Source organism: Engystomops pustulosus, chromosome 7 (genome assembly GCF_040894005.1).
Source record: "Engystomops pustulosus chromosome 7, aEngPut4.maternal, whole genome shotgun sequence".
Lineage (NCBI taxonomy): Eukaryota > Metazoa > Chordata > Amphibia > Anura > Leptodactylidae > Engystomops > Engystomops pustulosus.
In genome coordinates, this window is record NC_092417.1 from 113,298,582 (window position 1) to 113,364,981 (window position 66,400).

A 66,400-nucleotide genomic window follows, 5' to 3' on the forward strand; every position below is an offset into this window, starting at 1 on the left:
TTTACTAAAGGCCTAAGGCCAGGAGAATCCTCAAACCAGCCTATCATGTTCATACTTGATGGCCACAATATCTTCCAGGAGGAGTACAGAACTCCAAGCACGTCCTTCAAGGATTCCTGCCTTAACATTCTGCCAGAAGACATCATGTTACTTTCCTGCTCAACCTTCATCCAACGATTGCTACAGTCTTCAAAACAATTCTTTCAAACAATACAATTTCAAAGAACATTAAAAGGGGGCAAATTGTCCACATGGATCATGGACTCCATGAGATGCTGTTGAGTCTCTCCGGTCACGGAAATAAAAAAAAAATAAAAACTCAAATCACCTCCCTTTCCCTAGAACTGATATAAATATATATATAAACAGTAAAAATCATAAAAACATTAGGCATCGACGCATCTGAAAAGGCCCGATCTATCAAAATATAATAATGGGTTTTCACTCCGTGAAAAGTAACTCAATGTAACAAATGGCACTTTTTTGCCATTTGAAAAAAATAAAAAATTCTATAAAAAGTGATCAAAAGGTAGCACAGTCCTAACAATGATAACATTGTAAAAGTCATCAAAAGCCGCAAAAAACGACACCTCCCAAAGCTCTGTACACCAAAGTATAAAAAAGTTATTAGCGCCAGAAGATGACAAAATCCCCCCCAAAAAAATTGTACAGGAGGTTTTCATTTTTGTAAATGTATGAAAAGATTATAAGACCTATACAAATGTGGCATCCCTGTAATCATACCGACCCAAAGAATAAAGTAGACATGTCATTTGGGGCATACAGAGAAATCCGTAAAATCCAAGCCCACAATAATACGGCACAAATGCATTTTTTTTACCAATTTCACTGCATTTGGAATTTTTTTCCCGCTTCCCAGTACACGGCATGGAATATTAAATACCATCATTTTGAAGTGTAATTTGTTATGCAGAAAATAAGCCCTAACACAGCTCTGTACATGGAAAAATAAGTTATAGATTTTTAAAGGTGGGGAGTGAAAAATGAAAATGCAAAAAACAAAAAAAGGGCTGCGGCGGGAAGGGGTTAAAGGGTTGTCCACTTTCATTACACAAACAACTGATATTGTTTGTGTAATGAAACGTTATACATTTTTTCAATGTACTTTCTACAAGAGATTTAGAGAATAGTGAGGAATTGATACAGAAAGTATATTGGAAAATGTAATAAATGTTTAGTACACAAACAATATCAGTTATCTGCTGTAATGTGCTTAGAGTGGACAACCCCTTTAAGCCAACGTAAGTTTACACCATTACACCAGTATTTATGTAGCCTCTGTAAACTGCGGGTCTTTAGCAGTGACACCAAGATGTTGCATGCTAGGGTAAGACCACAAGATGGCAGGTATACTGTGTATTGCATTTCATTTGTGTATATGAGAGTCACCTCGGTGGAGAGCCTACGGTGAAATTTTCAAGTCTTAGGCTGCAATCACACTGCCGTATGGAGGACATATATACGGCGCCCCCCATAGCTGGCAATGGGTGCACAGCTGCGGCACCGTTCTGTAGCCCCGTGAAAAGATAGGACATGTTCTAACTATTCTTGGAATACGGCGCCCTGCGCCATGTTCCTCTGGGTAGAGTGAGCGCCACTCTCCACCTCCTCCTCTCCCCGGCGCCGACATGTGCCCGCCGTGCTATGGTACGGCGGGCACACGTCAGCGTGAATGCAGCCTTAGTGCAAGGAGTGGATTACAGGACATGACACCACTCTTTACTTAAGAAAACAGTTGGTTAAATGGTGATGAGCGACTAACAGTACTTATCCTTGATGTAATGTGTTTTAGTATGATACCAAAACTGGTTCCAGTAACCTGAACGGTCAGCTTATCTTATCTCCCACACCAGTGTATGGCTATAACTGCCTGCTGCCTAGTCGCATCTCATTCTACTTTCCATGTCTGGCAGCATGCCCAGACCTCCTGGAGCCTATATCTATACTAACAGCCCCAGACTTGTCTTCCCAAGAAAGGTCCATAGCCGAGACATGGGCAGCTTGTTTAATTACTAAGGGTGTATGTAATGACCCAGTGGACAGGTCCCTTACAAAACTTATACAGTTCCAATCTCCTTAAGGTGTAGGTGAAGTATGGTCAACTGAATCCTACAATCTAAGTGGTTTCTAAGTGAAGTTGCCTTTATTAATATATCCATTGTCTATAATGATGTATTAATTCCTTAGTCAGTCACCTACTGGCTGCAGAGGGTAATGCCACTGCACCTGCCTTAGAAGGGAAAGTTTACCTTGATGTGATGTTTGATAAATGTGAATCCAATTCTGTCATGAGGCCTGTGGTTGGATCCAGGATTCTCCATCCCACACAGATAAATATATATCAGCAATAAATTTAATAGGGTGTCCATCAGATAGAAAAAAGATTACTGTTTTAATCAGTTACAGCTGCTGCCTTCTCCATCTTTGCTGGCCTGAACCATTCTGCTCTTCATCATGGAGCTGACAAGTTTTCTCCATCAGGTACAGATGATGCCTCCATGATGCCTAGATGATTCCTCCATGACTTAATGCTGCAGTATTTGCCTCCTTGGAGACTTTCGCCTTTGGAGCATAACTCCACATTGCACGTATTTAAATACCACAGTCACTATTATCCTTGTGAGGGTCAGTGACAGTCACTGAAAGAGACTGTCAAAGAAAGTCACAGAAAGAGACGGTCAGAGACAGTCACAGAAAGAGACGGTCAGAGACAGTCACAGAAAGAGACAGTGACAGTCACTGAAAGAGACGGTCAAAGACAAAATGTCAGAGATGATGTCATAGACAAAGTGACATTCGGAGACAGAGATAGTCACTGGAATGAGAGCGTCAGGGTCAGTCACTTAACGAGAAGGTCAGAGACAGAGGCGGCCAAAAAAGTTTATAAAAAAGGGACGGTCAGTGACAGTGACAAATATAAAATATTTTTTGTCAACCCATTCTATTCTATAGCTAAGAGCAGTTATTTACCATCCCGGGCAATGCTAGGAGCTAGTCTATTATAAACATAAGGGCACTGCATATGTCTTAAACAACGGTAACCTGTCATCAGAAAGGTAATTTTTACATGGTGAGAGCTTCCATGGATTTCGAAAATGTTTTTGTTGTGCATCTGAATAATTCCATAGATTTTTATTTGTTCCTTTAAGTAGTTACCGCACTATGATGTAACTGTACATCATGGTGATTGCCCGGGGGGTAAGAAGCTGAGCTGGATGATCACTGCGGGAACCCATCAGAATGTGAAAGCCGGGTTTTCGCAGTAACAGCCGGGATCGCGATATGCTGTTTAACCCTATACTCACCATGACCGCAGCATTTATAGGGCATTACCTGGACAATCGGCAGGTGCCGATCATTGATATGGCAGCCCTGAGGTCCAATAAAGCTGCAGCAGTAAATGCCTATTGCGGCCCTCACCCCCTCCTGCTCCCCCCGGCACCGACATGTGCCCGCCGTGCTATGGCACGTTAATGTGAATGCAGCCTAAGTCTGGTTAGTTGTTCTTAGCTTTCAGCCTTCCCAAGAAAGTGTGCTCTCAAGCCCCTCTCACAACCTTTCAGGGGTTCTACTTAGTGTCCAGAAATTATACCCAACACCCAGAAGCTTGCACCAAATTCAGCTGCCCATGTAGAAAAGCTCATCTAGCTCCTCTACAAAAACGATACAAATCCCAGGCACACATCAACCTGGTCATAGGCTGAAGAAACTACTACCACGACCAACCACTGCCAGAGCTGCTCTTTTTTTTCGAGGATTTGTTGTAAGCCTGTTACTACATTGCTGCTGTTTACAGAGAGAGAGTTCTTCACAGTTATAATTGCAATTGCATATAGTTCACTGACTAATACTACTTCTATTTTTCCATATATATAGAAACCAAATAATTGCACTGTGAAATTTTGCTTGCCCTCTAGATTTTCATGGTCTATAGACACTATAGGGTACCTCTTTATTTTGCTTTGTATTTAGCCATTGAACAGTCCTACCTCTGTTGCCCTACATAATTCACTTCCATTTCACTGTATATATATCACTATATATACAAATTCTATATTGTATAAGTATACAATGTACAGTGAAGGAAATCATTATTTGATCCCTTGCTGATTTTCTAAGTTTGCCCATTGACAATTACATATACAGTCTATAACTTAAGGGGTGGGTTAATTTTAACAAGCAAGCACAACAGTCAGATGTTTATGTAGTTGATGATGAGGTTTGTGAAGGTGTCTTTTTGGTCCGATCCTCTTCGCAGATCATCTCTAAATCATTAAAGGACATCTACCATCAGAATACCTGATGGTAGATGTTTACTACTCACCCCTGTTCTGTGTCAATCTGCAGTAAGTTTCTTTTAGTATGTCTTAAAAGTGCATCATTTCCAAGAAAAATAAAAAATAAAAAATATGCATATTTTAAAAATATGCAAATGAGACTGAAGTGCTCTGCAGAGCTCCTCTTGGCTCCCCCGATAAATAATCATTCATAGCTCCTGGCCCAGCTGGCTCCACCTATACAGCAGTCATGGAGCCGATGTGACATCACCGTCTCTCCCTCTGCAATTCTTGCGCTATGCACGATCATAAAAGTATAGATGTAATGCCATGATCTCTTATAGTTAGAGAATTGCAGAGGGAGAGACAGCTCTCAAATCGCTACTAACTATTACTAATCGGAGGAGTCAAAGGGGCTTTGATGGTAGATGTCCTTTAATATTTTGAGGCTGTTGTGTGGCAACTTGGAGCTTTATCTCCCTCCATAAGTTTTCTATGGGATTAAGTCTGGAGACTGGCTAGGACACTTCATAACCTGAATGTGCTTCTAAATGAGCACCTCCTTTGTTGCCTTGGCTGTATGTTTTGGGTCATTGTCCTACTAGCAGACCCAGCCACAACCCATTTTTAATGTCCCGGCGAAGGGAAATAGGTTGCCACTCAGGAGCCAAAGCTCTTAATAATTGGCAGGGGATCAAATACTTATCTCTCTCAGAAAAATGCAAATATATTTATATAATGTATACAGTGTGATTTTTTGCAGGATTTTTTGTTTGATGTTCTATCTCTCAATGTTAAACTTAACCTACCCTTAAAATTAATCACTGTTCATATCTTTGTTAGTGGGCAAATATTGATTTCCTTCACTGTGTATACATATTGAGGAGAATCATTGCAGTATATAATTCTCTATATGCTTGTATCTGGCCTTAGGCTTCACGTTTCCACATGGAAAATGGTCAATGGATATCTTTAACATAGACATCAAATATGAAAGTTGCCAGGGGGACACTTGGCGTTGTTACTGCTGTAACGTTGTAGATTTTGCTGCAGTTTGTTGAGCCAAAGAGAGAGCAGTTTAATGAGAAATCTAAATTAAGGACTTATACCTCACTTTACTACTGAATCATGCTGCAAAATGTGGAGCAAAAAGGTTTGTGTTTCCAGCCTCATAGGCTTTCATGCATATGTGTTAGTGCAGCATGCTGTGCATTTGAGTCTGGTGAAATACAGACAGTCCCCTAGTTAAAGACGGACCCCTCTGCCCACTGTGATCTCTGGTGAAGCTCTCTGGATGCTTTACTATAGTCCCAGGCTCCAGCGATCATCTGTAAAGTGTCTGTAATTAAGCTTTATTGATAATCCTTGGTCCAATTACAGGAAAAAACTTTGAAACTCCAATTGTCACCAGGGCAAATAAAAATTGTCTAGAGCTACAATTATGAAGTATACAGTTTTGACTTGCATATAATACCTTACACAGGACTTCTCTATTCTTATCACACAACTGCTTCAGCTCTCTACACTTTAGACAGGACTTCTGTACCCCTCCCTACATGGGAATGATGCAGGTTTTCCTATGTAGCTTACATGGCACTGCTACACAGGACTGAGCTCCATTGCTCCATATTTTACACAGGATTACCGGCTACATAACCATTAACATTATTAAAATCATTCTATACTGCCATGTACACTGTACTCCTGTATACTGTGAATATAAAACTTGTCTATAACAGGCTGTTATACTAATGAAAATGTCATACAGTTAGCAAAAATGTTACCAATGAAAACATCTCCTTACCCCCCAAAAATAATCTTTACACAAAGTATGAAAAAAATATGCATGTGAAGCATTTGAAGTTATAAACAGGAACACCAAAATTGAAAACAGCTGCCTCATGGCAAGGTTAATGGGCAGATTGGTCAAGTCACAAAGTGAAAAATATCTGCATGTTAAAGTCCCAATTTTTTTGTTTTTTTAATCCAAATCATTTATACAAGCTTCAGCACCTTTCTTTGTAATAGTGGAGGAGTCATCAGCTATCTTGCTTGTATAGTTGTGATTGTCTGTAAAGGAAACAAAATGTGAAATTCATGAAATACTAAATATTAATCCGCTGTAAGAGATATTTTAAATTCAGATATAAATATACAGGCAGTCCCCGGGTTACGTACAAGATAGGGACTGGGGGCTTGTACTTAAGTTGAATTTGTATGTAAGTCGGAACTGGTATACCCGCAACCACTGGCTTGCAGTTCTTCCTGTGCAAGCCCTCCACCCACTGACTGGTAACTAAGGAAGCTAATGCATCCTTGCCGGCAAACCTCTGATATTGCCGGCATGTACTTACTGCATCTGTATGCTATCCCCGGCATCTCCGTGACCGCTCCCTCTTTTCGCTCTCTGTCCAATGAGGAGGCAACGTTAAATATTGCTGTACAGTACTTAAAACAAGCCACAGTGATGCCGGGGATCGCATACGGGTTGCCGATCTATGCAGTAAGTAAGGGAAGTAGTTACCTGCAAGCTCCGGCTGTGGACTGCCTAGAAGCACTCCCCCCACTGTCTTGTAACTAAGGAAGCGTGAGATTGCATCCTTAGTTACCTGATCCGCGGCATCTCCAGCAAGCTCCGGCTCTCAGATCTTCCTGTGGACTGCCTAGAAGCCCTCCGCCCACTGACTTGTAACTAAGGAAGCGTTAGATCGCATCCTTAGTTACCTGATCCCCGGCATCTCCGTGTCCGCCTTCAGCGCGGAAGTGCAATGCGCATGCGCAAGGTGCCGAGAGTCCCGTTCGTATCTACGGGTTGTACGTATCTCGGAACGTCGTAAGTCGGGGACTGCCTGTATAGAACAAGGGCACATGCTCAGCATTTTTTCTGACTGATTTTACTTGCATTTTCGCTACAGTTTTATTTTTTTAATCTAATTTAGGCCTCCTGTACTTTGATGTGAACATCTAATCTGCAGGAAATTATATAGAAAAATCTGCATATTATACATACAGTACAGCTTCATTATGGATTTCCATGTGTATTGTGCAGAGGATCTCCCATCAAAACAATTAATGATACATCATATGGACCTATCTTGGGACAGTGGCCAACCCCTTTCCTGCAGCAAATATGAATGAAGAGTGTGCCGTATGTGCATGGCCACTCTCCATTCAACTCTATAGGGGTGATGAGTGTATAGTCTATTGTCATCGATCCCATACAGTTATAGGGAAGAGAGACTTGCGTGCCTTCTGCTGCTAATGCCGCTACTCTCTCACCATTTATTCATGAGCAGTATTGCTTTGAAGTCGCTCACATGGCAAGGGGGGGGGGGGGGGAGCCACATTGGAATTTAGACACACAAGATTTTTTTCTAGGAGAAAAACTGTCTGTACAAGCTATGAGGCTTGTACAGGAGTTATTGAGACCTATGGTTCAGTAACTCAAGGTTCAGTGCTGTAAATCCTGAAAACATTCAGAGTGCGTTTGTCAGAACATTGGGCAATGGGGAAATTTTACAAAACAGATATTTACTACATTTACTTTTTTTACTTTCAGGCAATGCATGTTACAAGCAGATTTTCAAAAGGATTTATTGCATATGAAAGCAGCGGAGTTTGAAACATGTGATGCATATTTATTATACATGCAGTGCGGCTTGGGTGCAGTACATCAGTTTAATTTTCTGCAGTGCATATAACCAAATTTTCATTAATGAAAAATCCTTAATAATTGTGCTAGGAAAATATGCATCACCTGATGCAAACAGGGGCAGATTAAGACGGCCATGGGCCCTGGGTTGTATGAATATCATAGCCCCTACAAGTCTAGAATCCCTTCCTACATATGGTACTAGAATCAGCTACTTGGAGAATGGAACATGCGTCCCTTCTGCCTGTTCTCAATCTGCAGTTTCAGGACCCTTGCAAGAACTTCAGAGGTACTGAAATGGCTCTTGAGTATATGTGTAGGAGATAAGATAATCCTTTAAAATAAGATAATCCTTTATTAGTCCCACATTTGGGGAATTCACAATTCCTCCAGAAGGCTTGGGCCACAGGTTACCACCCAAACCGCCTATATTATAATGCAGTACAGGATGCAAATCATTGGTAAAAAAATGAAAATCAATCATGAATACAAAAAACATAGAAAATCTAAAAAATATATAACAATAATTAGACATAAATGATGAAAAGTGCTGACAGCCTGTGTTATGCTTTAATTTTGTGCACCATATATCAAGGCGCACCTTGATTAAAGTTATTTACCTGATTCTGGTGCTTCCAGAGAGTCTAAGTCATGTTTACCATTCTGAATGTCTTTGTGGTCCCTTTTGTCCATTGGTTCATCAATTATTTCTTGGATGAGACATTTTTTAGGTTTGATTGGAGCACCTGGTGGAACATTTTTAGGTACTGACCATTCATTAATATTTTCAGCAAGTACACTGAGTAGATGGTGTGTGGACTGCTCATTGTCCCCAGTGCTTGTAGTCATGTTTTCTCTTTCCCATTCACTATCACTCTCATCATTGTCTCCAGATATCACTTCTATCTTAGGTCGATATACCTATTAGAGGACATGACAGGACGATAGAAGATAGAAGATAGTTTTAATAAATAAGTTGCCCATAGCAACCAAACAGTACAGCTTTCATGTTTCCAGAGCTGAGCTTTTATAATATAAGATAAAAAATAGTTTTAATGCCTCATACTGACATAAACCATACATAACCCATGCCAAACCAGTAGCCAAGCTTTAACTAGACGAGTCTATACATGGATTTCATCATAAGTGGGAGAATGTCACAATCTATATATTTGTTCCGAATCTGCTTTAATCCTTATCCAGAAAGCATCAGCAGCAGCATCTGCTGGAAACATAGGAGTTTAAGTCATTTAAGCCATGTGTTGTTGGAATACCTTGACATATCATAACAATTTGACATTTTTTTCACTAAAAATTTATCATTTTTCCCATTAAAGTAGAAAAATGTATTAAAAATTTACCAAAATATGTTAAAAATATGTATAGTGTCAATCAGTTGTCCTTTCAAAGATTCCGCTACAGATGCAGAGGGTGCATGTATATCTGCAAACCGAAAGGCAAGTTTTTCCTACAGCTCCCTTTACATCCTCCTTAAGATAACAGGCTGCGGTGGATTGGGGGAAGGTTACATTTTAAAAACTTATATCTCCTGAACCCTGGCACCTAGAAACATCAAACTACATGATACAAGGAATGTGTTTCTATGTTTCATAGAAATGGTTGGAAAGGAAAAACTGTATATAAAAATCACATTTTTTACTGAAACTTTATTATATTAAAGGGGGAATTCACCACTTTACTATAAAACCAGGTTTGTGTTCCTAGATGCCACGATGCAGAATGTATAGCCGTTTGAGCGTACATGTATGTCAGGGAATATGGCAGTCAAGAAGAGGTTAAAGGGATTGTGTCATTAATAATATGCATCCCTTACTTACAAGACTGCTGGTTACGGGACTCCTTGCATCATAGTTATATATGATGCAATGAGTTCTTGCTTCCCCTCTAAACAGAAGCATCAACACTGTAAACATGTCTGTAGTTCTTTGCTCCTGTTCTCCTTGCATCATTTATTGCTATAATCAAGGGATCACTTAACCAGCAGTCTGGTAGGTCCATAAACACACAGTCAACCATGTAATTGAAAATAATATAATCTTTTATCAAAGCCCAGTGGACATGTGAGGAAATATTAATGTTTTGACATATTCAGAAAGTAAATCCCCAGCAGTAATGGATACCTTATTAGTAATGATGTTATTGTCTAGGGTCAGATCACTAGTATCCACATCTTCTAAATCTGGCAAATCCTATAAATAATAAGAGATCAAAATATTACCTTTAAACAGTATTTACCATGTCAGTAAAATTTACATCCAGCTCATTGTCTACATGAGAAAGCTGATGTAATATGCAATCATACATGACCCCCAACACCCATCTCTTGCCCCATATCCAATCTCCTGTGCTATTATCTATTAATTGAATGGCTGCAAGTATAAATCAGACAGCTATAATATACTCTACAAATTAGTAGTGCAGTGAATTATAAAAGACCAAGCCCATATCAAGTTTCAGAATGGGACTATTAAAAATATGTAAAAAGGTAATAAAAGAAAATGTAAATAAGTAATTAAGTAAAAGGCAGCCAGAAAAAGTTCAACTAAAAGAAAATGGAAGCTATCCTACATAAAATTAGGTTTTCAGACCGCTCGATCCACAGGAAAATAAAAAATTAGTTATGGCTTTCGCTTAAAGAGTAACTGTTTTTTCCCCCCACAAATCAACAGCTCTTTGGATGCAAAACAACTTTGCCAATTATCTTTGTTAACTATATGCAGCAGTTTCTTTGCTAACCCCCTCAGATTATCTCAGTGCTGCAATGGCTGCTTCATCTCCCTGTGCTGACAAGACCTGGAGTCCATAGTATAAACAAATCTACAAATTCTACACACTCCTGGGAGGGGAGGAACTGCTGCTTGCTTCCTGTTTACAGGGAAGGAGGTCATGTGACAGAGCTCTCTCACTGTATGTAGCAGAGCTGGAAGTGTTTCAGGACTGTGGATACAGATGTCTCCTGAACAGAATAGTGAGGTACAAGAACTCCCTTGTTCCCCATTAGTCCTTTCATCACAGTCTGGGATTCTACAGAACTTTCTCTGTCTCTCTCTGCACCTCATGCTGCAGCCCTTCCCCCTCCTTGTCATTCTTCAAGGGACTGACAGGCTATATTCTTCAAGGGACTGACAGGCTATATTCTTCAAGGGGTTGACAGGCTATATTCTTCAAGGGGTTGACAGGCTATATTCTTCAAGGGGCTGACAGGCTATATTCTTCAAGGGGCTGACAGGCTATATTCTTCAAGGGGCTGACAGGCTATATTCTTCAAGGGGCTGACAGGCTATATTCTTCAAGGGGCTGACAGGCTATATTCTTCAAGGGGCTGGCAGGCTATATTCTTCAGGGGGCTGGCAGGCAATATACTACAGGGGGCTGGCAGGCTATTTAGTACAGGGGGCTGGCAGGCTATATACTACAGGGGGCTGGCAGGCTATATACTACAGGGGTTTGGCAGGCTATACACTACAGGGGGCTGGCAGGCTATACACTACAGGGGGCTGGCGAGCTATACACTACAAGGGGCTGGCGTGCTATATACAGGGGACGCTGTGACCAATACATTTCCCACCCTCAGCTTATACTCGATTCAATAGGATTTCTCAGTTTTTGGTGGTAAAATTAGGTGACTCGGCTTATACTGGAGTATATACGGTATGTATATGTGGCAAATGTATTGGGTGAGATTGTTGCCTTTTCATGACTTTATCGTGGGGAGGGGGAGGTAGTAATCTGTGTCTATGACAACCGGAGCTTCCATGGCTGTCGTACAAGGATCTGTATTAGTTTCTACCATATTGGCAATATGCTGTAATACAGTTGTACAAGTATTTCCATTACACATTACCTCTGTATAGTCGCTGGAAAGACTTGCACCTATTCCATGTGTTCCACCATGCCTGATCCTAATAACTAGTGCAAATAACTCAAGACCTAAAGAAGACCTGGGCCTTTGGTATCCCTGTATCTCAAAATGGTCAGTCTATCCAAATATAAAATGAATATCCCATATGCTGTACCGCAAATGCCCAAATGTCTGCACTTAGGCAGTTTCAATCAAAACAGTTAACCATTTTCCAAAATGGTAGCAATAAAATCATCAGCTTGTCCCACCAAAAATAAAACTTATACAGATCTGTACTGTGAAGATTACAAAACAGATACAGGGGAATATGGCAATACAGAAATTTTTTTTTTAAATGCTTTTATATATTTTTAAAGGTAATAAAACATAGTAAAACTATAAAAATGTGGTATTTCCATAAATATACTGTCCCAAAGAATAAAGCAGATGTGTCATTTGGACTACACAGCAAACCACCAGGGACACTTACCCTTTTTATATCTGTTTTCCATGGCCTCCTTCCTTCTAGTATAGAAGGAAATGTATAATTATGATAAAAAAACTCTAGGCGGCGTTTCCAGAGCCACTCTGTGCTGTAGTTTCACAGGCAGTTATACTCTCTCATCCTCCAGCCTACTACCTCAGCACTTTCCCTCCCCATTTCTGAAATAATCTAACTGCAGCACAGGAAGTTTCAGCACACAGTGGGAGGGGGAAGTGCTCCTTGCACACTGTGACAGCCTGGGAATCTTCAGCGTGGAGGGGCTCTTGGAGTCCTTTAGGCTAATTAGCATAATCATTTAAAAAGTTGATTTAGAAGGAAGGAGGACATGGTTACCAAATATAATAAGTTTACCGCAGTCACGTTGCTTGGATATATGAGTAAGGGTCCCTAGTTTATCATGCTCAATTTTGGTAGATTTCCTTCAATCGCATACTGAATTGCATGGAGTAAAAAACTGAAACTTTATGCAATTGCATAAATATTATGAATTGTAGAGAAAAGTGAGTGAGAGGGAAATGTAGCGGTAGATAATGATGGCTGGTAAATGATAAGGTCAATCTGGCTTACATCAATACAAAGTCTTTCTGTTGTCTTCAGAGGTACAATCTCTAAATTTTCAGCATCAACCAGTTCAGTCGTCAGGGAACCTTCCTTCTTCATTTCCTTCTGTGATACTATAGATAAAATATAATGTGATCAGCATTATAGAGCAATAATTGAAAACAGTGATGAAGAATACGTGGAGGCATGCATCAGAAAAAAGATGGAAGCTTTGAATTAAACACTTTCTTGCTTTAAACATCTCATCACCATATATTTGTCTATAGGTACCCCATTTTCACAGGTCACAGAAGCCCATCACACCTACATAGTATGTCTTTCTGCCTTCTCTAACCAAATTACAAAATAATTGTGTGCTTTGACGTATCTGGCTTCCTGCCAAAATCCTCTGTTTTGTCCCAGGGGTTGAACTTTGGTTTGGATGCATTTCAAAAAAACAACATGTGACTTGTCTGTGCTGCTAACTCCTCAGCTCTCAGCGATCACCTTTGTCACCAGAGTAACAGAGCTCACAGTGTGGTGAGGTAGGAGCTATACAGGAGCACAAAGGTGGGGTCTGAGAGCTGAGTAGTGAGAAGCACAGATTCAGATTTTGACAGGATGCCAGGTAAGTTGAAACATACAATTATATTCTAATGCAAATTATTAGAGAAGGCAGAAAGACATATTTGCAATGCAGGTGTGGGCATCTGCAACCTGTCTTTAGCCAAAATGAGGTCCCTGGTGACAAGTTCCCTTTAAGTTCTTAGGGGTCTGACATGGTTCTCTAACAGAAAATAGGTAGGGGGGGGAGTGTTTGAGTGTTAAACTTTCTCATCAATATGATATTAATAACATCTTATGGATAAATCATCCATATGTTTCAAGTGAAAACCCTCATTAGTCTTATGCTTTCACTGAGGCCTTCACTAGAATATGCACTGCCATTTCCAATTGACCATTTCTTATTCCATCATTTTGCTCACCTTCTCTGCCATAGCTAGAATCTGCATCCTCATGCCAAAATCTACATTCATTTCCAGCATTGTGCTCTCCTTCAAGAAATGTGCAGCGATCATCAACCTGGTTCTGTTCCTCTGCCTTCAGAATCTGTATAAGAGGTCCTTTTAGAGAGTCACTATTTTGGTCACCAGTCAACTCCTCACAGGCTACTAAAGTGTCATCAACAAATCTCTGGATCTTCTCTTGAGATTCTTCATTGCTGCAAGGTTTCTCTTCAAGCCCAACAGTTATCTGCTGACTTCCTAAAGTATTTCAAATATTTCAGTATTAGAATTCAGTTCATATTATAAGTTCATATACAGAATTTCCAATTTGTATAATATGTAGCAATGATGTTAAATATGATGTAATGCTTGTTACTAATGGAAAGAGGTGGCCTGCAAAACAGTCTCTGCAGCATCAGTATGTGTAATGTCAGTAAACTGGTGATGCTGCCTTAGTATGTTATCAATTGTTAATTTTGTCAGCATATTCTGTTCAGGTTGTAGATGTTTCTTAAAGATATATCTGCAATTTAAGTCAGAAATGTATCAGGTGTGTGCGTGGAGGGGAAACAAAAAGGCTAGAATTAGCCATACCTATATGGTAGCATATAACTGTCCAAGACTCAAGGAGTGCATATCATTATGGGTTTCTATTATCCTTCTAGTGTTGATGTGATTTACACATTTTAAGGTGCCAGCAAAGGAAGAAACCAAATAATGCAAAACAGTAAGGCTGCTATGATTTGGAACTGGTAGAAAGATAAAATAATTGCCCTTTTTAGGGCACTGTGAAGCCAGACTCACAGCGATATTCCTTCAGGTTTATTCCAATAAAGCAAACAGGTTACATATCAGCCATGTCCTATGGAAGAGCACCGCAGCTTGCTCTCCAGGTTCATCAACAACTATTTTCCCAAACAAGTTTTCAAACTCCACCCACTTTCTCTGCTATCTGGTTATCACCTGTAGGGGGTAGTGGGAATTTATTACCCTAGTATAACAAACCCCCACTGGAACTGTAGAGTCACAGACTTTTGAAGGAGTGTAGAACATTCCCTGACTATAAACTTCTAGAGGTCAACGGTTACATGAGATTATAAATGAATGACTATAAGAAAATGCATATCATAAAATACTTTGGTATGCATGTATATAAACACTTGTGGACTTTTACTTCTTTATACCTGATGAAGGCTTAAGTACTAAGCCGAAACGCGTTGTATATATATTTTTTTAACTCTACATGTGTTATACTCTCATCCATGTATTTAATAAAACCTAACAATTTTTGGAACTTAATCAGCCTGGTTCCTAGTTAGGTTTTTTTTTTAACCAAAAGCGCCGGTGCATTGCCTGTGACCTCTTCTTTGGATACCCACATTCATATCATAAAATACGTCACAGCATCACATTATGTTAGGCAGTTCCTGCCTCATGCAGTGATATCTTAAAAGCACAACATCAGCATAGTTCGCTGTTCCAATTTTCCATCAAAATCTGAAATGTGCTGTCGGATTATAGTTTGCACTATATGCATCATACAGTGATATCATACAGTATCTGTCTTAACACTATATGCATCACAGAGTGATAGCTTCTAGTACAAGCCTAAGTACTAGTTACAGCAAACTTTTAGCTGCATTCACGTATTGTTCACAACCACTTGTTAAAGTGCAAAGATGTACTGCCCAGAAAAGTACAGGTGGCTGGGAATGACATATTGGGGCAGATTTACTTACCCGGTCCATTCGCCATCCAGCGGCGCGTTTTCTGCGCTGGATTCGGGTCCGTCCGGGATTTATGATGGTAGTTCCTCCGCCGTCCACCAGGTGGCGCTGCTGCGCTGAAGTCCGCTGGAATGCCTCGAAATACACCGGCCTATCCTGGATGAAGGTGAGTGAAATTTTCGCGACACAATTTTTTTTTTTTAAATGCGGCGGTTTTTCCGAATCCGTCGGGTTTTCGTTCGGCCACTCCCCTGATTTCCGTCGCGTGCATGCCGGCGCCGATGCGCCACAATCCGATCGCGTGCGCCAAAATCCGGTGCAAATCGGAAATATTCGGGTAACACGTCGGGAAAACGCAAATCGGGCCCTTAGTAAATGACCCCCATTGTGTTACAGCCACTGCCATAAGATTGTTAAAGCTGTCCGGAATAGTAGCTTTTCAAAGGACAGCAATTTTGCAACTGTCCGAATCAGTGCTCATGGGTGTGATGGGCCAAGCTTATGCTTTTTCTCCATTGTCAGGTGGCCTCGTCACTCGAGAGGTGGTTGTAGGGGCTTAGAAAACCGAAGCAGCAGAGGGAGCTTCAGGTGTTTCCATTTTTTTTGGTGTGTCATCCACCAAGCTTCAGGGACTGGTGGCACAGCGGACAAATGACACGTTTTATCTTCTGCACATTGCTTGAAAAAATATACCAGGTAGATCCTCTGAGCCGGTCTTGTTTATCAGCCCTAGACACGATGTAGTAGGCCACATCATAGCTATGGGCTACGCAATGCGCCTTTGTACCCTTCGGCATATTCTGCTGGCTATGTAGGGATTTGTGACCACTGCCTTATTTCTCTGTACTATCATTCCCTTTGAGCCATGTTGTGTCTAGGATATTGTTAATACTCCTCCTGATCTTCTTCCACCATCCCTCACTGTTGCCCTCCATACAAGTCTACACATTGCAGAATGGTGGCATGGTTTCTCATCATCCTCCTGGTAGATGTTCTGTGATTGTCCACATCCTCATCCTCCAACACAAGTTGTTGGGCATCTGGGAGTTCTATGTCTGCAACTGGGGGAGGGGTAGGTGGATGGCCTGGGGAATCCCAGCTGGGAGAGTTATCACATGATCTGTGGCTGAGATGTCCTTGCTATTTTGAACAGGGTTGAGGTAGAGGGCTTTGCAGAAAAGAGGTGGGGTGGGTTGAAGGCAACCCAATGGAACGTGAGACACTCTTTGCAATGTAATTGGCCAACGCCATAACTTGGGAATACAAACATAGAACTTCACACTGCCAAGGACAATTATTACAAATACCTAGTTGCTTCTGACCGTCATTCTAGAGGTAAGAGGTAACCGCCTCTTACATACCGTTGTTAGTCTACCATTGGAGCTCATCATAGGTAGTCATGTGCAGGGGATGGCTCCACTTCTATTACCTATTGGTCACTTGAGATCTGATAGGTGGGGCTTTACCTTTAAATATTCAGCATTATCACGCCGCGATCACTATTAGCCCAAACCCCTGATTAAGCCAGTTCTCTGGCGAAACATGTCGGGGGACTAATGTTAGGATCTGCACGTTTTAATTAGCAGTGTGTCCACAGTTCCACGCTGAGACCTCTATACCAGTAGCGGCAGGTGCCAGTCGTATATGTGTATATGGGCCAGAGAGACTAATCAGAGTGGGATAGACTATTAATGATACACTTTCTGGTACTCTTACTAGAGAGAAAATCCTATCAGTCAGTATAGGTATAATATTCCGTATTAGCGGTTATGCAATTAGCCTACAAAAGGGACCATATCATATGCCACTATAGCCTTTATTAATAACTGTAGGCCATTCAAGTAGTGGCTATACGTTCAGGTCCCCAAGTCACCCCTATTACATTCAGTGGTGACAAGAGTTACATATATCCCTACTGTTATAATTAATAGTATCTCTACCAACTCACCCTCTGCTCATATGAGATAAATTCTAGCGTGAGAATAAACGCTTTACCTACAGCCCCATATCCACAACCCTGGGTGCTGTTTACCTGTATGCTACAATATATATCAATACAAAATAGGTCACACAAAGCTCAGTGAACTGAGTCACACTGTGTTTTTAAGTCACTCTTACTTTCATGGTGCACTGGGTAGCAAAGCTACCACCATTTTAGATAGAAATAATAAAAGTAACGTTTTATAATCGTCATTGTCCGGATATGGGTATCCTTTCTGCTAATGGCAGCTTTGTAAAAATACATCCTCATCCTCCAACACAAGTTGTTGGGCATCTGGGAGTTCTATGTCTGCAACTGGGGGAGGGGTACCTACTGGCCTGGGGAATCCCAGCTGGGAGAGTTATCACAGAGTGATTGCTCCATGATCTGTGGCTGAGATGTCCTTGCTATTTTGAACAGGGTTGAGGTAGAGGGCTTTGCAGAAAAGAGGTGGGGTGGGTTGAAGGCAACCCAATGGAACGTGAGACACTCTTTGCAATGTAATTGGCCAACGCCATAAATTGGGAATACAAACATAGAACTTCACACTGCCAAGGACAATTATTACAAATATCTAGTTGCTTCTCACCGTCATTCTAGAGGCCTCTTCTACCACAAACAATGCTGGTAAGGTCCACTCTTCACTACCGGAGATGAGCGGACCTGATGTTTGTGTTTGAGTTCCACTGCACAACCCAAGCATATCTGGCAAAATGTTGTTCCTAGCTACTAGCCATGCCACTAGCCATGTCACTAGCCAGAGGTCTGTTCATCTCTAATCACTACCTATATCAGCTTGTAGCACACTAATTTTAACAGCATTTTATTTTATTGTTAAATTATTTTTTATATGTTATGTTATTATTTTAAGTACTTTCGCATCCGTTTGTGCAGGGCAGTTGCTCTGTTATTCCCACCATTTGTAAGCCCTCTAGCCTTTTCTCCCATTTTACAGCCATTTTGGGTGTTAAATTTTGGGTTCCCATTGACTACAATGGGGTTTATGGGATTTGTGTTAGGGTCAAAGTTCGTGGTGAAGTTGTTTAAAACCCAGTTGTTTTTAAACTCACTTACAAAATGAAACACTTACTACTGTGGAGGAGCTAAATGCAAGTTACACAGGTTTATTAACCCATTGTTTGCACAAAAAAAATATATATTTATAACTAGGGTACACGCTACACATTTCAATTAACCCACTGTTGATCAAAAGTGTAATACTAAGGTTTAATAGAAAGAAGAACCAATCTGTATGACATTCCATGTTGTGTAAGTAGATATCAATAGTGTCAGTATAGAAACTGCAACTCTCAGACTCCATATTCAATATTCAAAATTATTTTTTATTACTAACTTTGCTGCAGTTATCCCCATCTCTGTGTTTTCCAACTATCTCCAAACCATTAATCTGTAAGCATGCCAAAACAAATAGGCCCACATTTACTAAGGGCATGCACCGGTTTTCTGGCAGACTTTGCACATTCTCTTCTGTGCAAACTGCTTACACCTGACCATTTTGTGGGGTGGCAGCACGATTCTTTATGCAAATTTAGGCACAAAAGGGGGCATTGCGCCAGATTTAACATGTAAAGTCCGACAGATGTATGTCGCCCGGCCCATGTTAAAGGTGCACCAAAAATAGTGGTGCACTCTGTCAGAGCAGTGGAGGGGGCACCAGATGCATGAAGAACGTGACGAGACCTTGCTGTTACAATATTAGAGCACTCACCTAAGATGTGACCATCTGTATTGACAATCCGTAAGTATTTATGTATAATATCTAGCACCGTGCTGAAGGTAACAATGTTGTATTTATTTAGCTGTTGAGATACCTTTAGTTGGTGAGCATATGTGTAATGTAATCACTGTTCTCTGTAAAGTCTCATGCTGTCTTTAAATACACTTCTCCCTGAGATTTCCCCACTGCAAATTTCTAATGATGTTTGGTGGAAGACAACTAGCAGCAAGTAGTATAAAGTTTTGCACTGTATATAAGCTGATATAAAATTCACAAGAAGTCATGCCTCCAATGACTCACAGACCAAAATGTAATAGACATATATCTGGTAAATGCTTGTTTGTCCAGATTGTTGTCATCATGACAATAGAAAAAAAAAATATACAGGTTCAATGAGAACATTGTGGTGGATGGAAGATATTGAACAGGGTCCAAAATGGTCAGTACATTTCCTGATCTTTATGTAGAACTGAGGTATAGATATCGAAGATGTCATATGTTAACCACAAATCACTAATCCTATATTCCAAGCTCTACATAATTAGTCTTAGGGACTTAAAACATCAGCGGTATATGTTTTGTAATGTTAATAAATAATCCCTTTGTCCTTCCTAAATAACTTTAAATAATTTTTGCAAAATGTATATCCAAATAATTTCTCTTTATTATACACAGTTTCCAAAAAGACCAGCACGCATATAGTGAGACAAGGATTAACCTGTAACTTCCATGTAGCCTGGAGTTATCTTATTCTCAGACATCCAGTTCTAACAGACTCTAAAAGCCATCCTTCGGCTAAAAAAAAAAAAAATGGCTGCAACCCCCCAGCAGAATTAATTGCAAATACAGCCAATAAATAACAGTTTTTATGACAGCCAAAAAATTCGGGTACATAAAAGATGTGTGAATATATCTCTAGAACCCTATACATATACTGTATATATTTACACAAGTATTTAGTGAGCATAAATTAAAATGTATGGTTCAAAAGCTCTATTGGATAGTAGCTTATATGAAAAAAAAAAATAAAAATCCGATGTTGCCGGATAAGATTGTATTAAGATTCCCCAGCTACACTAAGAGTTTTCCTAGATTTTTCTTGACAGCGTATTTTCAGGCCGCCATTTTTTGAAGATTTGGCACAGATGACTTTCGAAGCGGAATAGGTGCCGCCATTTGTGTTTTAGGGAAAAAGCGCCAAGATGGTTGATTGACTACCAAATCAACCAGCTCACAGCACCTTACAGTAGCAACTGATTGGCCAGAAGGGACATGTAAGAGCAGAGTCACATGTCCAGATGCCGATACATACAGGACACAAGGACTTCTCAAATACCAACTTTTCAGGGCACTTAGGTAGGAAGAGAAGGCTGCTGTGGAAATCTGAAATAATTGCCCTGTTTAAGTCTGCTGTAGTGCAGGACCAGACTTAGTACCAATAGCATTTCCAGGATTGGCTAGCAAAATTAGGAGAGGGACGTGGACGTGATGGCGCAGGGGCTGCACCATGTTCCGTCTATGCCTGCTCCAAGTTCCTATGGTGCAAGCAGGTGCCAGGGTGTGTAGCATAAACTAATAGGTCCCAGTAGGCCATACTAAGTAAAGACATTGGTCAATTACATGACAGATAGTGCCTTAACTTCCATGGAATTAGCTTTGACACGCTCATCCTCTGTTGAAAGTGCAGAGTCCTTCACCTCACCCCGTTTCAAATCTATCTCAGACAAAAGTCATGAAGCAATTACTCAATGGTGCTCATTTACTAAGGGTTGAGGAGCGCACTTTCGTCATACTGTGCACGGTTTTTGGGGATTACACAGCTTGGACAGGTATTTAGTAAATGTTTGAGCCGGCATTATGGTGCACGCGATTGATTTTTAGCGCAGCTGCACTTGCTTCCAAGTTGGGGACGGGCCGGGGGACAATCAGACTGATTCGGACTGAGCGCAGGATTTAACATTCAAATTGTTTTACAAGCCTATGCACTTACATGCACTACAAAAAAAGATGGTGAACTCTATCGGACCTGAGCGGGGAAGTGACACATGCAGGATATCGGTCGCACAATCTTAGTGAATCGCGGCCAAATGCATTATCGTCCATTATAACTCCAGTAGCCGGGTAAGTAAATGTGCCTCATTTTGTATGATGACTCACCAAGCTGGAAATCTGTGGCCCATCCACCTGCCACTACCTCAGACAGAGTTGCAAGATCCCTAAGGCTTTGTGTTTCCAAATTCCTGGCCTGTGATATGCTCCCCTTTCAGGCTGGAGGAGATGGACAGTTTTAAACCATGTGATGGTGGCTGCCCCACAGTAAGAAGTTCCCAGCTGCCACTAGTTTTCCCGACAGGCAGTCCTCACCCTGCATCAACAGGTTGTGGACAAAATCAGAAGTGCACTGTGTAATGCTATTAATCTAGAGCAGTGGTGGCGAACCTATGGCACGGGTGCCAGAGGCGGCACTCTGAGGCCTTTCTGTGGGCACCCAGGCCATCAACCTAGAATGGAGTTCACCAGAAAGAACTCAAAGAATCTGCCTGCAGAATCTTCCTACAATGATAGATGAATTTGCCCTCCTCCTTTCAACTGCGTTGGTGTCCTTGGGAGGCTGAAGGATTGAAAGTTGTCAATGAACAAGGAGAAATACATTACTGCTTAAATTGCTGCGCTGGCACTTTGCAATAAATAAGTGGCTTTTGGTGGAAGTTTGGGCACTCAGGCTCTAAAAGGTTCGCCATCACTGATCTAGAGGTTCACCTCACAGATTCCGGATTTCTATGACCATCCTAGACATCCTCACGTTGTTAAAGATGAACCAGGTATGGATCCCATGTGACTTATTCAGCATCTGAATAAGTTGGTTGACAGTGAAATACTGCATTACCTGAATCTTAATATGAAATTGTCAAATTGTGCATTAACAGGATTTAAATTTTAAATTGTCGAATTATGCATTTTTATTGCATGGAGAGGGTTTCTGTTTTTTCCATTGTTTCCACGGTGGGAGGAAAGGTTTTATAATGCATCTACTTTCGCGGCATCAAATATTAAAAGAACGATCCCCTTCTTCAGGTGAGCGCTCAACTTTGGGGGTGGTAGGGGAGACCGAGTGGCAGGATCACTATTTTTTGGCTTCTGTGGATGTAGAAAGCCTTTATACCCGCATTCCTCAGGCACTTGAAGTAGAATGTGTTTGGGAAATTTTGGTCAATGCTAACCAGGAACCGAATTATGTCAAGTTCGTCTGTGACAGTTTAGATTTCATTCTCTTACAACGCTTTCCTTATTGATGACAAAAAAAAATCCTTTTCTCCAAAATTTGAAGCTTTTTATCGGTATGTGGATGACGTCTTTATAGTGTGGGAGCGGACTGACTTCGCTTTTCAAAGTACTTGAGTTCCTGGACGTGAGAGTTAGTGAGATAGACGGTTCCCACCACACTACAGCTTTTAGAAAGCCAACCGAGACTAACTCCCTCCCCCATTATAATAGCTTTCACCCATATCATACTAGAGAAAGTTTACCGTTCAGCCAGTTTTGCGCGTAAAAAGAATTAACAGTAGTAACTCACAGTTCGTATTACAAGCTAATGACCTAAAAAAGAGACTGTTGGAACGTGGTTACCCGCAAACTTTAAAAGAGAGGGCCTTCAAAAAAGAGTGCCAGTATAAACGTCCAGAGGTTTCCAGTGTTCATACTAATGATAATCAGGCAAGGTCGGATGCTGGACGTTTTGCCTTCTCGTTTGGCTTTAGTCCCCACGAGGGGGCAATACGTTCTACCATTTTGAAACACTGGAAAATCATAGAACAGACCCCCTTCTGAAAGATGTGGCAACTCAGAAACCTCTTATTTCTTTTCGTAGAAGTATCACACTAAGGAATAAGTTGGTACATAGCTGCTTTTCCACTCCCTGCCTTACCTGGCTCCACGATAGCATCCCTAGTGGTCACTTCAGATGTGGTAGCTGCAATTATTGTGGATCACAGAATAGACTCACTCATTACATGCAGATCTATGTTTGTTGTGTGCGTGATTCTATATCCCTGTAACAGCTTTTATATAGGGAAAACAATAAGAAACCTATTTCAAAGAATCAGAGAGCACTTCAACTACACAGAGACAGGGAAAGGATGCCCCCGTCTAATTGACCATATTAGAGAAAGTCATGGAGGAAATCCTAGGGTATTACGCTTTGCAGGTCTCATGAAGGCAGAGAATAATCCTGCGGGAGGCGATCGTGCCCTCGCTTTGTTGAGACATGAAGCAAAATGCATTATAAAATATGTAGCACTGGGGCCCCTTAGGTTTAAATGACCGCAATGAGCTGAGTGTATTTCTATGAATTTGTCACCTGTTTACTAATTAATTGATACATTTTCACTGACAACCTTTCTGGATTTTTCATTTTCTTGCTTGTCTAATGTCTATTGCATTCCTGTTGATGTACTCCATTTGATGTATCCCAGTTGTATCCCTGTTTCTCATTTTCTGCTAATTTGCATCTCCATGTCCTATATTCAGCTTGCTTCTATTTAATCTACAGTGTTGTCTTATAATGTTACTTAGACCTGTGTTTGTGAGCTTTACTCAGAGCAGGTATATTTTATCACCACTAAGGGCCTCATAGGAATGTTACTTTCACTTTGTCCTCTCTGGAGGTTGTATCATTCTATTGACTCTGGGAAGCACGTGGTTTCCACGGCAGGCAGGCTTATCTCTCTCTCTCTCTTTCTGCTCAGCTGTTGTCAGAAGGCTTGAGACACGCGAAACGGCCCATCACCTTAGCGAGGCAGCTCCTCACTCTGTCCTGTCACCTCTATCAAAATAAAGAAGCGTTTTTAACCCTTTCAGGACCTGACCCTTTTTTGTTTTTTCATTTTCATTTTTCACTCCCCATGATCAAAAATCCATAACTTTTTTATTTTTCCATGTACAGAGCTGTGTGACAGCTTATTTGCTGCGTAACAAATTGCACTTCATAGAGATGGTATTGAATATTCCATGCCATGTACTAGAAAGCGGGAAAAACATTCCAAATGCAGTGAAATTGGTAAAAAAAACGCATTTGTGCCGTCTTCTTGTGGGCTTGGATCTTACGAATTTCACTGTGCGCCCCAAATGACAGGTCTACTTTATTCTTTGGGTCGTGCGATTATGGGGATACCAAATTTATATAGGTTTTATAATGTTTTCATGCATTATAGGTTTTAATTTTTTTTTTTTTAAATTAAAACCTCCTGTGCAAAATTTTTTTGGGGGATTTTGCCATCTTCTGGCGCTAATAACTTTTTTATACTTTGGTGTACAGAGCCGTGGGTGGTGTCGTTTTTTGCGGATTTTGATGACGTTTACAATGTTATCAATTTTAGGACTATTCGACCTTGTGATTACTTTTTATAGAATTTTTTTTTAAATGTCAAAAAAAGTGCCATTTTCGACTTTGAGTTTTTGGGGTTTTTTATTATAATTTTTTTTTTAACTTTTTTTTATTATTATTTTTACTATTTTTCAGACTCCCTAGGGTACTTTAACCCTAGGGTGTCTGCACGATCCTATCATATACTGCCATACTACAGTATGGCAGTATATGTGTATTTTACTACTCATACATTACAATGTGCTGATAGCACATTGTAATGCATGGGTTAACCTGAAGTAGCCTCGGGTCTTCGTGAGACCGGAGGCTACCATGGCGACGGATCGCCGCTCCCCGATGACATCACGGGGAGCGGAGATCCTCGAAAAGATGGCGGTGCCCTTGCGCCGCCATCCTTTTGAAGACGGCGGCGGCGATCAGCGGGAAAAAACCTGCGATCGGTGCTGGCACCAATCGCGGTTGTTACCGGTAAGCCTTTGCTGCAATATGCAGCAAAAACTTACCAGCTAAGGCGTGAGCCCCCTCCATGCATCCGCGGCCGACCCGTGACGTGCTATTACGTCACGGGTCGTGAACAGGTTAACATCATTCCGGTGAGTGCCGCATTTTCCTCTCTCTTTTTTGGCCTCATTTGTCTGCATATACAGGCAGTCCCCGGGTTATGTACAAGATAGGGTCCAGAGGTTTGTTCGTAAGTTGAATTTGTATGTAAGTCAAAACTGTATATTTTATAATTGTAGATCCAGACAAAAAAAATGTTGGCCCAAGTGACAATTGTAGTTTAAAATTTTTTGCTGTAATGGGACCAATGATTATCAATAAAGCTTCATTAAAGACATCTTACAGCTGATCATTGCAATCTGGGACTATAGTAACATCCAGAGAGCTTCACCAGAGGTCAGAGGGGTCTGTCTGTAACTATGGGTTGTCTGTAAGTCGGGTGTCCTTAAGTAGGGGACCACCTGTATTGGACGTGCACCCTGGACTGCTTTGATTTCCCTAATGCCCAGTCTCCTGCCTTGGGTCTGCAGAAGGTGTTTGTTAATTTTGGTGTGAGCAGTGCCGGCTATTGGACGTTCTTTTCTCCTCTCCCTCCTCAACTCTCTCAATGCCTGCAAATTTTAGGACATTCGCATCCCCATTAAGCTGCTGTCTGACATGCTCGATGAGTTGAGGACAACCGTTCCCCATAGTTACGGACCTCTTGTGTTCCCTAAAACTTCTGACTGTCTTACCGATATAATACCTCTGGCATGGACAGAACACTACGTATACCACGAAGGTTGATAAGCATGTTATAAAGGTATTAACTCATTGAATGACACCTCCAAAAGTGACAAATTTCACTTGGCTATTAGAACTAAAGTGTCAACAAGACCCACACCTATAGTTTCCCTTCTGGATCCCTCTCTGGAACCAAGTGTCACGGGAAGAGGAATACCTACTATGGACTAGCTTGTCCCGTAAAGTAGTGCATCTTCTGAAAGCTACAACGGGTCTCTGGGTGGTGAGTTCTACCAACTGGGTATCCTGTTTCAGAATATGCCAGTGTTTATTGATAGCTGTTTTAACAGCAGTCTCACATGGGCCATAATCAAGACAAGTGAAGACAAACCGCCTATCCCCACTTTAACCTCTGTTCTGACGTGGTCCTTTTTTAGCCTTAAGAAGATTCTCACGGGGTACCTTTTCAGCCGACATGGGGGGGGGGGGGGGGGGTAAAACATGGAACTGACACCTCCCCTGAAGGCCGTAACCTCCAAGGTTGAGTCGGACTTACTCAAATGGTCGGGAATGCATGCTTCTAAATCCAAGTCCAACAATAGTTGAACGTCTGCACTCTGGACAGGGACCGCCACGTCTGGGGGAAAAAACCAAGGGGACCTACAGTACAGGGGACTTCACCTACATGCTGTTTACGGGGGACGTCAGATTAATCCTGTCGATGTCGAGAGTCTATACACTCGTATCCCACAGGATCTGGGAGTGGAAAGTGTCTGTGATGTCTTGATAAATGCCGGTCAGAGTAGTACCTACATTGACTTTGTGTGTGAGGGACTTCGTCTAATTTTGTCCCACAATGCCTTCACCTTCAATGGCAGGTGGTTCGTCCAGAACACGGGGACTGCAATGGGTACACCTGTTTCCAGCACCCTCGGCAACATTTTCTTGGCTTGCTTTGAGGGTCGCTACGTATTTTCCCTGGACAACCCATATACAACGAGGTTGAAGGAATTCCACAGATATGTGGATGATATTTTTATTGTATGGGAGGGCAATGAACAGTCCTTCTTGGAGTTTGTAGCGTACTTGAATCGTGTCAACCAGATGAATATGAGATTCATGGCAGTGTTTGGTGGGACTGAATTGGAGTTCCTGGACTTTAAGGTAAAGGAGATAAATGGTAAATTATGTACCTCAGCCCACAGGAAACCTACGGCTACCAACTCACTATCACCAGCTATCACCCGCAGCATACCAAGGAAGGCCTACCTTATAGCCAATTTTTATGGCTCAGGAGACTTAACAGTGAGGATTTAGGTTTTCCTTGCACAAGCTGAGGAACAAAAATTTAGGATTATGGAGCGAGGATATCCCATACCCCTGATTGATAGGGCCCTCCAAAAAGCTGAAAAGGTACCCTGTGAGAATCTTCTTAAGGCTAAAAAAGGACCACGTCAGAACAGAGGGAAAAGTGGGGATAGGCGGTTTGTCTTCACTTTTGATTATGGCCCATTTTAGACTGCTATTAAAACAGCCATCAATAAACACTGGCATATTCTGAAACAGGGTCCCCACAGTTGGTAGCACTCACCACCCAGAGACCCATTGTAGCTTTTAGGAGATGCACTACTTTACCGGACAAGATAGTCCATAGTAGGTATTCCTCTTCCCGTGACACTTGGTTCCAGAGAGGGATCCCGAAGGGAAACTATAGGTGTGGGTCTTGTCGACACCTTAGTTCTAATATCCAAGCGAAATTAGGTGTCACTCAACAAGTTAATACCTATATATATCATGCAGATCAACCTTCGTGATATATGTAGTGTTCTGTCCATGCCAGATGTGTTATATCGGTAAGACAGTCAGAAGTCTCCTTACCCGTTTTAGGGAACACAAGAGGTCCGTAATTACGGGGAACGGTTGTCCTCAACTCATCGAGCATGTCAGACAGCAGCTTAATGGGGATGCGAATGCCCTAAAATTTGCAGGCATAGAGAGAGTTGAGTGCAGTCCTGAAGGAGGGGATCGTTCTCTTAATCTTTTACGCTGCGAAAGTAGATGCATTATAAAATTTGGAGCCATGAGTGCATTGGGCTTAAACGATCGCAATGAAATGAAAGTCTTTCTTTAGCCATTACATAAAAAAAGAGTCTTGTGCATGGATCAGCATCTTATGACATGATAGCGCCCCTTCTGGTGTGATTTAATATGAGATATCCTATATATCATATGTTTTTAATTTCACTTACCTGTACGTTACTATATACCTTCTGGTTTATTCTTTTCCCATTTTGAGTCGCACCTTTTCTAATGTAAGACGGATGCGCCCTATGCTAAGTTTGTGTTACTTTGTTGCTTTAACTCAGGGGTAATTGGTAAACTGTAGGTAGAGTACGTATTATTCGATTGTTTGTTGCCACTATGGCAACGCACGTGTGCTCCCTCCCCTTTATATCTGGTGGGATGCGCGCATGCACTGTCACTGCCTTGAGAAACCGCCGAAACGGCCCGACGGCTTAGCGGCACTGCGTGCCTCCCTGGGTACCTGTTATATGAATAAAGAAGACTTTCTACACCATCGGTGAGTACCACTTCATCTTTTCTCCTTTTTGTGGATTTTGTTTTCATTTTTCTCACATTCCTTATCACTGTTGCATATACGGCGGGCCCTAAGGAATTGCCCCTTTGGGATCCCTCCGAATGTGCTTGGATGGTGAAATCTTTTGAGTAAATTATTTTTATCTGTAGGTTTCGAGTATAAGGTTGTAATTAAACTATCCTTCTCTCTAATAATATCTACATCCAAATAGTGGATGTTATTAGTATGATACTCGACTGAAAATTCAATAAGTGGATGACATTGGTTCGAGAATTTTACCCATTCAAGTAGCCCTGTGTCACTACAGTCATTCTAGGATGATGAAACATTGGAATTTACTCCGTTGTGATCCTAAATATGGTACTCTTTTTAGAGAAAAACCACAATTTATATACAGAAAAGATAAATCATTGGCCAATTGCCAGATTAGAGCAAACGTAGATAGGAAAGGTACTAAATTAGACAAACAATCTTTTTTAAAAGCCCACCACAATGGAACTTTTGCACTTTTGTCCTGTCAAAATTATAACTCTATTATGAGAAATTTCAGATCCCCCAAAAGGTGCTGACATTCCCATCAAAGGATGGCATTCCTGCAATAGCAGGAATGTAATATATATGCTTAAATGCCCTTGTGGCAAAGTATATATAGGGCAGACATCGAGAGCAATAAAAATACAGCTTAATGAACATAGGTCTGCTATTAGGCTCTTTGTTAAAAGTAATGCTAGTTCACACATCAGAAAGAAGAAAACGCTAAGGTGACTAAAAAATATGGAGAAACAACTGTAGCGAGACAGTTTGCAGAATGTAGACATGAAGTATCTGATCTAAGATGGTTGGTAATAGAAGAAGTAGGGGGATGTGACAGCGAAGAAATATCACTGCAGTTGCTACAAAGAGAAGTTAGATAGATAGATAGATAGATAGATAGATAGATAGATAGATAGATATTTTTGAGTCCAAAAGGTATAAATGAAAATTGTAATTTTAATGTATTCTCACAATTAGTTATTACAGAGGTTCTATGCAATATGTTATGTTTAATACATTAAAGGATATAGATACACTAACTTGGAAAGTTGGATCCTCTGTGTATAAGTAATTGTTTTCCTCAGTGACTACCAATTATTATCTTGTGTATATGATGCGCAGTATTTGTTATGTATTGTTATGTGTTATTTAAGTAAATGTGCCAATAATGTAATTGTAGTACATACCATAGACTTCCGGAAGGAGGGATATAATTAGTCCCTGTATGTGTGTGCCGGGTATGTCTGAGGAACGGGGCGTTCCCACCGAAACGTCACGTCATGTGGCTCATATTGTTTTGCTCAGCGGTCTTTGGAGTGTGAGTCTCTGCCCGATGTCTTCAACTACGTGAGTGTCTACACTATGCTGTCATGGACTACGCTGAATATGCGAACAAGATATATGTATTATAGTGACATTCTCTGGAATAATATTGTGTAGCAAGCTCTATTACTTTTTACACAAAACTTTTTGCACAAAATTTTGAAGAATATTGCAATTTATCTGTAAATATTGGGTACCCACGAACATTGAAGTAAAAGAAATATCTGTTTAAAGAAAAATCTTTTGGTTATGGTCTATATTGTTGGACATAGTTCATGGATGCATTTATATAGTCCTAGACCAATTTTTACTCTATTTCCCTCTACATATCTTTGTCTATTTTTATGACAACGGCCCTTTTTGGACACATGTAAGCCGTTTTTGAATTTCTACAGTTCTTTTCTCAAACTGTATAAAGTCATGAAGTTTTATTGTACAGTGGTCAAATTATTTCTCTTCCCACTAGTTAGTGCCTATTAGAACACATTGAGAAATAAAGCCACAAATACTTCTAAGTGTTTCACCTTTGTTATCCATCTCCTTCATGCGCTTCCTTTCCTCGGCTTGCCTCCTGACTTCTGATAAAGCATCAATACTATCTTGGATTTTCTTCCTTTCTTTGGTCTCCCACCTCTCTCTCTCCTCTGTTTCAGCTTCCCGGCCTCCTCTGGCCCAGGCTTCAGCACATGCTCTGTCAGACAAGTTAAATCATAGTCACAATTTCTCTACTTTCATTATGACGGTAAAGTTATCAGAGAGTATGTATTTTTTACCTGTCTTTTGGAAATACCGGTCTGTCATCCAGATATGTTAACTCTTTCAAACGCACTGTAACTATCTTTCTGTAATTAGGTATCTTCTTAATAAGTTCATTTCCCATTAGATTTAATACATGCTACAGGGAAAAATAACAGAAAATATGACTATGGCAGTCAGACTATGTGGAAAGAGATGTCAGAATTAAGATTAGGATATGTGGCATGAATCTCCAGTTCTAAAAGTTAAAGGAAATATACAACTTTCCCTTGTGGAAGATCCCGGAGTTATTAGAAATACATGCACTGCTTCTGTGGATGACTTCTAAAAAGAACCCCCAGGGTCTATGGGGGGAGCCTCTGAAGCTCTGGGCTGTTAGGGTCTCTGGCAAGAACACGTCCCCTGGAGCTATTCTCCCCTGCTACCCTGCCCCTTCATTCACTTTCCCACCTGCTATCTGGCGGAAATCTTTCAGCAGCAACACGGCATTAGCTCTGTGCTGCTGATATTTCAATCACAAAGCAGGCTAGGGAGGGTGTGTTATAGCAAGGGCTAGCCTGAACCCTCAGATTCATTTGCATAAAATTAAAGGTTCTTTTTCAAAGTCATCTACAGGAGCAATGCCCCTTATAAACACTACTATAATATGACTACCCACAAGGGGAAGTTGTAGATTTCCTTTAAAAAATAATTTGATGATATGACATATAAAACATTGTAGCAGTAGCTAAAACCTGTGTCAAGGTCAATTTTACAACTTGACTTTGGCCATATAATCCACCAAAACGCATTCTTCAAATGCTTCCTAAGGTGACACCATTGGCTGCTTACTCCGTTGTACACCACTCTCGCCACCGTTTCTGACATTCATGAGTGTTTTATACTGCAAAATATAATCTTACCAAATTTGGCATCTTCTCAAGGATATTGATTACTGTAGGATCATCCAGTTTGTTGTGGGATAAATCAAGGACACTAATACTCTGGCATTCCTGTAGGTGCTGCACATCTTCCACGGTCTGTAACTGGTTGTGAGAAATCTGTAGAGTGTTCAGAACTGGAAGACAAGCTGGAATATAACGCAATGAGTTTGAATTATATCCACTATGAATGAAGCTTCTTACATGTGCTATAATCTCTAATATTAGGGCACTTTCACATGAGCCTTGCATAAATTATGAATGCAAAAAAAGTAACCAAGAAAGAAAGCAATCAAATAAAATGGGTCAGTGTGCAAAATCCCACCAAGTCACTTATAAACACTCAGAAAAAGTAAGTAAGCCTGAGGGAGGTGGGAAGTGCTGAGGGAGCAGAGGGGGAGACAGTATAATAGTCTGTGAATCTGCAGCAAGGAGGGGCTCTGGTAAGCCACCCAGAGCCCTTGTGGCTCATTAGCATCAATTTAAAAGTTGATTTTAGAAGGAAGGAGACCATGAATTACAAATATAAGCGTCCCTGGTTTAACATGCTTCATTTTGACGGAGGATTTCCTTTAAAGAGATAACCCCTATGATTTGTGCCAACAATCAAGTCAACAAATATATACAATACACAGCAAACATCCTCACTGTATGGAGAGGACTCATACTGTGAGCCCTCTCCATACACCCTTACTGATGTTGCGCAGTAAAAGTATGGTGTGCTTCAATAAGGGGTTAAAAAGTTTCTGGGACAAATAATGTTTTAAATAGTGGTCTTAATAGGTTGCATAAAGAAAAAAACACTTGGCATCTCCTGTTGCATAGAGCCTAAGCTGTGACGTTACCTCCAAAGAAGCATCAGGTAAAGCCTAAGCCCTCATTCACACGACCGTTGGCGGACGTATAAATAGGGCCAACATATATACGTCGGATTTACTTATATATCCATAGGCTGGTAATGGGCGCACGGCGCCGTATGGAGCAGTACGGTACCGTTCCGTAGCCGTGAGAAAGATAGGACATGTCCTATCTTTCCACGTTATACGTCACCAAGCCCCATGTTTCTCTATGGAGAGTGGAGGGATTGAGAGGCGCTCATCCCCTCCTCGGCGCCGACATGTACCCACCGTGCTAAGGCACGGCAGGCACATGTTAGTCTGAATTTAGCCTAATACAGGCCTCAGTTGCTGTGCACGAGACGCCACTGAACCTCTACATAACAACACGCTGTAGTGTAGGAAAAACTTATAATTTATCCTAGACAACCAAATACCAAAAACATGACTTTCTATTTAGTGATTCTCATAATACCCATTCAATTATTGCTAACCATCTCCTCCATTGAGAATAAAACAAATGTTGGGCACTTACACAGGTTTTCTATAGTTTTGATGTAATTATTAGAGAGGTTGAGGGAGTCAAGCTTTTGAAGGCGCTCAAGATTCTCGATTTTGTTGATGAGATTTTGATGTAAAAAAAGACAACGCAGTTCTGTCTGCGCTTCCAGATTCTCTATCTTCTGTAGACCGTTACACTCCAGCCAAAGGCATTTCAGGCCGGTGTATTCCTCCAGGTTCTCCAAACGCATAAATCCTATGAGCGGGGAATGAAACAGATATAAATAAAAATTCTTAATTCTTTTATAGCCTTCACTAGATAAAATTGTAAGATTACAAAAGGTACGTTTTGTTCAATTGAAAAATACAAATCAGATGGAAAGTACATCATAAAGAGGGCAATTCATGTCAATTTGCCCATTATAACGATACTGTTGTAGAGAAAACTCCTATAATAGCCACAGAGCAGAACCAGCAAAGGCTCTGGGGGACTTGGACTTGGGTAACTATACTTGGTCTCCCATAGCTGTGTAATATCACAAGCTTTCCTGTAACCATGATAGCAATATACACTCACCGGCCACTTTATTAGGTACACCTGTCCAACTGCTCGTTAACACTTAATTTCTAATCAGCCAATCACATGGCAGCAACTCAGTGCATTTAGGCATGTAGACATGGTCAAGACAATCTCCTGCAGTTCAAACCGAGCATCAGTATGGGGAAGAAAGGTGATTTGAGTGCCTTTGAACGTGGCATGGTTGTTGGTGCCAGAAGGGCTGGTCTGAGTATTTCAGAAACTGCTGATCTACTGGGATTTTCACGCACAACCATCTCTAGGGTTTACAGAGAATGGTCCGAAAAAGAAAAAACATCCAGTGAGCGGCAGTTCTGTGGGCGGAAATGCCTTGTTGATGCCAGAGGTCAGAGGAGAATGGGCAGACTGGTTCGAGCTGATAGAAAGGCAACAGTGACTCAAATCGCCACCCGTTACAACCAAGGTATGCAGAAGAGCAACTTTGAGGCAGATAGGTTACAGCAGCAGAAGACCACACCGGGTGCCACTCCTTTCAGCTAAGAACAGGAAACTGAGGCTACAGTTTGCACAAGCTCATCGAAATTGGACAGTAGAAGATTGGAAAAACGTTGCCTGGTCTGATGAGTCTCGATTTCTGCTGCGACATTCGGATGGTAGGGTCAGAATTTGGCGTCAACAACATGAAAGCATGGATCCATCCTGCCTTGTATCAACGGTTCAGGCTGGTGGTGGTGGTGTCATGGTGTGGGGAATATTTTCTTGGCACTCTTTGGGCCCCTTGGTACCAATTGAGCATCGTTGCAACGCCACAGCCTACCTGAGTATTGTTGCTGACCATGTCCATCCCTTTATGACCACAATGTACCCAACATCTGATGGCTACTTTCAGCAGGATAATGCGCCATGTCATAAAGCTGGAATCATCTCAGACTGGTTTCTTGAACATGACAATGAGTTCACTGTACTCAAATGGCCTCCACAGTCACCACATCTCAATCCAATAGAGCATCTTTGGGATGTGGTGGAACGGGAGATTCGCATCATGGATGTGCAGCCCACAAATCTGCGGCCATCATGTCAATATGGACCAAAATCTCTGAGGAATGCTTCCAGCACCTTGTTGAATCTATGCCACGAAGAATTGAGGCAGTTCTGAAGGCAAAAGGGGGTCCAACCCGTTACTAGCATGGTGTACCTAATAAAGTGGTCGGTGAGTGTATTTTAGCTGCTGTGCCATCAAAAGAGTCTCTTTTCATTCAAATAGCAAGGCCATGTAATACAAGTTGTATGCTAAGGACAGCAATGTGCTACAACTAAAGTCTTTTAGCCCTTAAAGGTATATACCCAGAGGTCGCACTAACATTTTTCCAGAAGGGTAATGAATCTCCTCTTTTCAATTTTGACAAGTATTATTTGCAGAGGAGGAGTATGACATTTGTATTATTACAAAATAAATAACAACTAGGTGTATATAGTATTAATAGCTATCTATTTATACAAAAATTATTACTGCATCTGATGCCTGTAAGGAAAATTAAAGTGAACATACTCACCTACTCTCCTATTGATCTTGATCCCGGCGCTTGTCTTCTCTAATCTGACACGCCAGGATCACTTGAAAAAGAGACTCATTAAAAACAGCCAGGACTGCTAATTATTTACATCTCCTGCGTGATAGCTGTGAATAATTAGAGGCCTTTTTTTTTATAAATTAGAGGCCTGCTTTTTATAAGTCTCTTTTTCAGGTGTAAATATAGCAGTCAGCTCACCTGAGAGCTTTGCAGTTATTCCTGGTAGATTGGAGCATGGATAAACTTTGTTCCAAGTCCACATATAAGCAAAAACGAGCTCACAATACAATCCTGGGTTTTCATAAAAACATACCGATTTTCTTTGTTCCAATCATTTCAAAATCCATGATATACAAGACAAAAATAAAACGCATAACCACAGCTCACGGTCTACACGTTTTGTAAAGATTCCTTAATCATGACCTAGCATGGTATATGCACAGGTGTGTTAAAATCACCCACGTTTGCGATCACATGACCACGCCAAGAGAACTTGACAAATGTTTAAAAACTTATGTTATATACACAATAATACATAAAAAGCACAACTGGGATATTAACTTGTACTCAACGAGGTACCACATATTACAGGAAGAGTAACGCCTATACAATTACATTATATTTGATATATCATGTCTTGTTTTCCTGTTTTTTATTTTTACAAGTAAAGAGCTGTGTGATGGCTTGTTTTCTGCGTAACAAATTGCACTTCATAGTGATGTTATTGAATATTCCATGCCATGTACTGGGAAGCGGGAAAAAAATTCCAAATGCAGTGAAAAAACGCATTTGCACCATTTTCTTGTGGGCTTGGATATTACGGCTTTTACAGAGCGCCCCAAATGACATGTCTACTTTATTCTTTGGGTTGGTAGGATTACGGGGATACAAAATTTGTATAGGTTTAATAATGTTTTAATACATTTACAAAAATTAAAACCTCCTGTACAAATTTTTTTTTTGGATTTTGCCATTTTCTGGCGCTAATAACTTTTTTATACTTTGGTGTACGGAGCTGTGGGTGGTGTCATTTTTTGAGACATTTGATAATATTTTCAATTATATAATTTTTTAGGACTGTTTGACCTTTTGATCACTTTTTATACATTTTTTAAATATTTTTCAAAATGGCAAAAAAGTGCCATTTTCGACTTTGGGCGCTATTTTCCGGTATAGGGTTAAACGCATTGAAAAAACGTTAATATATTTGGATAGATCGGGCATTTTTGGACACTTCGATACCTAATGTGTTTAAGATTTTTACTGTTTATTTATATTTATGTCAGTTCTAGGGAAAAGGGGGTGATTTGAATTTTTAGTTTTTTTTTATTATATTTTTTTAACTGTTTTTTATTTTTATTTTTACTATTTTTCAGACTCTCTAGGGTACTTTAACCCTAGGTTGTCTGATCGATCCTATCATATACTGCCATACTACAGTATGGCAGTATATGGGGATTTTCCTCCTCATTCATTACAATGTGCTATCAGCACATTGTAATGAAGGGGTTAAAACGAAATAGCGTTGGTTCTTCGGAAGACCCGAGGCTACCATCGAGACGGATCGCTGCTCCCCGATGACATCACGGGGAGCGACGATCCTAGGCAAGATGGCGGCGTCGATGCGCAGCTATCTTTTTGAGGCTGCCAGCACCGATCGAGGGTGTTACCGGTAAGCCGATGAGCCCTCTCCATGCAGCGGTACCCGACGGCTGCCACGAATACACGTCGGGCGGTCGTGAACCGGTTAATTAACGAGAGCATTTACGAGATAAAATCCCGTACTTGTGGTTCCGATTCCCCCCATATCAGTAGCAGTAATTCCAATTAGTTTAATCTGAAATTTACTTTTAATATTCATTCTGATACAGTTGATTTTTTGGATATAACTTTAGATGCAAAAAATATGGTATATGGGTCACCATAATGTTAAAAAAAACTTCCAGTGGGAGAGATGATACGCACAAAAAGAAATTGCATGGCTCCCCAAAAAATTCTTGCAGATTCCAAAAGAGTATGTGATAAACTCACACAACGTAAATACCCAAACTGGATGCTTAAAAGGGTTATAGATATAACGGATAATATCCCTAGAGCCGATTTACTAAAAATCCACAAAAATTCAAATAGAAAACAGAGAGCCAACACTGGTCATCCGGTTACATTTGTAACTACTTATAGTGAACTGTCTGATGAAATAAAAGCAATCATAAAAAATACTTACCTTTGCTGCTTTGCGATGATACCCTCTCTAAAACAATAAGTGGAGGTATAAATTTTGTTTCCAAAAAAGCCAGATCAGACTATGGCTGACAGCGCCCCTTCCCCTACACAGGCCAGACTATGGTATCTCTCCCTCACCCCAGACCAGACTATAGTTGACGGCACACCTCCCCCACCTAAGACTATGGCTGACAACATCCCTCCCTCAGACCAGACTATGGCTGACGGCGCCTCTCACTCAATTCAGTCTAGACTATGGCAGACGGAGAAACCCACGCCGCCCCCCCCCCCCCCCCCGACCAGACTGTGGCTGATGGCAACCCTCCCCTGACTAGACTATGGATGATGGAACTGTAATGTGCAGTGGAGATGGCAGACACATGTGCCGAATTAAATGATTAACTTTACTGAAGGATTAATGGATACAGAAAATGACCATATAATGCAGATAATAATCTATTAGATAATGGGTTTGCTTTTGTCTCCCTGCAGGAATGTGGATCTTTCTTCAGTCGCATGCCTGCAGGACGGGAGACTCCATCTCCGTCCACGCTGTCCTAAGACAGCTTGCAGACTGTTCTTTTCTGGTTCTTACAACCTTAGTTCTGGGCCCAGCACTTTCTCTTCTTAATAGGCGCTTATTTCGTAGCCAGGAGCACACAGTCACACAACCACTTCTGCCTCTTACTGGCTTCTCTGACCTCTCACACTGAATCTCTGTATAGAAACACATCTGGTGGTCATGCCTGAAAGTAGCAATGTGTCGTCACATATTGCCTTCTTTCTGTTCAAGGATCCTATATGCTGACACAGTATATTTGTATGGCTGCACACATACATATTGCGACAAATTGGAAACCCCTAATCTGTCACTGAGGCCAAGACCAGGATCACCGAAATAATAACCATTGAGAAGATTTCTTATATTGGGGAAGGGCAGATAAATTGGTTACTCAAAACCCGGCGGACTATATTAAATTGCTGAGCTCTTCAACTGCCCTAAGACCATGAACCCCTTCCATGATGTCTTTTTACCATTCTCCTACCTGAAGAGGTATGCACCCTTCTGTCTCCCTCTTTCTCTCCTACACAACTGTTGACGGGTGGATTTCCAAACCATCTCGTCCTTATTCTCTATTTCCATTTTTGTTTTTTTCTCAATAATTATCTTAATCGTTACTGCAGGCATAACAAATTTTCTCCTATGTGCCACTAACTTTCAAAGCTAAACCTCTGTAATGGGGAAATTGATATATGTATTTATACTCCTAATAAAAAACTTTGAAAGTAAAAATACATATTTTTTTATTTTTGCATTCACAGAGATGTATGAGGGCTTGTTTTCTTCTTAACAAATTGTACTCCATAGTGACAGTGTTTGATACTCCATGCTGTGTATTTATAAGCTGCATAGAAATCCAAATGCAGTTAAATTAACAAAAAAAACCCCACATTTGTGCTATTTGTACTCCTGACGCGCGGTCCATCGCAGACTTCATGGCGTCAGCCACACGCTGACATTCTAATGTGTGTCAGTGCCGCGATGTATGTAAGAGGACCTGCCGGGGGGGGGGGGGGAGGGGTCATAGGATTGGGGGGGCGTTGGAATACTAATACTGAAAGGTGACTTTAAGGACAACAGAGAAAGGAAAACCTGGGAGTTCAAACTGATGATGACCTTCCAGTCACTGACACAAGGGCTCAATATTGCACCTGGCTTTATGGCCCATTACATGAACTCGCTTCAATCCCCACAAGAGACTAACTCCAGACCCCTGCCATCCTAGCTCCCCACCCCCTGCCCATCACCCTTCTCTGTGTAAACCTCTAGTTTTATTGCCCCAGCAATAGTGTTCATTTGTATCCATGCCTGAAGAAGGGGCCTGTGTGCCGTGAAAGCTTACACCAAATATAATTTTTCTGGTTAGCCAATAAAGGTATCATTCCTTAAGCACTTATGTAGTTTTTACACAAAAGTATTTACATCAGATTTTTGATTAAAAGTTTAAGAAGGCGTGCAAATCAAGATCTTCCACAAATCATTAGATTGTTACTGGCCTCATTTAAATAAAGAATAAAGTTAACAAAAGATAATAGATTTTTGACAAGACAAAAATATATAGCCCGGGTTGACACCTAGGAGGATAAATGGTCCCCTGAAATAGGATCCTTGCAGGGCAAAGATTGGTCTCGAATTTTGGGGGATATTAAGAGAATAATAACTATTCCAACTCACAGATCTATCCAATTTATAATATTACATAGAGCTTACTACGAAAATGTATCATCAGAGATCATCTAAATATAATAGGTGCGATATGGATGGAGCAGAGAATATGCATATATTCTGGTCCTGCCCAAAAATAAAAGAGTATTGGACAAAGTCATTGATTAAATTGGTAAGTTGTGTGATGTTGATGCAGAACTTGATATTAACTTGGGAGGAGAGGGGGGGAAGGGACGAAGTGAGAAGGTGTGTTTTTTTTTTAAATTTTTTTAGGGTGGGGTGGGTTAGAAAGGGGCATAATAAAAAATAATCTATCCCATCTGTTGGATTGGAATTTTGTTCCAGGTATAATCTATTTTAAGTATATTAAAAGACTTCTGTTAAAAAGTAAAATGACAAAATGACATGGAAAGACTTAAATTTATGTTATATGTTAATTTTTTATTAATGCTGTTATATAAAAAGAGATTGAATAAAGATATTTATTAAAAAAAAGTTACTATATGTGAAGTTGTTTCAAAGATATTGGGGGCAATTTATTAAGGACCCGATTCGCATTTTCCTGACGTGTTACCCGAATATTTCCGATTTGTGCCGATTTTCCCCTTTATTGCCCCGGGTTTTTGGCGCACGCAATCAGACTGTGGTGCATCGGCGCTGGCATGCACGCGACGGAAATCGGGGGGCGTGGCCGAACGATAACCCGACGTATTCGTAAAAACCGCCGCAATTTAAAAAAAAAAAACAGTGTCGCGGAACACGCTCTTACCTTCACCAGGTATAGGATTGTGCAGTCTGGCGTAACTCAGAGAACTTCAGCACAGCAGCGACATCTGGTGGACGTCGGAGGAACTGCCTTAGTGAATTGCCGGAAGACCCGAATCCACCACAGAGAACGCGCCGCTGGATCGCGAATGGACCGGGTAAGTAAATCTGCCCCATTGTCATATAAAGAAGAGCATAACAGAAGTGCAAAAATTAACCAGGACATTAAGATACAAATGACCCTTTGTCATAAAAGGGTTCACATTACCAACTGTACCCCAAAGTCTCAATAAGTATAAGTAATAAGTAAATGACTACAGCAATATCGAGGTCTTGTAAATGAATGTTCTGCTTACCTTTGTAGTGTAAATACAAAGTGTCATTGAGATATGGTGTCACATATAATTTTTGTTGCTTGCATAGTTCTCTTAGATATTGTTTGGTTAACCTAGAACAAGAAAAATATTTTCATTTATTATTTACTCAAAAAGAACAGAAAAGTCACTGAAACTAAATAGTCTTCAGAAGTTTCAGAGTTTAACTCCATCAATCACTATCACACTAAATCTAGCAATATAAAGCAAGATATTTCAGGTTATTTATGTTCCTCTTCTTCAGAAAGGTGTGTATGTGTTTGTTTTTGTTCATTGTTACTTAGGGTCACTGCCTTTTTCTCTAGAATTTGTAGATGGAGGGAAGTTTCTAGGTACTCTGTTGTACAGAAAAAAAACCTCTTTGTTTCATTGTAGCCTATTGGTAAGATTGTTTGTTATCATTAATGTACACTCTGCACGCATCTTGACAAAAAACAGAAATGTTTAATAAATTTAAGCAAAAATATTTACAGGAAAAACTGAAATATCCATTGTCAAGTATTAAGACCCTTTGCTGTGATACTCATATTTAACTCACATGCTGTTCATTTCCTTTTAATCTTCCTTGAGATGGTTCTACTCCTCCATTGGAGTCCAGCTGTGTTAAATTAAACTGATTGCAATGATTAGGAAAGACATACACCTGTTCAGGGGCGTTGCTAGGGTGGAAAAACATCCGGGGCACGGGCCCCAATGCATGTGTATCAGACTTTTAGTAATGCCCCCCCTGTACATAACCCCCTCACGTGCTTGTGCCAATAACAACCTGCCAGTGTATACAGCTACAGAAACCACAGGAGAAATCCCTACTTTTTCCCTCCAGTGACTGCAGGTGACGTCTCCTCCATCTTCTCCATTAGACATCACCACACCTTATGTTCCCCATTGTCCCTACATCTTGGACAGTGTTATCCTGCTGCTGCCCCCAACCATCTCCCCCAAATACTGTAAGGCTTGCATTTAAACACCAGGAGCTTGTTACCCATCACACTGGTCTCACTAGAAAAGCAAATGAGATCAAACTGAGGCCTGTTCTAGTGCGACGTGTGAACACGCCCCAAGAAATGTCCCCCACACAGCCCCCCAGTAACGTGCCCCACACAGCCACAAATCAATGACTCCCATACATCTACCACCCCCAAAATGTTCCCCACACAGCTACCCTCAGTAGCTAATGTCCCCCACACAGCCACCCTCAGTAGCTAATGTCCCCCACACAGCCACCCTCAGTAGCTAATGTCCCCCACACAGCCACCCTCAGCAGCTAATGTCCCCCACACAGCCACCCTCAGTAGCTAATGTGCCCCCACACAGTCCCCCTCAGTAGCTAATGTGCCCCCACACAGCCCCCCCAGTAACTAATGTCCCCCACACAGCCACCCTCAGTAGCTAATGTCCCCCACACAGCCACCCTCAGTAGCTAATGTCCCCCACACAGCCCCCCCAGTAACTAATGTCCCCCACACAGCCACCCTCAGTAGCTAATGTCCCCCACACAGCCACCCTCAGTAGCTAATGTCCCCCACACAGCCCCCCAGTAACTAATGTCCCCCACACAGCCACCCTCAGTAGCTAATGTCCCCCACACAGCCACCCTCAGTAGCTAATGTCCCCCACACAGCCACCCTCAGTAGCTAATGTCCCCCACACAGCCCCCCCCAGTAACTAATGTCCCCCACACAGCCACCCTCAGTAGCTAATGTCCCCCACACAGCCACCCTCAGTAGCTAATGTGCCCCCACACAGCCCCCCCAGTAACTAATGTCCCCCACACAGCCCCCCCAGTAGCTAATGTCCCCCACACAGCCACCCTCAGTAGCTAATGTCCCCCACACAGCCCCCCCCGTAAGTAATGTCCCCCACACAGCCCCCCCCCCGTAAGTAATGTCCCCCACACAGCCCCCCCTGGTAAGTAATGTCTCCCACACAGGACCCACAGTAAGTAATGTCCCCCACACAGCCCCCCCCACCCAGTAAGTAATGTCTCCCACACAGCCCCCACAGTAGCTAATGTCCCCCACACAGCCCCCCCCCTGTAGGTAATGTCCCCCACACAGCCCCCCCCAGTAAGTAATGTCTCCCACACAGGACCCACAGTAAGTAAAGTGCCCCACACAGCCCCCCCTGTAGGTAATGTGCCCCCACACAGCCCCCCCTGTAGGTAATGTGCCCCACACAGCCCCCCCTGTAGGTAATGTGCCCCACACAGCCCCCCCTGTAGGTAATGTGCCCCCACACAGCCCCCCCTGTAGGTAATGTGCCCCACACAGCCCCCCCTGTAGGTAATGTGCCCCACACAGCCCCCCCTGTAGGTAATGTGCCCCACACAGCCCCCCCTGTAGGTAATGTGCCCCACACAGCCCCCCCTGTAGGTAATGTGCCCCACACAGCCCCCCCCTGTAGGTAATGTGCCCCCACACAGCCCCCCCTGTAGGTAATGTCCCCCACACAGCCCCACTTACCTCAATGATGCAGGTCTATGTGTTCACTGTGTGTTTCCCCGGCAGGTCATGTGACCATCCATGACATCATCACAGGTCCTTCAGAGTATTATTCATCCAGAGGCTGCAGCCCCTGCTGGGGAAAACAGTGACTGCACTCCTTCTCATCACGATCTGTGGAGATCGTGATGAGAGAGAGAAGGATGCACAGGGGAGATCCGGGGCTCCAGCCAAAAGATCCGGGGCACGAGCCCCGGATCTTTTGACCTAGCGACGCCCCTGCACCTGTCTATATGAGACCTCACAGCTCATAGTGTATGTCAGCGCACATGAGGTCGAAGGAACTGCCCAAAGAGCTCAGAGACAAAATTGTGGCAAGACACAGATCGGGCCAAGGTTACAAAATAATTTCTGCAGCTCTCAAGATTCCTAAGAGCAGAGTATCCTCCATAACCATTAAATGGAGGAGGTTTGGGATGGCCACAACACATCCTCATCCTGGATGTTCAGTGAAACTAAGCAATCACTGAAGAAATCGTTGGTGTAACAGTTAAAAGAGTTAATTTTAAGTGGTGTGTGTAGAGAACACCACTGCTCATTACCTGCCAAACACAATCTCAACAGTGAAACATGGTGATGGCAGCATCATGCTATGGGGGGCAGGGACAGAGTAACTGGTTGCAATTAAAGGAAAGATAAATGTGGCCAAGTACAGGTATATCCTAGATGAAAACCTCTTCCGGAGTGCTGTGGACCTCAGACTGGGCCGAAGGTTGACCTTCCAACAAGACAATGACCACAAGCACACAGCTAAAATAACAAAGCAGTGGCTTCAGTATATCTCTGTGACCATTATTGACTGGCCCAGCCAGAGCCCTGACCTAAACCCAATTGAGCATCTCTGGAGAGACAAAAACTTGTTGCATCCTCCCAAGAAGACTCATGGTTCTACCAGTTTAAAATGTGCTTCTACTCAGTACTGAGCAAAGGGTCTGAATACTTATGACCATGTGATATTTCAGTTTTTCTTGTTTAATAAATTAGCAAAAATATCTACATTTTAGCTTTTTCTGGGAAGATGGGTGCAGTGTGTACATTAATGTGCAAAAATAAATCTTACCATTTGGCTGTAATGAAACAAGGAGTGAAAAATGTAAAGGGGTCTGAATACTATCTGTATCTGCTGTACATATATACAGTATCCCAATTGATTTTACATGTGTACAGAGCCCTCTAATTTACATACCAGCTCACTTCCCCCAGTATATAGATAGCCAGAACACTGCCCCCAAGTAAATTGGCAGCCAGCACACAGCCCCCCAATATATAGGTAGTGAGCACACAGCCCCCCAATATATAGGTAGCCAGCACACTGTCCCCCAATATATAGGTAGCCAGCACACTGTCCCCCAACATATAGGTAGCCAGCACACTGTCCCCCAACATATAGGTAGCCAGCACATTGCCCCCAATATATAGGTAGCCAGCACAATGCCCCCAATATATAGGTAGCCAGCACAATGCCCTCCAGTAAATAGGTAGCCAGCACACTGCCCCCCGGGATATAGGTAGCCAGCACACTGCCCCCCGGGATATAGGTAGCCAGCACACTGCCCCCCCGGGATATAGGTAGCCAGCACACTGCCCCCCAGTATATATGTAGCCAGTACACTGCCCCCCCAGTATATAGGTAGCCAGCACACTGACCCCCCAGTATATAGGTATCCAGCACACTGCCCCCCCAGTATATAGGTAGCCAGCACACTGCCCCCCCGGGATATAGGTAGCCAGCACACTGTCCCCCAGGGATATAGGTAGCCAGCACACTGTCCCCCCAGTATATAGGTAGCTAGCACACTGCCCCCCCAGTATATATGTAGCCAGCACACTGCCCCCCCAGTAAATAGGTATCCCTGATATGGCCCTGAGTATATTCACATTATAACAATCACTAATTCTAGTTTCTAACATCTGAACTAAACTCAATTCACAAATTTGATATGGTTTCAGAGAGAAAACACAGTAAATCTATCAATCACCGTAGTAAAATATTTCAGGTATTTTTAGGACATTTTCTTCAGAAAGGTGTGCGTGGGTTTGTTGTGTGTTCAGAGTTACCTGGGGCCACTGTCTTTTTCTTTAGAACTTGTAGAGCAGGTGAATTGCTTGTCATCCCTAGTTTCTGTATGGTCTTGGGTTTCAGCTTTAAGCAATGAGAAATAAACAAATTATACACTTTTTACAAAATGAAGATGTTTTATTCCAGTAAACCTTTCTTCCATCTATCTCATTTGGCACCCTAAAGGTGTCGTCCAAACAAAAAGCCCAATGCCCTCCAGCAGCTGTGACAGTTGGACTTTCCCCACAAGTCTTTTGTGGCTCAGCAGTTACACACTGCCATGTGCATGAACCCATAAAAGCAAATGGGGATGTTTGCTAGCTGTTAAAGCTATGGCTAACACCTCCAAAATTGATCTTCACCTGCATGTAGACTTAACCCTCTTATCACCAAGGAACTTATCCAGTACGTCCTCACAAGGTGTATCCTAGCTTCTGGCAGCCATACCTTGGTGAGACCTAGAATCTCCTCTTTCATTTGAGATCAGAATTATGTTTCTAAGCACCGGAAATATTAATGCGTAAAGTGAAATTTGGGGGTGCGATCTTCAATTGCAAATCACAATCTCGACTCCAGATCACCAGAATTGTGATTGACATTATCCGTTGCTAATTTTTGGAAAGGGATAACATGAACAATCAGAGAGCACACTTGTTTTCCTTATCTCATCCGTGAAAATGTTTTTGCATATTTCCCAAAATCCCCCAATAGATTATCAATGGATGTAAGTCTCCACACGTCTTTATATGTATCTGTAAGGAGAGCTCTTACTTCCCGACCCTTGTCAATAGCCTCTCACTCAGCTAAACCAGTTCCCGACATTGTACTGATGAGATGCAAAGACAGCACTGTCATTTATAAATGATGAGCAGATTTTTGATCATTTCAGTTTTCGTGATTTTCTGACATGTTATACATGTGCACATATGACTATGTGGTATCTATTAACTCTACACATGTTCATATAATACATATAGGAGGTGTGAAACAAATTATTTTCTGTTTGGGGTACATAGTTTGCAATTTTTATAAAATGTTACACTTTGAATCAAAATTACATGAAGGTTCTTATATCTATAAACTCCTTAATGCAATTTTGAAAATGGTACATGTGTCTGCATTCAGAAAGTATATGGTTTTATCGGATATAATTCTATATTTTGTAATTTTAGTTTTATTTGTATACGTCAAAAGTCCAAAAATTGCTCAAATTTCCATAAATGCATGGCAAGGAAAGAGTTATTCTGATATCACGAGCACAGTTGTGGGTAATAAAAAGGCCCAATATATGGGAATGACTCATCTCAGGAAAAAATTAGTCAGGCTGAGAGGCTGGAGGGGGAACGTTCATTTAGACACCTATATATTGAGTTCTATAGTACCTATAATCATAGCATTAGATTAAAGATTAGAAACTCAGTTTTCAAATTGTGTCTGGTGACAGATTGCGCAGGTTTTCCTACCACACGCCTGTGCACTTGCTACAGCTAGGTGGATGGTAACTATTTAATAACGTAAATTTATGCTACTTGATCATTTCTTAGCCCATTACCTGCCCCGTGACCTGCTCACACTGTTTTACTGCACAAATTAATAGATTGTATTACACTGCCACTCAGTGAGCAGTAGATGTAGTGCATCCTCTTTCAGTGGTTTGTTTTCCATCCTTTTTTTAGGCTCTATGTGTTTGAGTTTATTTTATTTACATTTTTTTCTTACGCATTTTATTCTAAAGAACATTTGATAATATTTGTATATTTTGATGGTTTAGCATTTCGTTGTATATTCTAAGTTTCTATACTCCCCGAATAACCCCACACACGTGCATGATGCGCGACCTCATTCATAATGTGCATATTGGATATAACTAATAATTGAGATAATATCTTATCCATTTTTGAAAAGAGACTTGAAAAGGGAAGCGATCATATGATTGGTGTATGCGGGAGTCATTGTCACTTACCGGGCAGCGGCCCGTCTCCTGCACGTGTCTCCTGTGGGCCCCCGTAGCAGTGCTTCTCCAGGCTGCTGACCTCTTCCACCCGCTGCTCTGCATCAGATCCCTGTGCTGCTGTCGGCTGCATGTCACACACACAAAGCTTTGTGATCCTGAGCAGCTGCGCAGCAACGAACACCGAGCAGTGAGGTCCCCGAAACTGTCTGCAAGAGTCAGCGCGTCCTCCGTAACCATGGAAACTACCTGCACCTATCCCATCCGCCACTGCGGACCCGAAGCGTCTTCCTTAGTAACGTCATCTTCCTTGGTAACGGCATGGTGAAGGATAGCCTTCTAGCTCCTCCCTCCGGAAGTGACGTTGCTCTTAGGCTACCCGCGCATTTGAAGATCGGAGATGTTGCTCACTTGTTGATAGTAGTGTAGATTTGTACACTCACTTGTTGAGTCAGTTGGAGTATTTATACCCGAGAGAGACCGCTAGAAAGCGGCGTGTCCCGCATTGTGTCGGCACAAAGGAGATGGCACCTCGAGTCTCCGCTCCAGCTGCATATATCTCCCGCGGTAGCGAGTCCCTTGTTCAGATACATCTCGGTGCTAAAATATCTTCTTAATGTGCAGGTCTTTTTTAAAGGGATTGTCCGGGAATACATTTTTTTTATATACGGCCGGAGGAGCTGTAAAACAAATGAAGACCTTATTCTCTCCGCCCTCCCATTCGGCGCCGCTTGATATTGCTGGCTCTCTGTATACAGGTGGTGCCGTCCCGACCACAGCGCCTCAAACTGATCCAAACAGAGGGGCAGTGCCGCAGCTGAACGGGAGCATCTGCTGTTTATTATTCATAAAGCCACCCCGCAGCCATATTAAGATACATGTACACCTGGACAGCCCCTTTAAGCATGTGGGAATGTCTCAGCATGCTCAACTCTTGCAGTGGATGCTCCAGAGAAACCCCTCTCCTTTTCCCCATTAAAGGGAATCCACCACCAGGATGAAGGATTGTAAACCAAGCACACTGACATACTGGTGTGTGCCCCCTCTGGCAGCATCTGCTCTTTTTTTAAGCTTCCTATTCCCTGCGATCTTAAAGGAAAAAAAGAGGACCTACACTACCCCAAAGTAAATGAATAGGATTGTACATATGTCCACAAAACAAACAAGCCACTAACATATAAAAAATCACTACCAAGGATCAATGTACGACCATGTGCCTACAAATATGAGTCATGAAACATAACAGGTACACAAGTCAGATCCCTGGTATAAGTTACAGGTCATATAGTGGCAAGCATGAGTCAAAGAGTCACAGCATTAGCTGTGGGTAGTGAATGTGTTGGAGGGGGAGGGCTCCCCACTTCGTCTATGTTCTGTGCGCGCATATGCATATGTGCAGAACTCCGGCTTCTGGGACGAGTGCACGGACCTCCTTGTAGCTGTGCGCTGAAGATGTCTGGGTAGGAGGATCAAAGAGGCTACTGTGGCGTGCCTTAGCCGCACCGTGTGGCCTCAGCTCCAGCTGTAGTTTTGGGTTACTTTACTGTGAATTTTTCTTTTATTCCGTATTTCTATTGTATTCTCCATTAGCACGGTGGACTTCATAAGTGGAAATATTACACAGTGTGCATCCTGTGCCATATATGCTTTCCTTGAACAGCCGTTCGAGGGGGAATACTGCTGTGTGGGATGTGTTAAAATTGCTCATCTGGATCTAAATGAGCAAGTATCAAGGCTGAGAGCAATAGACAATATGGAGCGAAGTTTGCTGCTCCTGGAGCACAAACTCTGGGGAAGATGGGTGTGGGGATGGAAGTATGGAGGTGCAGAGTGAGGGGGCAGCTAGCTGGGTAACATGTAGAAGGTGGGGTAGAGGAAAGAGTTGCAGGGACCCTAGTCCTGATTGTGTGTACCCCAATAAGTTTGCCAGGCTGGTGGATGAGGGGGATATCAGCTCTGGGTTAGTAATGCTGCAGCAAGATATGGCCTCAAGCAACCAGGGGACTGTCTGCTCCAGTAAGAAGGGTAATGGGAGCACAGGCAAGGTCAGAGAGGTGTTGGTAATGGGAGATTCGATTATTAGGGGAACAAACTGGGCAATCCGTCACAAAGACCGTGCATACCGAACAGTGTGTTGTTTGCTGGGTGCTCGGGTTCATCATGTTGTGGATCAGGTTGACAGATTACTGGGAGGGGATGGTGAGGATCCACCAGTCATGGTCGACATTGGCACTAACGACAAAGTAAGAGGTAGGTGGAAGGTCCTTAAAATGATTTCAGGGATTTAGGCCATAAGCTCAGGGCAAGGACCTCAAAGGTAGTTTTCTGTGAAATACTACCCGTACCACGGGCCATAACAGAAAGGCAGCGGGGGATCAGGGAGGTAAATAAAAGTTGGTGTAGGAATGGGGAGGGTGCAGCTGTTTTGGGAGAAAAATGGCTAGAAGGTTGGAGGAGTGTTTAAACTAGAGACTTGGGGGGGGGGGGGCAACTACACTTGTACAGTGTAGATAGGGATCTGGGAAGAGTCATAGTCTATAGGGGAGGAAGAAGGGCTGGGATAAGATTGTTGAATAAGAACAAAAGGAACAGGGAACACCATAGAAAGTGTATGTACACAAATGCCAGAAGCCTCACAAACAAAATGGAGGAACTGGAACTCAAATATGATATAGTGGGTATCAGCGAGACATGGCTGGACAGTAGCTATGACTGGGCTGTTACTATGGATGGTTATAGTCTTTTTTTAGAAATGATTGTGTAATTAAAAAAGGTGGAGGGGTTTCTTTATATGTGAAATCTTGCCTCAAGCCTGTCCTGCGAGATGACATCGGTGACGCAAATGAAAATGTGGAGACTCTATGTGTGGAGATAAGGGGAGGGAAAAAAAATTAAATATTACTAGGGGTTTGTTATAAGGCTCCAAATATAATGGAGGCAGCAGAGGAAATGCTGATAAGTGAAATGGATGCAACTTCAAAGCATAGTGAAGAACTTATCATGGGGGATTTCAATTACCCAGATATTGACTGGGGGCAGAAGGTAGCAGATTTTTGTCGACAACAAAAACAATTACTTGTCGCAACTAGTCCTGGAGCCAACAAGAGGGGGTGCACTGCTGGACCTTATCCTAACCGATAGACCTGACAGGGTATGAAAATTACAGGTTAGGGGGAATAGTGATCATAATATCATTGATTTTGTATTACGCTTTACTAAGGGTAATAGTGGAGGGGCAACGAACACTCTAAACTTAAGGAGGGAAAATTTTCAGCAACTAAAGGAAGACCTTATAGACATAAACTGGGACATTGGGGCACATTTACTTACCCGGTCCTGTCGCGATCCAGCGGCGTGTTTTCCGTCGAGGATTTCTTGTCTTCTGGCAATTCACTAAGGTAGTACACCCGATGTCCACCAGGTGTCGCTGCTCCGCCGAGGTCCGCCAGAGTTCACCATCCTATCCTGGGTAAGTGTGTGTCAAGCGACACATTTTTTTTTTTTTAAACCTAATTTTTTTCCGAATCCATCAGGTTTCCCGACGGGCACCCCCCCCCCCCCATCCCCCGATTTCCGTTGCATGCATGTCGGCACCAATGTGCCACAATCTGAACACGTGCACCAAAAACCCGGGGCAATTCAGGGAAAAACTGCGCAAATCGGTAATATTCAGGAAACCCGACGAAAAATTGCGATTCGCGCCCTTAGAAAATAATCCTTAATGTTCTCAAAGACAAAAAAGTACTGTGAGTAACACATACCATAAGGGAATACAAGAAAAAGCCAATGTGGCTAACTAGTCTTGTAAGGAAAGCAATAAGCGAGAAAGATAAGGTGTTTAAGGTGCTAAAACGCAAAGGTGACAATGAGGCATTACACGATTATAGAGAGAAAAATAAATCCTGCAAAAAGCAGATAAAGGCTGCAAAAATAGAAAATAAGTGATAAAAGTGATAAGAAACAAAAAATGTAGAGTTTAGGCAATCTTAGGAATAACATGGGGGTCATGGTGGAAGGAGATGAGGAAAGGGCCAATCTATTGAATGTCGCCTTCTTGACTGTCTTTACCCAGGAAAATCCCCTGGTGGAAGACACAATGAGGAATGATGTAAATTCTCTTTGGAATGTCAATGTTTTACCCAGGAAGAGGTACTACGCCGCCTCGCAACCAGTAAGATAGATAAATCACCAGGGCCAGGTGACATACACCCCCAGGTTCTACATGAACAATGTACCGTGATAGTGTTATTTTTAATATTTGAAGACTGGTTATGTTCCACAGGACTGGTGCATAGCAAATGTGGTACCAATATACAACAAAGGATCAAAAAGCGATCCTGGAAACTTCAGACCTGTGAGTCTAACTTCTGTGGTGGGGAAAATATTTGAGGGGTTTGTTCGAGATGCTATCCTGGAGTATCTCACTGTACATAACCTTATAACCCAGCGTCAGCATGGGTTTATAAGAGATCGGTCCTGTCAGACTAATCTGATTGGCTTCTATGAGGAAATAAGTTGCAGACTGGATCTGGGTGACGCTAATGTTTTCATACATTTACAAAAATTAAAACCTCCTGTACAACAATTTTTTGGGAGTAGCTTCAAATGTATATTTTTTATTTGGGATACACTGCAATATAAAGTAATCCTCAATTCTGAACTATTTCAAAACTTGGAGCATTTTTGACTTTGTATCATCTTTTTATCAATCTTTGATCCTCCTATTTAGTATGACTGACATTAGGGCCCTACAATGTCAGGATACCACAAGCCCAGTCTGAGAAACAGATTTTATTTCCATGAATCCGGACTGTTTTTTAACTTTTTTCCTTTTAGCATGTGCACACAATTATTTATCTATTCTATGCTATATTATGGAGGTTTCTAGAATTTATATGATCATAAATCTGATGAGACCTGAGCATTTTAATTTTTTATGTAGATTTGATTTATTGGTAGTAGTAAAATAGTACTCAGCATTTCTACCTATTATTTCTTTAGTTTGCAGTCTGTTTGACACCCGGACACAAGCTTGCACCAGATCTACTAATTTTCTGTTGTACACCCAGATATTAAAGGGGTTTTCTCACGAAAGAAAATTCTCACACTCAATCCCCTAGTGATTTTTACACAATAAAGATCATTTTACTCAGTGTTATTGCTGTTTTAGCTCCTATCACTCTCTATGCTGCTCAGTGCAAAATCCCAAGGTGTGGGCGGGACCTCCCTAGCTGACACATTATGACCCATCTAGTTTTTGTAAGGTGTCAATCTGGTTAGATTATCAGGTTACAGGTGTAAACAAATATTCATCTTATATTGTACTAACACACTGAAACATAGAGAGAGAGATGAGACACATCAGAGATCATGAGATCCATTGGGTGCTTATTACAGAGTCAGCACTGCTTCATCTCTGAACTCAGTCTCACAGATATGTGGCTACCTCCCCCTTTCCCCGGATCACTTATCTCCTTGTAGCTTGTAGCCTGCAGTTTGTCTCTCCTCACAATCTCCTGCCAGGAAGTGAATCATTGTATGTGCCAGTGTGATCTCCGTGATAGGACTGCAGGGGGCGTGGCTACAGGCAAAAGACACAGAAATCTCATCTGCACGATCTCACACAAAAAGCAAGATGGCTCCTGACCCTAAGTCTGAAGTTACAGGGTCGGATCTAGGGGCAACTGAAATTGTGTACAGCAGAACTTATACGAGGGCGGTTCAATAAGTACCCGTATTTGACGTCAGAGGGCGCCTGAGGTAAGTTGGTGTTATCGTTGCGTGCTGGCATCTATCAAACGACAACAAAACAAATTGCAGACTGATTGATTGGTTAGTTTGGATTAGGCAGCCATTTGAGTAAGACTTGTTTTGTGATTTTCGCTATGATGGAAAAAGAGCAGTATCGTTCAGTAGTTCGCTTTTTGTTTATCTAACCACAGTTAGATATTGGTTCAATGAATTTAAACATGGGCGAACATCCGTTTTTGATGAGGAGTGACCAGGACCCCCGGCAGAAGTGGTTACCGAGGAAATCATTCAAAAACACCACGACATGATACTCTCTGATCAAAGTAGCAAGTAGGTGTGTCGACCGAAACAGCAATTAATATTTTACATGATAAGTTGGCGATAAAAAAATTGTCGGCCCAATGGGTACCGTGATTGCTCATGGTGGACAACAAGCGGATACAGCTGTTAACTTCAAAGCAGTGTTTGGAGCAATTTAAGCGAGATCCGCTTTGTCCATTACACACCAGAAACGAAGCAACAATCAAAACAATGGATTTCTCTCTGTGAATTTGCTCCAAAGAAGGCGAAGACGGTCCCATGGGTCGGAAAGGTCATGGCGACGATTCTTTGAAATGCGAACAGTGTCATCCTCACCTCAACGATCACTAGACAATATTAGAGTGAGTTATTGAACTGCTTCGACAAAAAATTGAAGGAGACACGGCCACTTTTGGCAAAAAAGATGGTTCTGTTTCAACATGATAACACCAGCACATTCATCCGGAGTTGTCGCCGCCAATCTGCATGAATTGCGTTATGAAGTGCTCCCACACCCCCCGTTTCCACCTGATTGGCCTCCCTGCGACTTTTTCTTGTTCCCTAACATGAAGAAATGGCTTGCGGGAATTTTTTTTTAGCTCAAATGAGGAAGTCATTGCCGAGACAGAGGCGTATTTTGGAGAGTTCAAGACATCCTATTTTTTGGAGGGGTTAAAAAAATGTCAGGAATCTTGGTAGAAGTGTATCTTTCTAAAAGGAGATTATGTTGAAAAATAAAAAAAAAATGTAGGAAAAAATTGTGTCTTCATTTTTAATACAGGTGCTTATTGAACCGCCCTCATAGAGACAGGTTGGACTTATGTCTGAAATGCTGCATTTTTTGATGTGCTGAGTACATATAAGAAACTTAACCCTTTAAGGTTTCAGTGCTGATACAATGTTTTCTGCTTTTTCTAGGTTGTGTCTCCTGTTTTTCAGCACCCTTTTATATCAGGCGATACGAACATTTCTACATTATATTCTATCTTATATTTTTTCTAGTATGGATTTTTTGGCAGTTTCTATTGAAACACCTGATGAAGCTTCCAGCCTATAGAAAGACAAGAATCTGAAAACATATCCGAAAAGAATATATTATTGGAAAATTTCATATGTAAAAGACTAAAACACATGTGGGAAATCAAAACCCTTAACCATTATATAAAAAAACGATATAGTACCTAAAGGTCTCAAACTGATTAACAATCCAGCTGAAGATTTGGGAGAAGAGAAATTTGATGAAAAATGGAATGCCGCACTACACACATACTCAAAGAATATGATGTCATTGATCAAAAGATCCCTTGTTCAAGCTTACATGTCAGTCAAAGTTAAAAAAAAAAGTTCAAAGTTTTTTTTAAATAAAATTAAATAATAAAAAAAGTGAAAGTCCCCCCAAGCACCACAATTCCCTATACACAAGTAATAAAGTACAAAAAATCTAAACCACAAGAAAACCACACTTAGTTGGTATCGGTGCATCCGTAACAATCTGTACAATAAATCATACTCATAACTGGACCCGCTCGGTGAACGCTGTAAAAAAAAAAAAAGCAAAAAACTTGCCAAAAATCTACATTTTTTTAATCAAATTGCTGTCCAAAAATGTTCTAAAAAGTGATCCAAAAAAGTTACAAGCACCAAAATAATACCACTGAAAAGAACAACTGCTTACGCAAAACATAAGCCCACAACCAGCTCAGTCAACCAAAAAATACTAAAGCGCTCATCACCATAGGAATATACGGCGCCGAATTCTGTTGAAAGATAGGACATGTCCTATCTTTCTCCGGCTACGGAATGGTGCCGCACGTATGCGGCACCGTACCACTCCAGTACTGTGCCATGAGGCCATTGAAGTGTATGGGGGCGTATATACGTCCCCCATACGTTCGTGTGAATGTAGCCTTAGGGTTAAAGGACTTCAGTTTGAGGGACCTTAGCAGGTAACTGATGTTTTTGTTTGGGGTACTTTTTCTGTCAATTCTTTTCTTCCATATTTTCTATTGTATTCCCCATTAGTACAATGGACATCATAAGTGGCAGTGCTACAAAGTGTACATCCTGTGCCATGTATGCTTTCCTTGAACAACCGTTTGAGGGTGATGCCACACATGGCGTTTCTGGTCCGTTTTAAAACATCCGTTTTCAGTCCGTTTTGGGCTGTTTACCATGCATTTGGCTGCTTACAACCTATTTATTTATTAAGATAATTGGGAAAAACGGACCAAAAATGCCATGTGTGGCATCACCCTGAGGGGGCATACTGCTGTGTGGAATGTGTGAAAATTGCTCATCTGGAAGTTTAGGTTCTGGATCAAAATGAGCAAGTTTCAAGGCTGAGAGCAATTGACAATATGGAGCGAAGTTTGCTGCTGGTGCAGCACAAACTCTCTGGGGGAAGATGGGTGTGGGGATGGAAGTATGGAGGTGCAGAGTGAGTGGGCAGCTAGTTGGGTAACATGTAAAAGGCGGACGCGCCTTTGGCGCACGCGATCAGATTGTGTCGCATCCGCGCCTGCTTACACGCGACGGAAATTGGGGGTGTGGCCGTCGGAAAACCCGACGTATTCGGAAAAAACGTGGTATTTAAAAAAGAATTTGTTTCGCTTGACACACACTTACATGCACCGAGGAGAAGGTGAACTCCGGCAGACCTCGGCGCAGCAGCGACACCTGGTGGACATCGGGCACATGGACCTGAATCCTCGTCGGAGAACACGCCGCTGGATCGTGACTGGACGGGGGAAGTAAATGAGCCCCAGTGTGTTGTTTGCTGGGTGCTCAGGTTCGGCATGTTGCGGATCGTGTTGACAGATTACTGGGAAGTACACAACCAAAGGAAATACTGGGCACAATCCAGTTCCAATAGAGTGCCAGTAGTCGTATGCCTTCGGAGGCGTCCTAAGATATGAGGCCTCAGTAGCCGGACAGCATAGGTGGTGCTCAGCTATCAACAGGATTTCAGGAACTGCTGATAAGTCAAATGGATGTGACTTTAAAGCATGGGGAAGTACTTATCATGGGGGATTTCAGTTACCCCAATATTGACTGGGGGGCAGAAAACTGCAGGTCCTTCAAAGGTAGCATGTTTTTGTCAACAACAAAAGACAATTACCTGTTGCAACTAGTCCTGGAGCCACCAAGAGAGGGGGGGAGGGTGAAGCACTGCTGGACGTTATCCTAACGAACAGACCTGACGGTATCAAAATTACATTTTGGGGGGAACCTGGGTGATTGTGACCACAGTGTCATTGATTTTGTATTAAACTTTACTAGAGACAGAGAAATATTGCCAAGGAGAGCAAAAACTATCCCAACTTATATAAATGATAAAAAGCTAAAAAAGGAGAGCGTGAGTCCTCTGAGGAATAACCTGGGGGTCATGGTGGAAGGAGATGAGGAAAGGGCCAATCTACTGAAAGTCGCCTTCTTAACTGTCTTTACCCAGGAAAATCCCCTGGTGGATGGCATGATGAGGATGATGTAAATTCTCTTTGGAATTTCAACAGGAAGATGTACAGCACGGCCTAACAAAAAACACTAAGATAGACAAATCACCGATCATTATAGATTCTCATGATAAGGACATAGTATATTGTGAACAGTTTTGGGCACCATAGTATAAAAAGGACACGGGTATAAAACTGGAACGGGTGCAGAGGAGAGCAACCAGGATTATTAGGGGGGTGGGGACTAGAATTTTTATACGTAGGCCCAGGACAAGGGGGCATCCTCTACTTCTAGAGGAGAGGCGGTTCTACTATCGTTATAGACATAGGTTCTTTATGTAAGAGCAGTGAGACTATGGAACTCTCTGCTGCAGGAGGTTGTTATGGCGGACTTTAGGTACATGTTCAAGAGGGGCCTGGATGCCTTTCTGGAGAGCAAAAATATCATGGGTTATGGGGAATAAACATTTGTTTAATTCTTAAAGGATGGAATTTTTCCAGCCTTATATACTATGATACTATGAAGACAAGGGTGAGTGCCTTTCTTCTACGTTGGGCTTTTTTGGTGTGTGAATTGACCACAGCCTAGTCGGAGATAATGCGCACGTTTCTTCCATGGATGATATAAATGATCATAGTAGAAGATTTAAAATCTCTGACAGACTTTCATACTAAGCAGTTCCATTTACATACATACTGATGGTGATGTGTATAATAAAGCCCCACAGGAAGAATGTGCCAACAGGAGGTTATGCCTCTAAGTATTTTTCTCAAATGGCACTAGTAAGGGGTGCACCCTGTACCACTTACTTTTATGTTAGTTATGGAACCATTAGAACCAAATTTGTTCCATCAATACGGAGTTGAAAAATGTGAATTTCAAGGTCCAGGAATGCAGAACTCAAAAATGTGAAATTGAAGGGTCGGGAATGTTATATTGCAAAAAGTTGTAGTTGACGTTCCAGGAATACAGAAATTATTCAGACACTGGCAAAATGATTGTTTGTTTATATTTATAAATGTTGGGATGTCCTCGTTGGTTTTAGACAAGTGGATCCTCTTCTTGGTGTTGACACCACCAGCTGTGCTGAGCACACAAGCTGCAGGGCAGGGCAGTTCTGACCATGTGTCCTATTTTCCTATCCACAAATTGAACAGGAAGTGCCAGGAGATGTGTGGACAGGTAATCCTCCACCATTTGATCGGACCCCAGCACTTCCATAGCAGCGATCGGTGCCCCCCGAAAACGGTTGGGGGGGGCCGATCGTGGGGGAAAGACCCCCCAGAGACATGTTAGATGCCGCGGTCACTCCGACCGCGGGTGTTACACTGGGGTGCCGGCTATTAGTTACAGCCGGCACCCCGTGTTTCCCGATGCCGGTTCGGCTCTGATCCGAGCCGGCATAAGCGCCATGGCGGATATATCCGCCACTGAGCGCTAAGTCACTGCGCTCCGTGGCGGATATATCCGCCACGGAGCGTAAAGGGGTTAAAATAGCTACGCTTGCACTTCTATTCCCACCCACAGACCAGTAGCATCACTCATCCCTAGGGGAAATATTGAAATAGCACTCCTGCAGGCAAATAATATCAACACTATAACCTTTTGAGGATATTAAGAATAGCTGCTCTTCAAAATCTGGAACCTATTCTCCTAATCATTCTCAGAGCGAGAAATGACTGACCAACTCTAAATTTCTCACATCCCCATCATCCAAAAACTTGACAACAGGCAAGCCAGGAGAAGAAATCCCTCCTGGGCTCCCATAAACCGGAACACTTAACTCCGAAGAAAGAGGTATTAGTAATCATTCCCTCAATCCGGGCCCTCTTTGAGGTTGAGCCTACTTCCTCCTCCCCAAGGATATTCCTTATGACAGCTCTTATAGATTTTATCTGGGGCTCAAACCCCTAATCATTGTAAGGTGACTTTCAAATTAAATGAGTCTGTGTCCAGCGCTGGAATTGACTAACCTGAATGAAAAGACAAGACCTGTCCTTGCAGGAAGTTAGCAACAAGACTGATGAGTTTATTGAGGTACTGACATTTATAGAAAACCATAAGGCACTTTACATAAGGCGTGTAATTAGGAAAGCAACAACTATAATTGGGTGTTCTCACCCAGGAAATGTAACACCATTGGATGTAAGTACACAAAGGAGTCTAATACTATTGGCTACATGCAAATACTGAAACTTCACATAAACCAAATGTCCAGATGTCCTCCTGGATACCTTCCACTAGGTGGTGCTAGCGAACACTAAGCCTTTGTGTGCTGAGTGACCAAACCCAAACTTCAGTTATCAGTACACAAAGTTATGTGAAATAATGCTGAATCTTTAAAATGTCCGACAGTATGTAAGATGGCGTCTGAGTCCAGTGTAATATCTTTAACATTTCCCCCCTTTTGAGCTTTGCATGGCCTGTAACTGTTGTCCAGAGTGACCTCCTCAAACTCCAGGTACATACAGGTAGGCTAAGCCCTTACCTGCTGGACTTGTTAACTCTTCACCAGATCCCCTGGAGGCCAGTCACTCGGGGGTTACAGGCCTGCATACTCAAATTACATCATTGTGTTTCCATAGTTTATGGGTTTATTAACAGGCTGGTTCTTCAACAAGATGGTATCCTCCGCTCCGGGCACTTCTCCTGTCGTGGTTCTTACCACCTGGACGGCCATCTGGGACATGGTGGACTTGATGATGAGGACCACACAGCACGCAATAAGTGACGAGAGCAAAATCACAATCCCCAATATCACCCCTACTTAAAGGAAACCCTTCCAATCCCCCAACCACAAAGTGAAGGACAAAGTGTCCACCCCTGAGTTTCTCTTGAGTTCCCTCGACAGTCATTCAATCTCTTCACGAGCATGGGTAATGGATCCATAGGGGGCGATGTCATCTGGGATGTATATGCAACAAGCCACTCCCACCATCTTACAGACTCCTCCCTTCTCAGCAAGGATCATGTCCAAAGCCGTGCGGTTCTGGGAAGCATCTCGGATACAATCACAAATCTCTGTTGATTACAATACAACCAGTTAACCCAATCAACATCTTTGCTCATAGCTCTCTGGGGAATAATGGACTCTAGACCTGCCCATATCTGATTGTGGGCCTTGTACTCATATGGGACCCCCCTTGGTGCCCCCACTGTATCTATATGAACGTTGTCATCTAGGTGCTTCTCTCTCAGACCTTCAGAATTCTTTGGGATTCTCTACCTTTACTTTATGTGTCTGATCAACCTTATCCCTGGGGATCACGAGGAAGGAATGCACAAGTGTTATAGAAGGTCATTGGCTTGTTGCACCAACCGTAGGTAAAGTCTCCTACCCTGGGGGCATCCTGGTCAGCCCTACAGATACAATAATACTCATGGTTGGGGTGTTCCTGAGCATACAGTCAGTCAGAAGGGACCAGCTAGCAAGAAGAATAAGTGAGCGTGGAAGCGTGCTGACTTCCCTCTAGATTCACAGACGTGGCACTGGTCAGCAGGACTTGGAAAGGACCATCATATCGAGGCTCCAGACTCTCTCCCTGGTGTCTCTTTACCACTATGTAGTCTCCAGGCTTCAGGTTATGCGTCCTGAGGTCTCTGTCTGGATCTGAAAAAGGAATCAGAAACACTTTTGCCGACCTTTTTCAAGGCCTGGCTCAACTGTGTGGCATGTTCCACCTGGTTTCCTGCCATCATCTCTAGGGTCGGTGGGAAGTAGGGGCCTAGTCTGGGTGCACAGCCAAAAAGTACTTCAAAGGAGGACAATCCCATCTTTCTGTTGGGTGTGGTCCTAACTGAATGGTGGGCAGCAGGAAAGCACTCGGGCCATGGTTTCCCTGTTACTTCCATGGCCTCCCGGATCTCTAACTTAAGAGTGCCATTTATTCTCTCAAACCCACAACTAATTCGGGAAGGGTAAGGGGTGTGCAGGGCCTGTTCTACACCCAGGAGGGACAAGGCTTTAGGTTTTTACCTGTCCAGTGAAGTGGGTTCTGCGACCGGACTCTATGGTCTCTGGAAGTCCAAACCTGCAGAAAAATCTCACTCACCAACTTCTTGGTTGCAGCTCTGGCAGTAGCCTTGGTCATGGGAGAAGCTTCTGGCCACCCTGGAAAGAGATCAATGCACACAGGCACGTATTCCTACGTACCACTTTTTGGTAGCTGGATAAAATCCATCTGCAGTCTCTGGAAGGGATACAGTGGCTTGGGTGTCACCTTCCGTGGGGTCTTTTCCACCTTACCCGGGTTGTGGTGGGCACAGACTATAAAGGCTTTCACTAGTCTAGTGACAGGGGTAGTAATGCCCGGGGCAAACCACTTGCGGTTTATGAGCACTAGCATGGCCATTTTGGATATGTGTGTGTGTCCGTGGCCTACTTGACTTACTGTCGGGTGCAGGGCTCCGGGCAGGCACACCCTCTCTCCCAGCATCCAGGTCCCATAGGCATCTGGGCTCCAGCTTTCCTCCACACTCCCTTCACTTCTGATGACTCTCGGGCCACCAGGGACTGGAACACCTGTGGATCAAACTTTCCAACTCAGAACTCACCGCTGAGACTTCAGGACAGTCTCTGGGATCCATCTGTGCAGCTGCCTTCGCCATCCCGTCAGCCACATACTTGCCCTTGGCTTGTGGAGTTACCAAATTGTGTGTGCTTTTACTTTTATTATCCTCACCTCTTGTGGAAGTAAGAGAGCATCCATGAGCTCTTTAACCAGCGTGCCATGCTTAAAGGGGTTCCCTGCAGAGGTGAGGAAATCTCTAGCCTTCCATATGGGTTCATAGTCGTGTTTAGACCCCAGAACTATACCTTGAGTATAGATGTTCGCCCTTTTACCTTTCACCAGCTGTAGCGCTTCCCTGAGTGCCGTCACTTCACCTCCTGCACTGACCTGTGTGGAGGGAGCTGTTCTGCTTGTACTACCTCATGTGCGCCACTGACCACTGTATATCCAGTGTAGAACCGTCTGTCTTCTCCTGCAGACCTGGAGCCATCTATGAGAAAAAAACTCAACATCTGTTAATCACCCTTCTCTCCCCCCTCTCTGAATCCTGAAAGACTGGCGATAGAATGAAGGATTCAGAGCTGTGCACCTTATCAGTGTATCCTGGGGCATCAGGAGTGCACACTGGAGCCTTTGCTCAGATGCTTGGGCTGTACTTGGGTGAGGACACTGTGCAAGGTATATGGCGTTTGCACTGTAACTGAGTGATCTAGGATCAGCTCACTGGCCTCACTGCTGCAGCTACTGACACATGAGGGGCTCCCCTCACGACTGAGTCTAACCGGGCCTAATAGAGGGCCACTGGGGAGGCCACCACGTTCCTGGACTCGACACCTGTGGCGTGACCTAGATACTCAGTGCAAAAATAAAACAAAAGTTTGATCCAGTGGGATGTGCCTAGGGCTGGGGCAGACAGGATTTCTCAGCTTAAGGCTATGAAATGCATCAATTGCCTCCTGACTAAGGGCAAATGGAGAAGAGGCAATTCAATTATCAAGGGGCAACATCAGGCTTGAGGCAGACCTTATCCCAGGCCTGAAGGAACTGGCCAGTCCTAGAAACATGTGAAGAGGCTTAGGGCCTCGGGACAGGGGCACATTCTGGACTGCCAGCTTTCTTTCTGGTGTTTGCCTGTGGCTGAGAATCAGTGGCCTAGGAAGACCACCTTCTCCTGGCAGTACCGGAGTTTGTCTCAGGAAACTTTGCAACCCTTCTGGAACAGAAAACACATAAGGTCAATACATGCATCCTGGCAAACAAAAACAGTGGGTCCTCCGCATACTGATGAGGAGAACATCCAGTAAGGGGCTAGTCTGTCAGTCTACTCCCTATAGGGCCGTGTAGTATGGAGTACTGGCTGGGGGAGTTTTACCCCCCTTGTGGGAATCTGCACCAGGTATACTGGAATACCGGAATGGTAAAGGCAAATAGGTCCTGGTAATCCTCATGTAGGGGCACAGAGAGGAGGACATTTGCCAACAGGGAAGAGTACTACAATGAAAGGCACTAACTCTATTTGGGGGGGCTTTCAGAAGAGGGGGACTGTTCTTGCTGACATCCTTGTCCGTTACCACCCCCCTTGTCCCGCCCTGTTGGGGCCGTTTACGTTTCCTAGAGTGTGGGAAGTCACTTCAGTAATGTCTCCTCCCTGTAACGCCCACTTGAGTCTGGCTGTCGGCGCAACCCAGCTTTCTCTCAGTCTCTTTTTGGCGCGGTCTGTGAAACTAGTCTCTGTTCTTCCTGGCTTTCTGCTAACACCGGTCTCCGCTTTATCTCATCTAGACATATAGGATTCTCTCAACCATCTCTAGTTCAGTGTTCTGTGCTCTCTATAAAATTCTGGCCAGACTCCAAGTCTCAAACAGAAGTCATGTACAAATGTGTTGGTTTTTAATCAAAAAGGAACAAAAGTCAGTCATAGGCTCTGTAATACAGTTAGGGGCTTGTTCTTGCTTAGTCTGTTCGTGGGGTACAAAGGAGGACGTCACATCATACTGTCTTTTTGTATTCTTATCACAAGCAAATTCCTCTACGTCTTTTAGGCTGTCAGCTCTGTCTCCCCCACTCAACACAGATGCTTTCTGTGTGCTTCAAGGCCACTTCTCACAGACAGAGATAAGACAAAGCAAAGCCCAGCTGCACAGAGATCTCCCTGATTAACTCTTCCAACTCCAGAAAGCAGGTACCAGAGACATTGCAACACTTTTTCTAGTAATTTTTCTGCAATTGTCAGAATCAAATAAGTTTTAAAATAAAAAAAATAAAATAAACAAACAGCGTTGTACACTCAAGACCCATAGCAAACGTTTGAAATTAGTGAAAATATTCACCTGCCGGCATTTATTTCAAACGTCCGCCAGGATGCCTCAAGGGTGAAGCTGCTGCTATCCTAGAACCAGCCTACAGTGTAGAGTTATAGGCAATTAACTTTCAGGGACTTGAAAAGAATATACTGTCTTAAGATGGCCGCCACTGAAAAATGGTAAGGCGTGTCATCTTCTCTAACCCCCAGATACGGGGGTGGAGTCTAAGAGGGTGCTGGTCTGCATTCCAAAAGATTTTTTTTTTTTTTTTTTTAATGGGCACTCTCTAGGATTCCTGTCCCTCTGTTCTGGTCCGTCCGTAGTCACTGGTCTAAGTCTCCAGTAATCAACCCCATCCACTTTCCTTTGTCATTAAGTCTCTACTTACATCAAAACAACCTTCTGCCTGGGTGTGCCACTTTTGTCTTTGAGCCAGCCACCATTTTCATCAAGTGCTGTCTCCTACCTTTGCACACTCAGAGGATCATCTAACATACACAAAAACTTCAATACCTCATAACTTCCTTTTACCCACTCTTTACCTTTCCTGTGTGACTCTATGTCAGTTGCCTTTTTAGGTCTGCAGTGTCCAGCTACAGTCTTACTTTGCTCACTACCCATTTTGTGGAATCTGTGGAATACCTGATTTTGTTCAAGGGCTATAGATATCCTCCGTACATACAGCTCCAGACTACCCCGCTAACTATCAGTAAGAACAAATTAGAGACCTTCACACAATATTTCAGAAATCAAGGAGATTACGCTCAACTGTAAAATTCCCGTCAGTGTCCTTCCTGCCTCTGTCCTTTCTGCATCACGGGGCCGCATCAATCCCGAAGGAACGATACGTAAATTTGGCCAGAATTTGTCTCTGCAAACTTCCAGATTCTATCCGCGCTTACATGAACAAAAATCTCAACACCATCACAAACTTTCTGAACTACATCAACAATTCACAAGAGGGCACTGCAGACCTTTTTCTACAACATACATATGCACCGTCCAGTCTCTGTCCGTCCGTCACCTTACAAGGGATCCTTTATCACAATTGTAGTGAACATACTATTATATATGGACATATAAGGCAAAGTACATAATATCACACAAGGAGATGACCTTACCCAGTCCCTTTCAGCCAGTGAAACAGAACTACAGTCAAGGTAGACAAAAATAGACTTGACTTACCCCGACGAGCGCTCATTGTCAGTTCTGGTCACTGGCCGCCTGGACTTTTGCGGAGGTCACCTCGATGGCTAGATGTCCATAAAAGTATGCCCACCCAGGGACGCCATTTCTTATAGATTTTATCTGGGGCTCAAACCCCTAATCATTGTAAGGTGACTTTCAAATTAAATGAGTCTGTGTCCAGCGCTGGAATTGACTAACCTGAATGAAAAGACAAGACCTGTCCTTGCAGGAAGTTAGCAACAAGACTGATGAGTTTATTGAGGTACTGACATTTATAGAAAACCATAAGGCACTTTACATAAGGCGTGTAATTAGGAAAGCAACAACTATAATTGGGTGTTCTCACCCAGGAAATGTAACACCATTGGATGTAAGTACACAAAGGAGTCTAATACTATTGGCTACATGCAAATACTGAAACTTCACATAAACCAAATGTCCAGATGTCCTCCTGGATACCTTCCACTAGGTGGTGCTAGCGAACACTAAGCCTTTGTGTGCTGAGGAGTGACCAAACCCAAACTTCAGTTATCAGTACACAAAGTTATGTGAAATAATGCTGAATCTTTAAAATGTCCGACAGTATGTAAGATGGCGTCTGAGTCCAGTGTAATATCTTTAACACAGCTTTCTGACCCAGAGGAACGGAATCATCAGAGTCACTTACAAAGTCTGAGAAATGTCCCATACTAGGTATCCCAATATCCCCTTCCCCCTCATCAGAGACCTCACCAGCCACTGTTTCCATATCAGGGACATCGAGGATGACCTCATGCGACAAAGCAGGCGTAACTTCCATGCTAGAGGGCCCCTCTCCACCACCATCAGAAGGGGGCTCAGCAACTGCACTTTCCACAAGCTTTTGGACAATTGGGGTAACTTGTAAACCACCAGATTTTGCTGAGGTACCCCCACACTTTCCAACCTCTGATTGCGGAGTATTCCTGGACTCTGCCTACTTGCACCTCTTTTAGCAGCATCAGCATAAGAAAAAACCTTACCATGATGAGGACATTTCTTACCCATATGACTGCTCTCACCACAGAAATTACAAACCCTAGAGGTATTAATTGTGTGTTCACTAAAACCAGGCCCCATTGGAACAGGCACTCTGGACGTGCTCATACTGTGCACAATTCTGACAATATTCTGCTTTGCCCATGAAAAAGCAGAAACCCTTTTCACCTCCAATGGAAAGGTTAGCTGGGGCGCAACGGAATCCTCCATCATAAATTACATAGTATCCAGAGCACCAGTTTAAGACACATCCAATTATAGTTGCAAATAAAATACACAGAATATGTTTTTTGATAAAATACAGTTTTATTAAAACAATGTACTAGAGGTCCAACATCCCACCCCTACCAATCGCATATAAACACATGCATATATCAAAATAGTATATATATATATATATATATATATATATATATATATATATATATATATATATATCAAACTAATGCACCTAAAGTTACACCTAAGAAAATCACTTGCAACATACATAGGAGTATGGCTATATACACTGGTTGGAAAAAGAGTTGCAGTAGTCCCTGAAACAATTGTGTGATTGTGCAGTGTTCACACTGTTGAGGTATTTGTTTCTTGAACAACAATGTTTCTCAGAAAAGTCTTAATCATGAAATGAGTACAAGATACAAAAGTCAAAATTTATCAAAGACAAAATCTTCTTTTCTTTTTTGCTTTCTTATACGTACTGTCCCAATTCAGAAACAATAGTTGGATAAAGTGTAACACACATTTGTCGTCACTTTAGTTGGATAAGACGTAGTGCACATT

General features: G+C 42.4%; 1 protein-coding gene across 2 annotated transcripts; it reads right to left on the bottom strand.

The window, feature by feature from the left end:
• Positions 1-5,651: 5,651 nt before the first annotated feature.
• DNAAF1 (dynein axonemal assembly factor 1) lies at positions 5,652-47,460 on the bottom strand. 2 transcript variants are annotated; one of them, XM_072117622.1, is made up of 12 exons: positions 47,107-47,364; positions 45,143-45,227; positions 40,566-40,657; positions 32,920-33,141; positions 31,531-31,697; positions 30,646-30,767; positions 30,397-30,563; positions 13,844-14,122; positions 12,885-12,991; positions 10,092-10,160; positions 8,571-8,871; positions 5,654-6,368 (listed from the first exon to the last, which is right to left on the bottom strand). In XM_072117622.1, exons 1-12 carry the CDS (start codon positions 47,225-47,227, stop codon positions 6,280-6,282), a joined length of 1,821 nt encoding a protein of 606 aa, XP_071973723.1. In that variant the 5' UTR covers positions 47,228-47,364; the 3' UTR covers positions 5,654-6,279. The 2 variants fall into 2 exon arrangements, with proteins under 2 accessions (XP_071973722.1, XP_071973723.1); XM_072117621.1 differs by lacking the exon at positions 40,566-40,657 and having other exon boundaries at positions 5,652-6,368; positions 47,107-47,460.
• Between the last annotated feature and the right edge of the window lie 18,940 nt (positions 47,461-66,400).

Excerpts from the sequence above, each read along its gene's own strand:
- DNAAF1 (XM_072117621.1), bottom strand. The coding sequence starts at position 47,334 with ATGGTTACGGAGGACGCGCTGACTCTTGCAGACAGTTTCGGGGACCTC. Across the intron at positions 30,564-30,645 it reads CCGGTATTTCCAAAAGACAG|AGCATGTGCTGAAGCCTGGG; the intron begins GTAAAAAATACA and ends CTTGTCTGACAG. Across the intron at positions 8,872-10,091 it reads ATAACATCATTACTAATAAG|GTATATCGACCTAAGATAGA; the intron begins GTATCCATTACT and ends GTCCTCTAATAG.